The sequence below is a fragment of the Seriola lalandi genome, unplaced genomic scaffold (genome assembly GCF_002814215.2).
Source record: "Seriola lalandi dorsalis isolate HSWRI2012SDOR001 ecotype SW California unplaced genomic scaffold, Sedor1 jcf7180002054883, whole genome shotgun sequence".
Taxonomy (NCBI): Eukaryota; Metazoa; Chordata; class Actinopteri; order Carangiformes; family Carangidae; genus Seriola; species Seriola lalandi.
Window position 1 is genome coordinate 3909813 of NW_019525658.1, and position 72089 is coordinate 3981901.

Below are 72089 nucleotides of genomic sequence, written 5' to 3' on the forward strand. Positions count from 1 at the left end.
CTATGTATTTTCTGAAAAACAGATTTTTAAATTTTTTATTTCTTCTTACAATAACCACCAAGACAATTAAAAGAAATTAAATGATTCATTACAAATGACATTCTTGTTTGCGGATCACAAGTGAGCTTACTTGTAATTTTTGGTTAAAATATAAATCAAAAGTAATAGTTTACTTGGGTTGGCTAGATTGACTGGTTAATACAGATACTTGAATTGAATTCATATACTTCATTCATACTGAAATCATGTCTGTTATTGTTGTTTGTACTGTGCATCTTCTGCTAATTTTATTATTGCATTTATTGTATGTGAGTCACAGTGATGGGTTTTAACCAGCCCGTGAAGCCAAAGGCAAATTTCCACATTTGTGGACGATCAAGATTGTTACTATTTTTATCATCAATTTCATTGTTTGAGTTGAGTTAATTTCACTTCATCAGCCAAACCTCACACTCTCCTGTCGTATTTTCTCTTGGCTCAGCGTCATGTTACTTGAACAGAAAAACTAGAGCCTATGAAATGAGAATGAAAAGGCCTTTGTCTTTTACTGTTCACTTTATCAGCAACACAATTTCAACTTTTCTATCTGTACTCTAATAATCAATTTACATCCGTACAGACCGATAGGCCTCACATGTTTTTCACGTGTGAAAACATGAACAATCCTCGGTGCTGGCAGAGAGGTCTTGTTCGTTTTTTTTTTTTGCGACTTTCATGTAGTTGATCAAGTTTCAGCGCTCTTACACAACAAGTTGAGTGTTAGGACTTTGAACATGGTGGGACTGTCGTCGAGTGTGTGGCGAGAGTTTCCTGTAGTTTTTGCAGCATGTCCAGCACCGTCGGCTGCGGTCAGCCTTTATCAGCCAACATTCGACGTGGCAGTGAGCGAGACCTGCCTGACTCTACGGTCGAATAAATCTCTGATTTTACCTCATCTGTGAAGTTTCTCCTTCATTTTTGTCTCTACGTTTTTGTATTCTTTTATATATCCGTTTTTTTTTTTTTATTCCGAGCATGTTTAATCAGATTCACCGTGGCATGAAACCAGTTTGTTTTTGGGTTATGAATGGCCGGCACAGAATGTGTGACCGCTCCCTCTTTTTCTGTGCCAGTTCTTTGTGGTCAGTTTGCTGTAACACGGCTTTTATTGATCACGGAATTGTTTGACAGTGATGGAGGAGGCAAATTTACATATATTCCTATATCAAGAATAAAGTAGATGTATGGATTTCTGGATGCTTGTACTTGGATGTGTGTGGTTATTTTTCTTGTATCAAGTGTCTGTCTGTCGCCTATTCTGTCTGTCCATGTGTGAAGTACCATGTTAAGATTGTCTTGTACCATGCCTGTAAAAGTTCAATAAAAACTTAAGTTTCAAAAAGAATAGAGTAGATGTTGAACTACCACTGGGTAAATAAAAATGTTGACCGGCTAATGGATGCAGGTGAAAATTCAGGGGAGCGCAAAAGTCAGGCTTCATCCTCTGGGGACAATGAATGTCTCAATTTCATGGCGATATGTCATACAGTAGTGGAGGGCTGATTGACCATGTTGCTAATTCTTAGAGCACTGAACAGCCTGTACAGAGAATCATGTTTTTGACTATTGTGCCACAACCGCATTATTTTTATCTATCGTTGAGATTTAAATCAACTAATAGGATTATTTTGGCCAGAGGAGCAGCTCTGTTTATAGATGCATAGCTTCAATCTGCGCTGTATTACCCTCAATACCCAAATTCTTCAACCACTCATATTTCATCCCTGCCTCTCATCAGATGTGAAGGACTGAGAACATTCAGCCAGCACAGTAAATGTTTATCTGTTGCACAATTTGAAATACCACTGAGGATTAATTGCATTTTGTTGTTAAGACTTCTCACTGCCCCCTCACCCCCCCACCTCCTACTCATACCAACTCTGCAACCACTCGCACAAATTCTCACCCCTCTCAGAGAGAGCAAATTAAACTGATCAAAGCAAACCACAGTCTTTGTACAGATCTCCCTCCCGACACTGTTGTAATTATGAGCTTCATAAGAAACTTGATAGACAATCAGAATAAGTGACTCGCACAAACCAAGCTGTCTGGAAGACCGATCATGTTTATCCCTCAGAAACCGCGTGACATCACACAGTCCAAGATTGAATTGTCTTCTCCGTCCTCTGGCTTTCATTACCTCGTCCTGGAACAGCGAGTCTTCTGTGGGGAAATGGTACGTTCCATGTAATTTTCATGCAGTGGCTGCCAAACAATAAGGTGCTGGAAGAGCCTGTTGTAAGAGCTCACACAGGGGCTATTGTTATAAATGACCACGCTTCAAGAAGCCCCTCCATATCTTGTAATAATGTGCTTTTCATTCTTATTCATCAGTAATGTTAAGAGTTAACTCTGAGAAAATTTGTCCTCTATTGGATCTAATAAGCTGTAACTGGTGATTCAGAGGTGCAGCCATGTTTCCAATATATTTACTGCTGCAAGATGAAACCAAAGGTCATCAAATTTTATGTTGAATGTTAAAATAAAAATCAATGGTGCAGTACTAATGTCACCATGAGAAACATCGAGAACACATAGGAAAAATTATTACATTTGATTTTACTGAAAAGGGTTTAAAGTACAGTTTCTGATTTTTACTTACCTGCCATGTGATTGTATGTTGAGAGACTTAGTGGCTGCTGTGATCACTCTCGTTCATACTGGCAGTGAAAAATTCACACTCCATCACAATCAAAGTGTCAAACTGTAAATAGAAAGTACAATCAGTCTTTAAGAAAGAAACAACAGTATAAACAGGACAAGGATGATGAACAAGCAAAACAATGAAAGATAGAGAATAAATGATTTTTTTTACAGCCAACAAGTAGAATTAATTATTGTATTTTCAAAAATGTAATTATTTGTGCACTAAATCATTTTGTTTTTATGAGAAATTAAGGAGTGATTAAATTTCTTCTCCACAGTTTCATCAACATTAGAAAAGTGTGACACAAAAGCATCTGTGGGGTGTATGGTAGATAGGATTTTTAAATGTGTTTGTGGAAATACATTTTCTTCAGTGATGATGTTTTGTTTTTTTTGAATGGTTTAGCTTGCAGACATGCGAACTGACATCTGGAAGTGACAATCTGGTCACGCTAAATATATAAGTACTTTAAACATAATGGAAGAAAAACCTGATTGTTGCCGTCAGAAACTTCACTCGTCTCAACGATGTACAGAAACTTTAACGAGCTATGAAGACCTGACTAAAACAAACCATATCTGGAGCCGCATGTAGCCTGCTGCTCAAATGAACCAAATCATTGTGCACTAATGCAGTGGCTTTACAATCTGCCCTGAAAAAAAAAAAAAGTGTTTGTTGCATACATGACCACAAGCTTCAGGCTTGTAACGCTGCATGCAGTTTGGAAAAAAAACAGTTCCCATCAGCCACCTGGTCGCAGCTACGATGTGGCAGCTACAGAATTGTCACAAAAAATGGCAGGATGAATGAAATAAGTGATAAATTTGATCATTTGTAATGCGAAAACCTATAATTAAGTAATAATAAATAAAAAAAAAATACAATAAATTCAACTAATTTAAAAACAGCTACCCACTGTCACTGTGTCACTTGTTGACAAACCACTACAGATCGATGTAAGGTGGTGTTCAGTCTGAAGCAGCCCTGTGTTGACGGGTGTCAGTGTTCATTTTGGCAGCTGGTTCTGATTTCTGACAGTAACGTCGATGTTGCCTCCACATCCACGGCACTTGCAGTTACATCAGCTGACCTTTGACCTGACCTGACCCGAATGTGGGTGCCTGCATGTTTTTGTAGTTTGTCTCAGCTGTTTCACTGCTGCTCGTTGTCTCGTTCTCAGTAGAATTTGGATGAATTTAGTCCATAAATCTGTTTCTTCAAAGAGAAGGTAATGTCAGATAACATTGCTGAAAGATGATTTACATGAAGGAAGCGGTTTTACTGCTCAGGAGATAAAGTGTGAGCTCCCACAGAGGCGTGCAGGTTTGACTTTGCATTAAAACATGTCCATTTATCCGTCTTTCACATTATTGTTTAGTTTTTATTTGTCGGTGAAAAATGTAATACATAGTTCTCCTTTACTTTCTTTTTTGTTTTAGTGAAATTAACACTGTGGGGGAGGGGTGTTGCTTCAGGTATTGGAAAAACACAAAATACGATGCAGGATGTTCAGCTGGAGTAACAGGTCCATGATGTTGAAGGCTTATCTGATACCAAAACACTACACTGTCATTTACTCTTGAGACGGAGTCGTCACCAACAGTGACCTTTTAACCTGCGCTGCAATGATCGCCAGGTGAACAGCAGAAATACAGTGATCTACATTGTGTTAAGTTGTGGAGAAAATGTAACCACGTTCACCAGGTTTTTACAGGACGACCCAGGGAGATTTTGCTGGAGCCTCCTGCTTTGCATCTGTGTCACAGGTGCGCTTGCATGTTTTTTCACAGGGGCTACGGTTCATTTGAATGTTGCCTAAAACCAAAAAAAAAAAGAGGCTAGTTGAAGCTACTCACCTAGTGTAGACTACAAGGCTAGCAGGTGGGCTAAGAATCAAGTCACAATAGTGTGAATGCACCATAAGAGAAAAAATCCATAGCCCTTGATATGTGCAGGCATGCATCATTACGTGCAGCCAAAGTGTATATGAGGTTTCAGCAGTCCGAGTTTGCCAAATCAAGCTGGGGTTTTCCTCTTCGTGTTGCCATCCTTTTGCTACAGCTCAGCAAGGAAACACTGTCTAAGGAAACACAAAGAGGGACTTTCATACATGAAAGACTTTGTAAGTTTGGCAATGACCCACTTGATGTAGCTAACTCAGACATGCAGTTTTGCACGTAACAAGGACTATGGATGTTGCCCCTCATTTCTTAGTGTAGATGTAGACCAGGACGGGATCACTTCAGGGCCAGTATGGGCAGGAGGCATAATTACAGTAACTGTTAAAGTGAGAGTGCGGGTTATTTGATGTGGGGCTGTGTGAGGTAGTTATACATAGTCAGTGTATTACCTGCAGTAGATTCAGGTCGGCGCACTGCCAGTTTGGGAGAGAAGACACGAGTTCAAGTTCACCAGTTGAGAAAAGGTGGTTCTAAAGGAAAAGGCTGTTTGATGGCAAGATAAAGTGCTGAAAATATTCAAAATAAAGCGTCTACACTGATACTGTCTTTTTTCGGTTTGGCTGAAATACATTTTTGCATCTGGCCCCATCCTCAGCAGCTCATCACTCAGCAACCCTAAATCAAATAACCAGAACTATCACTGAGCGTCACGGGCAAGTCAGTGCTGATAGACTTGAAAAACGTATAGTTCTTTAGATCGCCTTTAAATTAAAACCAGAGACAAACAATGGGGGGAAAAAATGGTAAATGTCTTCAGTGTTTAGAATAACTGGAGGTTGAAGGTCAAGGTCAGCTGCTAAAGGGTGGCAGCTTGCAGTGTGAAGACCTTCACGCCTGCTGTCTCATACTTTCAAACACTGAACCTTTCAGCCGATTGGTCTTTGTTCACTGCTCTGAGACAACTTTCAAAATAAAACTCAATTATCATAAGTGTGAAAGTTCATTTCTGACCTGTCGTGACAAAATAATCCCAACTCCAGGTCCAGCGTCCTGGCTTTCAGTTACATCTTAGCTTTCAGCTGCTTCATTGTCAAGGAGACGGACCTCTATACTCTCTTAAGTCACATGATGACAACTGAACCAACTCCTCAACCTCCATGATAAATAGGAAAACTAGGAAAAAGCTAGTAAGTGCACCTTGAGTCTTCACATGACTGTGGTGAGTTATTCAGAGTGACTGGTGCGAGAGATTCTCTCCAGCTGATCAGAGCCAGAGTACAGAGAAGTAGGTCATGAGTCCAAGCCTCACACCACACTGTGACCGTGAGCCAAACATTATCCATCCTGTTATTTGAGGTTTCCGCAAAGCAGGCACTTTGCATTAATTTGTCATCTTAAATGCATTATGTAATAAAATTACTAATTCACGGATGTAAAACCCCTCTGAGAGTCTGGGCAGCTGTTGCTGTTTGGTTGCAGGTAAAGTTGCAGAGAAAGTTGAGCTGGGAGCAGTTAAAAAGCACCTCAGTGATCCACGAGAAGGAGAAAAGTCTCATTGATTAGTCAATGGTTATGGAAATGCCATGTACAATGACCCTGAGATCAGCCACCCTCCAGCCCCCAAACAAATCCATGGGGTCTGACTATGGGGAGCTAGATAGAAGGCAGGGTGCGCAGAGGAGGAGGAGGAGGAGGGGGGAGTTATATCCATGTGAAACCAGCCTAAACAAAGACTCCCTGTTTCTGGGGCCAGACAACCCCCACCTCTCTAAGCAAGATAAATAAATAAATACAAATGGAAAAAGAAACCATACACGCCCACTGAAAAGGCCTGTAAGAGAGTGACTGACAGACAATTGAAAAGACAAATTGTTACATTGTCTTTGGGTGGGGGTGGCCAAGGGGTTGATGCGCAAAGGTAATTACGATGAGACGTGAACCAGGGGGTCAGGGGTCGGAGTATGTGTCTGACCCCAAGTTTTAGGCCATCACTGGGGAAGAAAGAGGCTCTGAATTGGACCAATGTCTCTCTTACCCCTTTAGCTAACTCCTGCATTGGTCACCCGGTGACACAAAATGTCTTAGCTCTCTTTCGGAGGGTTTTCCTTTTCACTTTCAATACTCTTTCTTTCAGTACCCCTTCTGCAAAAAAAAAAAAAATACAAAAAAAAAATACAAAAACACCAGCTTTTCTCTGGCTGAGCTGAGAAACGCTGACGAGGCATTTGTCCTGCAGCTACTCACCCATGTTTGATTTAATTGCTTTTCCACCCCTCTGTGCCACGGCTCTCAGCAGCCCGGCTCTGACGGACAGTGCTGGAGGCCGGAGGGGAAGGTACTGTTATTTTGACAGTCAGGCGAGGAGACAAGGTTGACCTGACCCACGCTCACTTGGCTGGCTTTCCCATGGTGCTGAAGGCGCTGGGAACTGCATGGCTGGGAAAAGCTCCAGTTGTCCCCATGTTGCAGCCTCTGGTACTTAGATTTAAAGGGCCTCCTCTGGTTAAAGGGAAGCTAGAGTTGATCAAGAGTATGTCGATATTAAGCTGTCTATATTTGTGTCTTCTTGAGCCCTCTGTTTTCACTAAACCGACATTTTCTCTTAGGCTTTTTCAAACCTTAAAACAATGGTTGTTAGATCACGTGTTACGAAGTGCAAGACGTTATTGTACATCATTGTACACATGGAAATGACTATAAATAGTTGTCTAACAAATGAGCAAAGGGAACTAGAGCGGGAAATATAATCCCTGGCTCCTTTCTCACCTCTGCACAGCTGACACTCACGGTGTGAAATGTGTGTGAATGTCGGATTGTTCACTTCAGAAACTATCCAATGAGCTCTGCTGATGGAGTACAAAGGCGACTTAACCAGGTTGCGCCTCAGCCGCTCTTTCCCTGTGATGCAGTTTTGTTGTTGTCGCCAACTGAAAAAAAAAAGACAAAAAAGGGATTTAGCTGCTTTCTTATAATTTTCCTATTTTCCTTATTGTAACTTTAAATAAAACACTGACATATTATCACTTTATAATGTTTTTTTTATGGAAGACCAGGTAGCATTTCCTCACCTAACAATACTAGCGTGCAAACACAGAGCAACATTAGCATTCATGTCATGTTTCTGGTCATCTGTTGAACGTATGTGCAATAGTCTTCTTTCAGTTCTGATTTGGACTCTACTAATTCCTGAGCAAAATACACAGCTGCAAAACCCTCCAGTATGTTCACCAGCTGGTCTACCTGCCGGTTTGTTCTGGGCAGGTAAAGAGCTTTGATCACTGAAAACGGCTGAAACCGGCAGATGCAACGGTTGTGTGATAAGGGGTACTTTAGCATTGCTAACACACTACTGATGTTTGATTGATTGATCACTTAAACATGCTGCAAACAAACTTCCTAAGCATATTATTACCCCACAATGAGGCCACATACAGTCCAGTTCAAGTTTGTGTTGTATGCAATATTGATAAAACTGCAGGAGTTTAAGGGGAGGGGGGGGGTTTGAAGGAGTTATGAATTTGACACATTTCCAACAACAGTGTCATAAGGAGCGGAGGAGAGAATCTCCAGTTGTGGATGATGGTTGAACTCAGGGCAACATGCTTTCCTGATTAACTGCAGCGGGTTCCTGCTGAACCCACACTGGGGTCGGTTTGGGGGGTGAAAAAAAAAAAGGAAAACAACTGGAAGGATTCCCATTTGGTTGTTCTCAGACAAGAATGATGCATTTGGCCCGTATCACCTCAGCTATGGGCAACAGCTCATGATAAAATGCAGTTAAACCTGCTGGCACGCAGGAGCTTTCTCTGGACATGTTTAATGCCCACCGCTGTGGCTGTGCTTACCTCTGCTGAATCCTGCTTTCCAATGCTGCAACAACCGGACGGATCCTTTCGTTTGAATTTAATCTAATCTAATGTGTAACTGGTAATTGCAATTTGTGGCTTTACTGACATGTGATGGTTTTACATGAATCATCTGCTGCCAGCATGTGAGCTGGAGCACTAGTAGTAATGATGCAGGGCTTTTTTTTTTTGCATATGAAAAGCTATTGGCTATTCTCAGTGACCACAGTCAGGGCAGTTTCCATGTCTTCAGTGTGAGTGAGAAGAAGAAAAGGCCCCACACAGTCTCTGTTTGGGTAGGAAGCACAGCCCTAGTAGCTAGGGGTTTGTGTGTGTGTATAAGTGTGTGAGGGAGGAGGGGGGAGTGCAGCTGGCTTTGCCTACTGTCGTGCACTGCAGTTGCTGCGTTACCCTCAAGGTGAGGGACAGGACATAATCGATTGCATGAAAAATGGCTCTAAATTTGTTTTTCAGGAGGGTCGGGGGGGATGGGGGGGACATTTCGCTTGTGCTGTCACAAAGACTCATTAATTGTAATGTTTATGCATGTTAATGTTAGCCAGAGCACCCAGTGAGCCCTGCTTTATCTCAAATAGAAAGCATGCATCATGGGAGAGCCTGTAGGGCTGGTTAGTGTGGGTGTAAGGGAGAGCGGGGTGCCACAGAGCCCATCTCTGTGTCCACAGCACAGTGTGCCTGGTGCATTGTAGAGGTCATCGACTGCTTTCACTCAAGTGGTTCACCTACTTTGAGCGGGTGCTGCAAAGATGGAAAGTTGCTAAAAGGGCCCCGTAAAGCACCTCCAGACTGCTATTCATCTCAGCTGTAAATACTTTTCTTGAGTCACAATGTTTACACGTGAAGTCGAAGTGGAACAGAATAAAATGGAAAACAGGGTGTTAAAGCTTTATTTAACATGTGAAAATAAATAAACCCGCTCTAGCGGTCTAAACCATCTCTAGAAATCACGTCACGTCACAAGATTGAGCGACTGAAAGAACATTCTATCATTGCCAAGTAATAGGCTGTAATGGGGTTAATGCTGTGAACAGGGAGGCTGCCTAGTCACCAAACATTCCTTGAAACCCACTGCCCCCGCACTCCTGTGACTGGAGTTGAGAGGCCTGTGTTTGACAATGTATGTAACTTTCTGAAATCAGAAATATGACAAATTGGCTGGACTGGACTGCATTAGTGCGGCCAGCCCTGTAGCGATCGAGTGGAGTGATCATAGTTCCACCACTGGTCGGCAAAATGCCACACGACTGAGTCAAAGCGTCCCCATTGTCCGTTGCTCTTTCAAAATGAATCGGTTCAAACAGGTTCTATTTGGGGGCGTTAACATCCTGCAGTGTTGCCGACTTAGCACATTTGTCGCTAGATTAATTTTCATGTTTTTTGGACATTTCATATCATGATGGCAGTGGACTCATCAAAGTCATTCCTGTGATATAGGAACATGAGGAGTCATCAGATTATTGAAACCATTTTTATATTAAAGTGATTATGAACTAAAAAAATCCATTAACACGTAAAAATACACCCATTCCCTATGAAACTAACTCACAACTATAGAAATCTTATCACATAACACAACGTGTGTCTACAAGAACATTCCTTGATGACTAACAAATAACATTTAAATCCAGGAAGTGACTAACACAAACACAAACAGCCTTCGGAAATGCCTGGTCACACTAAAAAGTGGCATTTCTGTGTCCTGGGAAGAAAAAAAAAGGTGTTTCAGGAAATTTGGTGCGGTAGTGGTTACTTCCAAGAGTGCCTACTTTTGGTTTTGGCAAGATGCAATAGTGCGACAAAGCTACACTGACAGTTTCCTCCATCATAGACTCGGTTATGTCCTTTCCCTTACAGGTCAGTGCGATCAATACGATTTGCAACTATAACTGCACTAAAAACTGCACTAATGTACTTCTCCTCCACAAGCTTTTAAACGCTGGTATGACTTGGCCTTGAGAGCAGTAAACCAACGTTCTGCCCCAAGAACAACATTAGATGTTTCACTCTGTTGTCCAGTGCTGGTACAAAGAATCAGAGATCAGCCTGTTCGATAGGATAGACTGTCTGTGATGTAAAAAAGGTATCTGAAGTCACCGTGCCACATTTCAGGATACTGAAGATCAGTTTTTCCAATCAGTTTCTTCTTAATGCCATGTGGATCTACCAAAGTGTAAAAGTCGCCAAGTTCAGCTTCAAACTTTTGAATAGAAAATCCAGGCTGATTAGGACTCACACTGAGTGAGTGGAAGATAATTACCCAATCGTAAATTAATACCATGAATTATGATGATGAATGGAGCGTTGCTGGGGCTGAAATGGAGTCCATGTAATTATGCACAGATGGATGAATTTTAGCCACACTCCCCCTCTCTCCTAACCACACACACACATATAGTCACAGCACTTCCCTTACTGTGATGTCTCAGTTTTTGGTACTCAGTGTCTTTCAGGATGATTATTCATGATAGGTTTCTCATGGAATCTCTCGTGGCGGTTTTTGGCTGGTAAGTTGGAGAACACAGATGCAATCATGATGGAACCATTTCATTGATACATAACTGCTGTGGACATGGCAAGAATCTGAGGAGGAAAGCTGGCTCTCAACACGGATCTGCAATCTGAAGAGGGGGTGCACATATTTAAAGTGGGTTGGCCTGGATAAGCCATTCTTACACATCACACCACTATATAAAGTGGCTTCAGTAAGAACTCAGACCCCTTGACTTTTTGAGCACTTTATTGTGTTGCAAATTTATCGTAAATGGATAAAATTGTCTTTTGTTTTTTTTTTACCCTCCAGTCTAAATGTTTTTAGAACATTTTGCAATTTAAAAAAAAAAAAAAAAAAAAAAATCAAAACCAGATATTTCCACAGGGGATCTCAAGTACAATCACAGACTTGTCCCAAAGCTACTCCAGTGTTGTCTTGGCTGTACACTTTCACTGAAAGGTGAACTGTCGCCTCAGTCTCTGGTCATGTGGACTCTGGATCTGGTTTCTTCAAGGACCTTTCTGTATTTGGCTGCATTCATTCTTGCTTCAATTCAGACCAGTCTCCCTGTCCCTGCCACTGACAATCACCCACATAGATGCTGCCACCGCCATGCTTCACCGTAGGGATGATGGTATTAGCCTTGTGATGAGCAGTGTCTGGTGTTTGCCAGTTTTAGTGTTTGGGGGTTTTTGTCTCATCAGACCAGAGAATCGTTTCCCTCATGCACTCAGAGTCCTTTAAATACCCTTTGGCAAACTCCAAGCAGGCTGTCACATGCTTTTTACTCAAAGTGACTTCTGTCCAGTCACTCCATAAAGGCTTGTTTATGCAGGGAATGACCGTTGGGTTCTTGGTCACCAAGGCCCGGATGGCTAACTCTAAGAGGAGTCCTGTTGGTTCCAAACTTCTTCCATTTCACAATTCTTGAGGCCACTGTGCTCCTGGGAACACCCGAAGCTTTAGAAATGGTTTTAAACCTTTGCCCTGATCTACGGCTATCCACAAAAATTTATGGCGGTGGTCTACAGAGAGTTCCTCAGACTTCATGTTTTTTGTCACTGACCTGCAGTGTGAATTATGGGACCTCATATACACAGGTGTGTGCATTGCCACAGGTCGACTCCAGTCAGGTTTTTGACACACCTAGAGGATAATTAAAGCAAACGAGTTAAAGGATGCACCTGACCACCATTGTGGGCTCCACCGCAAAGGGTCTGAATACGTTTGTAAATGTGAGATTGAGATTTTTGACTTTTACTAAACTTCAATAATTTGCAAAATAATGTTTGCACTTTGTCAATATAATAAACACTGAGGGTAGATTCACAGGCAAAACTGGCAATTTTATCCATTTGCAATAAAATCTACAAAAAAATAAAGTGCCCAAGAAGTGAAGATGGTCTGAATACTTTCTGAAGCCTCTGTAAATGGTGAATGTCTGTGAGAGAAAGGCAGTTATGTGTTTGTCGAGCTGTATTTTTTCCTTCTTGACACATATCAGCCGTATGTGTGATAAGAGCTAGAGATGCAGCACATATATTATAACCCTGCAGCTCACTGTGGTTTCCTCTGCGCTTGATCAAGTCCATCCACCATGAATCAGGGGCGTTGCCACAAAAAAAAGTTCCTATTTTCCATTCCAAATTTGCAGTGGTTACTTGAACTATTTATGTGCAGACGGACTGAGTGAAAGTACATCCCAAATCAATTATAGGAGAGTTTTGTTGGTAACTCTTAACAAACAAAAACACATAAGTTTGGGATGCAGCTTCATGACTTATCGAAACCTTTAATGAGCTGTCTCAGAGTCTCGGAGTGCGACTCTTGACTCTCTGTGGGCCAGATAAGTGTTCGCTCTCCCCCCCTGCCGAGCGGTAATGCCGCCGCCCCGGCACGATGCATGAGTTATGTGAGAGGTATTTTGGCCTCCGTCTCTTAGCACACAGAAGCGTTATTAAGCTAAAGTAACTGCAGTGTCTTTTTTTCTTCTCACTTTCATTCTCCTCCATGTCTTTCTCCAAATGTCACAAATTGCCTGCATTAGTCACGGCGAGGGCAACGCATCCAGGCAAGTCATCACAGGCAGCCGTGCAGCGCGGCTCCTCGTCTCGCAAAAAACTCCCTCACAGAATACTGCTCATTTTTATTCTGCAGATCAAGACTGTACTTAAACACAAGGGGCTGTTGTGGTTTTGGCAGAACACCTTCTTCTGTAAAATAAACTGTTAACAGAGCAGCTACAGCCGAGCAAGTCTACTGGGGTGATCACTGCACCAACCTCTGATGTGTATTAACATGCAGCATAATATAATAGAGGGTTGACTTCACATGTATCGGTCTGCCTCAACCCCGAACATGCCTTTTCTCTGGTCTGCGTCAATCTCCCATTATAGGGTTAATTTAACTCTATTTGAAGAGGAATCTGTTTGATTCAACTCTCTGTCAACAAACAAGTTAACACCAGGAGAGTTAATAGGTTAAACCCAGCCCTCGCCTGGGGCCAAACTGCACTTAGATCAACCACAGACGGACACACTTCTCTTTAGATTTCTTTCGGTAAGTTAAAAAAAGTTACATTGTGATGCAGACACTCATCTTTACCTTGCTTAGTGTAATTTACACCGTTACTTTCTGTAGGCTATCTGGTTTTTATTTGCGAGCCTCGTGCTAAGCGCTTAATCAACAGCAATGTCATTTTCTGATTATATTGTCAAGAAAAGCGAAATATTTTGAACTCTAGATTATGTATTTTTACATCATGTATTCATACAACTATGTGTAAATGTTTCAGTGAGTTAGCCATAGACATAGCAGGGCTTTTATCTGTGTTAACTACAGTCAATAATTACCGTACCACTTACAACATCATCTACAATTCATATTATTACTGTTAATTATAGCTATAGGCTAAAAGGCAATGATCAGTTTTAAATGACTACTCCAACATTGCACTTCATGCCTGTGGGGTCCAGTAATTATCGGGTTGATACAGTATGACCCAACTATCAGTCACTAATATGGATCATGGTCCAAAAACACTATATTTCCCATAATGCAACCAATAGCATATTTTTATTAATGGCTCCATGCTAGGTGAAAGCTCATGTCAAACTCCACTACCTCAATTTGAAATGCAGGCTTTTTTTAGAAATAAATGTGTAGACTCCACACCCAAGTCCAGATAAGCCCCCCCCCCTCCCTGATGACATTATCAGGGTAATTTTTTCAGACTTGACACAGAAGACATTGTAGAACCGTTTTCAAAGGTTGTGTTGCACTCTGGATAAACATGTGGTCCGAAAGTCTGAGACCACTTTCGCTACAGCAAAAGTGGTCTCAGACTTTCAGGACCCCACAGTAAACTCTGGATGTCCTTCAGATAAAAGTGTCAGAGATCTGCTAAGTTTTAAAATCGCTGTAATCAACTTCTCCACTTCTTTGCACTTCACCATCTGGTGCTATTACTCATGAAAGCAAATCAAGACAACAACAAAAAAGCAAAACAGGCACGCATATCTAATTGGCTGTTGATGACCAGTGACCATATCTAGCCATGGCCAATACTTTCAGCCAAATATCTTGTTGACCACCCACACATCAGTTCCTTGGTCACTCTACTGTGTAGCAAAATACAAAAATGTGGACACTTCAGTCATGTAACGTATCTTTGTCGAGCCGTATGATGTTTATGAACTGAATATGCGTTAGAGACCTCTGTTTTATAAGTTCTCATTTTTTTTGTAGTTTCTTGAGACGTTTCAGGGTCCAGGGAGAAATCAAGTTCCACTGGAAACTGGACAATGGCAGTGCTTTATTGTCTCCTGGTAACTGTTAAATCCATGTTTAGATGCAGCAGGTCAGTAATCAGATCACCCAACTTATTTTTGGATCCACTGGCAACTCAACTGATTTCACACATGGCTCCAGGTATTGAGGAGTAATACTGCGAGTCTTTTGTGGCTGCACTTTGAGCTGAGTGAGGTCTGATAATTTGCCTTAAGTGATCTCGCTTGAGTCATCATTGGACTCTCACAGCTATGCGGATACAGAAAGTATCATTTAGTTAGACTTCAAGTTAAATTATTTTGAGGACATGTGAAACGTAACGACCTTTTCATTCCCCGCGGTCAGTGCTCTGCTCACCCTTCTGCTGCCACACTGCTCACCTGTTCTGCCACTGCTGCCGTTACTGTTGCTGTTCTTACGAAACATCAAAAGCCCCACCTCCACCCCAGCTTCCACTTGTGTGCTCCAAGTCTAATTTCCCCCATGGGGGAGTTATTATCATCACTCCCCACTCCGCTGCTGACCTTGACCTCGATGTATCCTCGTGGGGAGTGACACGTCAGAGCCCTGACTCCAAACATTCATTCTGTACATTCACGTTATAATCTGTTCCACGTGAGTTGGCTGAGTGAACACTGAGAGCTGCAGAAAGGTGAAAGTGACCCGGTTACTGTGCAACTAAACACATTCACTGAATGGCACCTACAAAAAAAAATTAAGGAGAGCTGAATCAGGTCAAAGGTCACATGACAGGAAGTCTTCACAATGAGTAGAGCTCTGAAAATGAGGTAAGTCACAAGTCAAAGTTAAGCAGATTGATGTAATGACACAACACCTAAAAGTGACATCTGACATGGGTTGTGTGAGGTACGTGTCTATAGTCAGTGTGTTACCTGCAGCAGATTCGGATCAGCACACTAACAGCTTAGAGAAGCAGCTGAGACCGAAGCTGAGTGATGTGCTGCTGTGGATGGGGCCATCCGTGAAAACCGGATTTAGCCACTTTAAAAAATGAAGAAAAAAGCTAATGCCTAATCAGTTTTTAGTGTTCGCTTTATTTTGAATATTTATCTTGCCACCAAACAGCCCTTTCCTTTGGAACTACATCATTTGAACCTTTGAAATACCGTGTTTTAACAGAACAATTAGCTCGTTATCTCTGGATATATGGCCTTTTTCAGCTTCCGTAGGAAAGGGCTGTTTGACAGCAAAATAAAGCGGTGAAAATATTCAAAATAAAGCGTAGACTTAAACTGATTTTTTTTCTGTGGGCATTTTTTAAACCGCAGCAGCACAAAATCACTCTGCTTCTGTGCCGGTGCTCCCAACTGCCTCTCCAAGCCGGCCCACGTTGAATAACCCAAACTATCACTTTAAATGCTACAAGCCACGCAGGAGCCAGTGTCTGCTCATGGAGAGTCAAGTCAACCACACACCCCTTCATCAGAAGTCACGTCTTGAGAGACGAGAGATTTAATGGAATCAATCAACACTTTGTCTCTAAGTAGACGCCACAAGAATAAAACCCAACTGAATAAAAAGCAGGGAGCTTTGTGAGCTGTGTGTAGCTCTCTGTCCTCTCCCGGTGTTACCTGACAGAAAGCAGGGGTGCTTGTTATTTCTATGTTTTAACATACAGTAGGTTATAATAGGAGCTTTTTCTCCCACAGCATCCTCTATGCACATACACCTCATCAGTCTACGGCCCACGCCGCGCTCTGGAGCAGATCCAGTGTTTAGCCAGCGCTTGCCGATGACAGATGCTTAATGACATACATGTTCATTCTGCCAGGGCCAAAATGTCCTTTCATGGCAATACATGCACATGTATGCAAGATTGTGACTTTAAACACTGGTGAATTTAGATGGATAGCCTGTCTTTGGGAAACTCCGTCCTCCCAGAGGCCCGAAAGTCCAAATATTTAGTCTCTCTATTGTTAGTCACACGCTGTTAAGGGACAAAGTTTGGAAAGTGAATGTGGTCGTGATAACAGTGACATCCACGGCTCCGTGGTCGTGTCTGCTCTTGTTTGCAGAAGATTTTTTTTTTTTTTTTTTTGCTCCTCAATTTCTCTGCTGTACACTCATATGGAAAGTAAATGCAAACGTCTCCACTCGCTGCATTTCTTTGTCTCACTGAGGTTTTGGCTTGTTGCTGTCCTGCTGGTGGTTTTTTGCAGGGCCTATCACTCCTGACAGGAGGCTACCTCATGCATTTGAGCAAAGCCAGGTCTAGTCTGAGGGAAAAAAAAAAAAACCCTCCTGTCTCCTGAATTTTAAGTTTGCTTTAGCAACCATCTGCACAAACTGTTGTTGGATGCCATCAGCCCATAAAGCAGTCTGTAGCATCGCCACAAACACAGCCTCCCTTATTAAACCATCACCGTTAATTTGAAATGTTAACAGAAGTGTTTTGTGTAAAGTACTTTGGAGAATCACTTGGTCTTCTTTTCAACACATATCACCAGTCTGGCATGCAGATTGCTGTGTAGAGGGCTGAGTTGATTCATAATTGACCTGATGAGATATTTAAGGTTGTATTGTTTTTTCACCTTTCACATCACCCTGATTCTGACTTGATTATAGCTCCAAAATGATTTACAGCTTTTTTTTGACACTTTTATTTTTCATTTCATCTTTTGCATTCAGCAAAATTACGGTCAGATTTTTATTATGGTGCCATCTGTCACCATCCATCCATACTGCATAATGCATTTAACATTCTGCATGCTGTTGGAGAATGTTTTCTCCTGGCTTCGGTTCAAGAAGTGAGAGAAGAAGAAAACGTGGAGGTGAGCAGTGTCCTCTGCGGAGGAGGCAGCTGTAAAATGCATTGATTTGATAAAGATTAACAAAGCTATTACTCTGAAAGGTCTGTGTTTGCTGTGTCCACACTTAAAATCAAATTAAGTGCTTTGTTTTTTTTTTCTCTTGCTCTGCAAGAACTGTTAACAACACAATGGAATGCAAATTGTTCTACATATAAATAGAGGGATTTCACACCTTCAGTCTTATCAGGGAACGAGGCAAAGCTGGGAGGAGATGGACACTTGCAGCTCAGCAAATTGACTTTGGCCTATAGTTTGTAATTAGGTTGGATAAAGAAGCACTTCCACAGTGTTTGCATGTGCAGAAAACACAAACCGAGCTGCAGTAGATCACCAGCCCCCCGTATGATAAGATAATATACCCAAGAACTCCTCTCGAGGCGGCTGTTTACTGTCGGATATGACTCGGCTCAGCACTTCAGAGCTGAACAAACAAAAGTCTCCACATTCTCTGGCAGGGATTGTGGTAGTTAATTTAATATTAGTGAAAATACGATTTCCTCATTTTGCGTAGGAGGCTCCTCGAGGACTCATTGTGTTCCCTGTGACACATTTCTGGAGCCACTGGAATGAAAGTAAACCCTGCACCCAGTGCGTGAGTCTCATGTATTGACATTGTTTGAGCCACAGAGCTCAGCATCAGATTTTCCATAAAATAAATATCATGTCATCATTCAGAAACCAAAGAGGGTAGTGCTGCAGAGCTTCCTGTTGTTCTGGAGGAATTAACAGATTTTTTTCCCCCCTGTCCCAACAAAACTGTTAGCCATAATAGACTCATCTCCACGCTCTGTTTGTGCAGCCGAACCAATATGTGAACAAAAGTTTGATTCATGTATTTGTCTATATTGATGCCAATTTACATTTTATTGAAACTAAATAATGTGAATGATCAAAACTCACCAGTTTGGTCTGCGGCAGTCTAGACAGATCTAAGAAAGGGATTTAAATCATTCTCAGGTGGAGAAGTTTATTTTTTTCATCCAGATGTTTGGGAATCTCTTCTTTGAGGTTTCTGGAAATAGCTTCATAACAGCTGGAGCCTAACTTTTGTTAAACAACCCTCTGGGTTTTTAAACCATTGGTATTTATTTTTAAGAGAAATGTGTGTTTATTCTGTGACTCCACTGTTATAGTAATAGAGAAGATAATACATCAGAGTCACAGACTTAGGCTGTTCTCCTTGTAGGGATATTTCTAGTAAATATGAATGAAATTAGGATTTCCTCACATTACAGGGGCAACCTCATCATCCTCATGAGACACAAGTTGTTCTACAGAGCTGGAATGAAAGCAAGCTCCGGAAATTCTACATAATATATATAGTAATAAACTTTACACTCTTATTCTGCACAACTAACAAACTCACATATTAACCGGAATCCCGGGTTTATATGAACGTGTCTCTATTGAGTATTTTGTTTAGTCAAAAGAAGTACATGCAGGGGAGTATAGGCAGGAGTAGGGAGGCTCCCGGAGAGTTTTTACACACTGGGTAATTAAGCGCTTTGACTGACAGCAGAGTGCCAAAAGGCTCAGGCGCACTCCGATTGGCCGGAGCGCACTTTACAACCTCTTGGTTTCCAGGCTGCGCACAGGCAGAGCGCTGTACCTCCCCGAACTCTCGCAGGAGACAGACGCACCAGAGGAGCGCGGCGGGGCTGCAGCCAGAAGAGAGAGCCTGTGGACTTTACCCAAAACCAGAAACTCGGCACGTTTTACGCACGTCGATCAGCAGAGCGCAGCTTTGTTTTGTGTTTTTCTGCATTTGTTTCTTCTTGTTGTGAATTTCTTCATGAAGTGAGTCTCTTGGTTCGCCCGTTTAACCCGCACTCAGTTGCATTCGCGTCGCTGTTGCAAAGAGAAATCATGAGGTCCACTTCTGAGTCTTTCTGGAGGATGATCCGGCTCACGGTGACATTGGCGCTCGTGTCAGCGTGCGGAGCGTCAGAGTACGAGTACCTGAGCTGGAAGTCGGACGCGTACAACGGCGGGCGCAGCTACGGCAAGCCCCCGCAGTGCGTGGACATCCCGGACGACCTGCGGCTCTGTCACAACGTGGGCTACACCCAGATGCTGCTGCCCAACCTGCTGGAGCACGAGACCATGGCCGAGGCGAAGCAGCAGGCCAGCAGCTGGGTGCCCCTGGTGCACAAGAACTGCCACCCGGGCACGCAGGTTCTCCTCTGCTCGCTCTTTGCGCCCGTGTGTCTGGAGCGGCCCATCTACCCGTGCCGCTGGCTGTGCGAGGCCGTGCGGGACGGCTGCACCCCCATCATGGAGGCGTTCGGGTTCCCCTGGCCGGAGATGCTCACCTGTGACAAGTTTCCCCAGGACGACGTGTGCATCGCCATGACGCAGCCAAATGCGACCGAGGCCACCAAACCGACAGGTAAATCACAGCACTTTACAGCTCACAGTCTCACTCTATGAATCACTGCGTTTTTCAACATGTGTTTCCCAAGACGAGTCCACTGAGTCTGGAGCTGTTTCAACATTCTTTCAGCTCAGCTCTGTGTGGGGTGCGCAACAAAAAACCACGGTGTTTTTGGTGGTCAGTGCCTCAGGGACATCTGTGGGTTTGTGTCTTTCTCAACAACAACTTGATGGTGGTGGATGGAGGGAAGATCCTCTCTGAGGAAGTCCTCCGAGGGTAAACGACGCATTCTGTCTTTTAACTTGGAGGATCTGCCCTCTCTGGTTAGAAAAACCTGCTTTCCTGTTAGGCAGGCATGTTTATCATTTTCATTACTGACTAATCTGCTGACTATCTCATCGTACTTTCCACCAACTGATTTAATCCTTTGGTCTATAAAATAGCCTACCAGGAAACAATGAAAAGTCCCCAATAAGTTCCCAGGGCACGAGGCCATAACCTGAATTTTCTGAAACAGACCTAAGCTACTTGACAAAAGTTAACTTTCTATTTATTTACATTCTTCTTACTTTGTTTAGTTAAATGTTCAGTTCTATTTTCTGTTAATTTGATTGTGCAACATGTTGGCTAAATGCTGTTTCAAAGCTTTCCAAATTCTGCCAGAAATTAAACATGGCCTAGAAGTAATCCAATTTAATTTTTTGTCTGAAAATAACCCCTGCTATAAAAAGTCTAACTTTAATTTTGGAACATAAACTGTGTCCAGTTTGCTAAACTGCTATGATTCACAGAAAAATACACAGGACACGGCCTCAGTGTTGTCAGTGGTTGCTTCAGCTCAGCCAGACCCCATGGTGACATCTTCACATGTCTGGTTTTGTCCAAAACTTAAAAAAAAAAAACAATTGATTATGATATAAATCAGATAAAAGCAGTAAACCACCACATTTTAGAAGCTGGAAACAGCTCATATTTGGATTTTTTTTCTTTTCTAAACGACTCATGGGATTAATTGGTCAACAGAATCGCTGGCGATTAATTTTTTTTGTCATTTAGCCAACATGCAGAAAGTCAGGATTTCTTAATATAACAAACAATAAACTCTAAACATTCAGAAGAAGCTACCTGAGCGAGAAACAGCCTCCACTTTTGCCACTGTGTAAAAGTCGACACCGGTGCAGTTAAATGGGCTTGAGAATGTTATTTCAGGGGGGAAGGTGTGTTTGCAGATGCAAATCCCAACACAAACAAACCAAATACAACCTTTTGGGGAGAAAATCAGCCGTGAAAAAGCTGGATTTGATCCCATTTTAACAAAGTCACCTCCCCTCACGCTCCTCAGTCTCATGCGGTTACATTTTCTCTTAGACCTGCTGAATAAACCTTGGCTTTAATGTGGATGTGGAAGTTGCTCGCTATTGACTTGCAGTGATGTTGTAATATTGAAAAAGCTGTAACAGATGGTAGTCATTTATTTCAAGGTGTTTGTTGAAGCTGGAGGACAATGCTGGGAGGAAGTCCAGCAGTGAGAAGTGAATACATGCATCTATTAATTCCCATTTTCTGCCCAACCATCACCAACACAAGCATTCAGACTGATGAAAGACGGGGAGATGAAGACGTGATTTGAAAAAACACACTGTCCAAATAATGTGAATTAAAGCACACTCTGTAGGTGAGCGAGGGCGCCGCTTATCGTCTATCACTGCAGATTCCCCAAACCTGCCGGGAATGTGTGTGGGTTGGTGTGGAGCAGACTCAGACACCTCATGCAGCATCAGTGGAGTGAAGTGGGGGAAGATGTTGTAACATAGTCCAGAGAAGTTGTGTTCCAGCGCTAACCTGATGAGCCAAGCTGACAAATACCAGAGAAACCCTGAAAAATGCACAAAAACAACAAGTCTGGGGAAGATAAAGCTCGGCCTGATTCAGAATAGTTTTGGTGTGAGCGCTCGATCGCTGTGCTCGTGTCCCTGCCGGCTGCTTAGGTGAGGTGTACGCCAGGGGAGGGGGAGAAAGTACAACCACCTCATTCACTTTGACCATAAAACAGAGGGGATTTTCCATCATCACATCATCAACTTACTTCTATTTCATTCTTAAGCTGTAAATACACCACTGCAAGACATTTTCATGTTGGCTGTAAATGGAAGGGACTGTGGATCTTCCAGCAATTACACAGTGCTCACTGTATCTGTAGAGGGGACGTATACCATGTGTGTGTGTGTGTGTGTGTGTGTGTAGAGTAGGGGGGTGGGTGTTACTGACTGACATGGTGGTATGGACGGAGGCCCATTTTTGTGAAAAAGAGCTCCCTTCTCAGGGGTAAGGGGACCACACAGAGCTGCACGCTCCCCAGACATCACCTGTTATCATTTCTTGTCAGCACTGGTGATAAATAAAGCCGGCGTTCTCCCGCAGGACAGAGTCAGGCCTGTTGGAGCCGGACCACTCAAGACCGTTACAGAATTTTCTTTTCTGCCATGAGAGTCCTCCTTCGAGGTGCTAATATCTGATCTTAAGGTTGACAAAGACGAACAAAAGAGGCCTATAATCTTCTGAGCCACTCTCCTTAATTATCATTAATAGAGGTCAGCTAACACTGCTGAATGCAGGCTGGTGATAATTGATTTAAAGGAGGAACCATAGGCTCAAATAGGAAAAGGGGACTCCATGACTCTGTAAACAGTGTCTGTTTTCACAAGCTCTTTACACCTGGGTGTTACTTTCACAAGCTTTCGTTAAACACATGTAATGGACAACTGGCGATGGAGAGAAAACTATTTGTTTTCCCCCCCTTTTTTCTTCCCCCCCCCTCTGCTCCATCGATCCGGGTCCACGCTGCGACATTGAAATGCAGCCGGGTTTGAGTTAAATGCTGCAGGACGCCGCCATCGCATTGCGGGTCCAAGTTTGTTTGGAAAGTAAGCTCAGCTGTTTTGCATGAAGCGATCATTTGCGGTATTAGAAAGAATTGAAAAAATGTGTTGGTGAAATATTCGCAGATATGCCTGTAGACTGAATTACTTCTTGGCAGCAACATATTCTGGTTCTTTGTCTTCAGCCGGGTTTTTGTCTTCGAGCTGGATATTATTACCTTTTTTTTGGAATGTCAGAGCATTCCTTTAAGCCTGGATTGAATATCATTACCATTTATTCCATCCACATTTCTAATACTTTTTTTTTTTTTTTTTTTTTTGCATGTATACATTGCTGCTGAGTATTATGGAAAGATCCATTTTGTAAAATGTCTAAATGTAAGAAAGCGAGGACCAGTGTTTACTGCAGCTCTTAGCCTGAGCCGGCTATAAAAGCTGAAGACATTCCTCGCTGAGGTCAGGTCACCAGACACTAGAATAGGATCTCTGCATGTGAGGTTCAGTGTGTGCAGAGATTTGCAGAATAAATCATTTCAAATGGGAATCTAAGAGCAGGGACGTGACATTTTTTTTTTTTTTTTTTAAAGATTTTAGTTTAACTCTTCTTCAAATGAGAAATGACTGTTTTATTTCCCCCTTGATTTTTTTCTTTTTTTGACTGCATCCCAAATGTGAATAAATCCAATGTAAAACTATATCAATGATTTATTGCAGCTTGTATTTTTGCTTCTTTTCCACTGATTTCCAAACCATGTCCCTTCTTCTTCTTCTTCTTCTTCTTTTTTCCACAGGTTACTCTCCCATCTGCCCTCCATGTGACAATGAAATGAAAACAGACGCCATGCTGGAGCACATGTGTGCCAGCGAGTTTGGTAAGTGTCCTCCAAACACCCACTGCGCCAACACACACACACACACACACACACACACACACACACACACACACACACACACACACACACACATTCAACATACAAAACACAGCCCACTCTGATGAGCCTTGACATGCATCACAGCTCTGCACAAAATCAGAGGAGCAGCATAAGATTGCATCAACCGTATCTGCCATCTTCAAGCTTTAAAACAGCCCATGAATTCTTAACAAAGTATGTAAAGCATGTAAAGTATGTAGAAGTGCACCCCTGTATCTGGACATGCTTGTCCGTGTTTGGCCATTTTTCAGTGCTGAAATCAATGATGCAGTTTTTTTTTAATGTAAAAAGTTTCATGTGAGGTTTTATCTGTGAGGCCTGTCTGGTCTGGTGAAGGATGATGTTCTGTGACTAATGAATTGGGGTCATTAAAAGTCTTTATGTGGCAGATCCTTGCTGTAAAGTAAAGTGGGATGTTTGTTCTGCTGTCTGGGTGGACTGTTGTTACAGAAAACCTTCTGCACATGGGGGAACATCCACATTAAACCTCTTCCCTAAACAAAGCAGTTAATGACAAACCGTGTGTTTGTTTTCCTTCTAAATCACACACCTCAAACATCTTTCTGAGGGAATAATATAGATATGAAAACCCTTTTGCTTTAGTTGACCCTTACCCCGAATGACGCACTCACATGAAAATAAGGAAATGAGAAAAGCTTATTTTGCTAAAAATTTGTCGCCCTAATGTCTTTCCTTCCTTATTTTATTCACAGTGTGTTTTACCTCTGCACATATGAATACAAGACATTCAAATCAGATCTGCTCAACTTCAAAAGTCACAGCGTATAAACACAGCAGGCCTTCATATAACCCACTGCAAACACTGTTCCCCTAAGCTAGGCTACTGTTGTTGTCCGCGCTAACGCAGGTCGGGGAAAACTAGCGATCCGTGCTAAATCAAGCGTTTTGAATTCAAATTCTTACATGGAAAAATCGGAGAAAGTGGGAATATTTGGCCATTTCCCCTTTTGTAAGAAAGAGACAACGCGAGCTACAGCCGGCTTCACACATTAATTTCATTAGAGCCTCTTCATTCCAACTAGACTGTTAACCAGACGGAAAACAACATGAAGCCAGGGTGGAACGAACATCTTTGGCTGATGGCGGCGCTTGATTTAGTTGTAGAAGTTTGGGAATTTGTGTGAGAAAAGAAAAAAAAAAAAGGATCAATTAAAAACACGAACATCAACTAAATTGCAACTATGACGACTTCCAGGAATAATATGTGCATGATGCACACAAGATGCAAGACGTGAGGCTTTTATGTTTTTATTCGCTGGCTGCACCAAGAAAGTCGCGGCAGCCTGAATTCCAGGTGCCACGCCGAGCAAATATAGACTGGATGCACATTGGAAACAGACTTTGTTCCAGTTCTCAGGAAAAAAAAAAAAGTTTAAAGTTACATTTGTTTAACGAATTGCCTTGTTGTTTATGCTGCGGTGATGGGACTCGCTTTTTTTCAGGCTGCGTCCTGGTTTGCCAAGAGGAGAGTGGCACATTATTGGCTTGTTTCATCTCAGATGAAGACAGATGTTGTTTTCCTTGCTTGTCATAAGTCTCCCGACCAGCTGACATGTGAGGATACACAGACAGATTTAGTATCAAGCTGAGGATGAGACACTGTGCTGCTTATGTTGCAGGTTTGAGCCCACAAGGGGAGCGACCTCCTCTGGAATGCAACAAGCGTCGCTGTGATTTCAGTCTGAGTTGATTGCGGCGGGCAAACAACTAATGCCTGACAGCCTGACAAGAGATAGCATCACTGGTTGTTTCACCAGCTCGGCTAAAGATTTGTTTGTTGCTTTTTCCAGCTGATGGAATTCAGTTTTTCGGTCTGAGGAGAATAGTGCATCTATAAATATATCTTAACGGCAGCTGAAGACAAACACGTTAATTTCTTGTCTTAAAGAAGATGAAAACATGTAGATGGAAAAATCCCCAGCTTTAATCACGATGTGTTTTATCCCACCAACGAAAGATAAGGCCATCATCCTGATTGCATTCTGCTAGTTATGACTTGACTGTAAGTGGACAGCGAAGGTACGTAGCAGCATGTTTTAGGAGCCTGTGTTTAAAATCTAAATAGCAGACAAGCCCGTCTGTTTTGTTTGGAGAGGACCTCACAAAATAGATATGATAGATAGAGTCCCCTGCTCTTCTCTTTGGAGCACGGAGATGGAAAACCACAAAGACGCTTGAGGAATGAATCAGTGACTTGCACCGAAGTCTTTATTAATCTGTGCGGACCAATCATGTGTAAAATATCCCCCTCCCTGGCAGTGAATTAGCATTTTTGTCCTCTGAAAACCACACTTACGGGAAGTTGTGAAAGGTCTGTTCTCAGTTAAGGTAGAAATTAAGTGTGTTTTTTGGTAATAATAGTGTTTCGATCATTTGATTACCATCAATTGCACAAGCGCGTTTGCCTTTTCCACGTGGTTTGATCCTGATAAAAGCAGAGAGCGCCGCAGCACGGCAGCTTTTGACTTGAGGTGGCTGGATGTGAGGTTTCTCTGGCAGAGGAGGAGGAGGAGATTCTTGCAAATTAGATGTGTGTTTTCAAGCTAATTTATCAGTAACAGGTTGTTTTAGTTCACCGAGTGAGGACTGCTGCTTCCTGATTTCTCTGAAATCCTGATCATTCTCCTTCTGACACACACACACACACAAGTGCGCACACACACACACACACACCCCCACACACACACACACACACACACACACACACACACACACACACATCCTATTTGCGGCACTCAGCTGGTAACAGATTTACAGCTCATCCCACTCAACACTTTGTTCCCACCACAATTTATCTCTGTGCTTAAGGTTTTACGGTACCTCATTGTCCCAAAAAAACTGCAGCACCCCTCAATTAAATCTCCTCTCTGCCTCGGTCAGCTCACTTTGTTGTCGGTGCCAAATGACTCCCTCCCCTTTGCTGATGCAGTAAACAACAGGGCAAGCCTTGCGCTGGGAGAACTGATCACTGCAGCTTATCGGATCAGCTGCGTTTCCATTATTGTAAAACGAAGTGCGGTGCACACCCTTCTGCTGGGTTTATGACACCCTGGGGAGCTGGAAGAGGCACAGGAACTCAGGTCAGGTGTCAGGGATCAGAACAGAGAGAAGAATCTGGAGCAGAATAACTGAGATTGCTGAAAGAAGAATGTCACGCAGGCTATATTAACTTTACACAAATACCTCAATCTAGTTTTCATTATTCTATAATCGTCTACTTGCGTCTACAAAATAAGAGCCTAAAATAAAATGATGTTATTCTCAGTTTTTTGTTGAATTTTATGATTCCAGTTACATTGTAATGAAACAATTAGTCTGGCCCAAAGCAACAGTGTCTGTTGTGTAAATATAATGCACGAAAATTCATTGCATTACAGTGGTTTCCTTCCCTGTTTGTAACTCTTTAAATCAAACCAACATCTACTTGTGAAGCCTAATCACCACTTCAATCAAACAGGGAAATTCTAGTAATTAAGCTAAACTAGAGAAAATGCAAAGATAAACCTTGTCAATTTTTGTTTAGCAGAAAAAATGTTAGTTTTTTTGTGCCCCACAGGTTTATCCCCCAGGTTTCATTCAGTGAAGTAAAATAAGCTAAAACACTGTATATGACAATGTACAGCATTAAACATATACATACATATGTAAGTAGAGAACTATTATTAGCTAAATGTACCTACAGTATCAACAGCTAAGGTACTCATTATGCAGAATGGCCCTTTACAGAATGGTATATACATGCAAACAGTATTTTAATGTTGGTAGTTGATCTTTTAACGAGGTGATAACAAGCAAGAACGGCAGAGGAACTGAAAAACTTTTTTCGAACTTTTCTCTAATTTCTGGTCAAATTCTGAACACGGTTCTCTCCTCAGGCCCGTACAACTACTTCATATGAAAGAATCTGAGACGGAAAAATCACTTTTTTTGGTTGAATTCCTCAAAACTCGTGACCACAACAAGGCCAAAGCCTACTGTACGATGGAGGGTCACAAGTACACACTAGTAGCTGATGTTGTCATTTCGAAAGGTTCACGAGCCAAAAAGGTTGGGAAGCATTGGTCTAATCTTATTAGTGGATCATGTGTTTTACATGTAGAATCAAGCCTTGTTAAGTATTAGCAGTCAGATAAATATGGCGAAGTACAACAGGAATATTAGAAAGAAGGAAATACTCAAGTGCCTGAAAGCTCTACTTAAGTGCAGCACTTGGCTACTTGTGTACATATGATTTTTCATTATAGATGATCTTGGGGAGCAGTGAACTAATTAAAGTAGTAGTATCACTACATTTTATAGTAACTTGTTGGTAGTGTAATGCATAGTTATTCCAGTGGTTAAATGACTTTTTTTTTGTTTTCATTTTTATTTTACCATTACTTCTCCACTGTAATTGAAGCCCCTTTGACCAGCCCCCGACCACTGTGAAGACATGGGTGGGCATTGCTCAGTGGTCACACAACAAAAACATTGTGAAGGATAAACATCCTGAATCCGAATTTGTTTTTTTGCTATTTTATGAAATTATTTTTATTAACGTCCTTAAAGTGATTCCAGCTGTATTATCCAGCTCCAGCGTCAATGTGAGTTTTTTGGCTGGTTCAGTCCGATCTCTTCTCGAGTCTCTGAGCACGGTAGCTTTGTTCTGGCGACGGCGGTGCAGAAACAGAGCTTTACAGCCCACGTTTACAATCACATGTATTCAAGTCTCGTTCGAGAGTGTAGCGGCACCAGTGAAGACCACCTACTGGATAGATTTTCGTGCTGTTGTTTAAACACCTCACTGCTCTGATGCACATTATGTGTGGATATTTTTGAAATCTTACAGGTAGAAGGGGGAAACACGAACGGGGACAGTTTCACCAGCCATGAGCAAAAAAGAAAAAAAAAAAACATTGTCATCACTGACACACACAGTTTAATTATTTGATGTTAACTTTGTACGGTGTGATGTTGCTGAGGAGATTAAAGCCTCAAAAAACACGAGGTGCAAAGAAAGTTCATAGCGTCAAAGGATTAACGAGGATGGAGGAATTATCAAGATGAAGTCCTTTCAGGGGTGGGCCAGGCCTTCTCTTTTATGACTCACTAATTATGAATGCTGCCCATTTTGATTTCACTGAACACTAAGCCTCCTCATGGAGACCATTTGAGAGACTAGAGACAGAGGATAAAACTCTTAATCCCTACCATGTGCACCCTTAATACTGGGAAAAACAGGGCGGCTCTTTTTTAACACTTTAATTAGCAATGGGAGATGCGAGCGCAAAGGAAGAGATGAAACGTTTGGAAGTTTCTTAAAGTGCCAATTCAGGTTTTTATGTCAAGCACAATTGAGAAAAGTGAGTCAAGAGGGATTTGGTGTCTGAAACTGTGGAGAAAATTAGACAGAAGTTGTAGTTTTATCAGTCCAGATCTTTGCTGGAGTGTGAAAATGATTCATGCTCAATCAGGCTGTTCTCTGCACCGTAGGTCACAAGACTGCGTCTCCGACATGACTCGGTGATTTATCCCGACACCAGCTATGTCAATTAGATTGGACATGGCATGGTGCGCTTTTTTTTTTTCTTGTGCTCCCGTGTCACAAGGTCGTCCGTGCCGCACACACATCACTATATGTCAGTGGAAAACGAGAGGACGTAATGCGTGGAGGCATATGGAGATTTGGACCACCAAAGTCTGACTCGTGCTCCACTTCAGAAGGGGAACTGGCGGAAACAGAGTGATTAGAAGGTTAAATAGAGTTTAGTGAAAGATCAGGAGTATTATGGTCAATCTGAAAAACAGATTGGGGGGGGGGGTAAAAGCCAAGAAAGAAGGTGCACATATGCAGTGTTACATAGCGCTAATTACAATTTATCTTTCTCAGTCAGATCCAATGTTTTTTTCTGTGTTCGGGGAAGGCTGAGAATTTGAGTGGCTTTTGTTTGGTCTTTGATGCCACACATGGCTCTTGGATTTAGTATCAGACAATCTCTGAAACAGATATTGCCTTATATAAGATGTTGGCCTGAACCCCATTATTACTAGGTTTCTGCTGCATGAACAGGATTTGCAACAACTGGCCGCATATTAAAACATTTCAAATCATGAATTTTCAATTAAGTCTCCACACAAAACCATAAACAGATTGTAGGGTATTATTTTAAAATCATAGTGATATAACAAGAGAACATTAATCCACAACAGCTGTAGTGTAGAGCTAGATAAACTGTCCGGGTCGATATATTGGTTGATAATAGTTGATTGCTATTGTACATGTCGGCCTGTAAGTTTCAAGAAACTGCAGTATCTTATTCAGTCGGTAAAATACAGCATCTGTTGATCTATAGTGTTATGATTGTAAAGTGGTAGATTTCAACTTCTTCTTTAGTTACATCTGATCATGTACTCAGGAGACTTTCATTTGTATAAGGTGTACATAGGCCCTTCATTTACCTATAGGATCTGTGTTAAGCTGCCACTAAAATAAACCTGTCTGTTAAATATGTTTTTTTAATTTCCTACATTTTGAAGTATAAAGGCCATATGATAAAAAAAACAACAACTTAATATTAAAATTTAAAAGTGGGAGATATGCTGTATGCTGTGTACTGTCAGATGATATTAATGTGTCTACTGTCCCATTTATACTGTGGTAATCATCCCTGTAATATCACTGCTTTATAATAATATTGGATTTCTTTATGATATTGGCATAAATGTGGAGAAATACACAGATTTCTCCAAGATCAGACGTTCTTTATGGTTGTTTTATGGTTACTTTATGCAGCAACAATTTCCCAAAAGCTTTGGGGAAATTAATTATATGATAATTATTCCCAATCTTTGAGGCTGATGCTGATAATATTTGGGATTAAAAAAAGTTGAATCATGTTAATTTTTCTTTACCATAAATGCATAATATAAACTAATAATCTTGATACTGATCCCTTAGATTATTATTTTTTTTAAATTGCCGGACATTCACACTGGAAACATGAACCTGTCAGTGCTCTTTAAATGACCTGAAACCTACATTGAAAAGGTTGGTCTTGCTATGGATGATGTAATTCAGCCTAATATGATAACAAAGAGAAAGAAGTGTGATACTTTCATCCATATGTTTCCCCCTCAGTGCTTTACAGAATCACATTGGTGTACTTTCTCCTCCTTGAAGAGAGAGAGGCCACTCCTTACCATGTTTTATTTTGGTAGCAGGGAGGGTGACACCTTTAATTCTAGAGGCAACACTGTACTTAGCCCAAACATTTTGTACAAGAAGTCACCTTTAACCGTGGTGTGTTTTTTCTCCTTTTGTCCACTTGCAGCTTTCAAGGCCAAGATCAAGGAGGTGAAGCGGGAAAACATGGACCGCAAGGTGATCCTGCAGAAGAGGAAGAAGATGCTGAAAGCGGGGAGCCTGAAGAAGAAGGACTTGAAGAAGCTGGTGTTGTACTTGAAGAACGGCGCGGATTGCCCCTGCCAGCAGCTGGACAACCTGGGAAACCAGTATCTAATCATGGGCCGCAAGGTGGATAAGCAGTACCTCCTCACGGGCATCCACAAGTGGGACAAGTCCAGTAAAGAGTTCAAAAAGGCCATCAAGAAACTCAAGACCTACAAATGTCCCGCCTTCGAGAACGTCTTCAAATAATATGACCCTGCCTCCATCCTTGGTCGCATCTCATCCTACATATGAACTTGCATTAAGCATTAAAATCCCAAACTTTGCTTTCTATTGTCCTGTTTATATATCTATATATCTTTGTATATTTACAGATATACTTCAAAATGTCCATTATCAAGTTTTAGTCAAATGTGGTGAGTGATGACACCACAGATAATTAAAGGGTTGGGTTTCCTTCTTTTTCTTCTGCTTAAGAAAAGGACATTGTAGTAACAGCCCTTCCTCACTGAAATCATTTCCACTATATGTATGTAGATAATTTCTTACACTCTTTCATCCTGCAGCTCAGTGGATTTCGCTGAACCGAATAGTTGGACATTTTTGGAAATACACTTATTTGCTTTCTTGCCGAGAGTTAGATGAGAAAACTGATCCCACCCTCATGTCTGTACAGTAAATATTAAGCTAGTGCCAGCAGATGGTTAGCCTGCATTAGCCTAAAGACTGGGAGCAGGGGGAAAAGGCTAGCATGAAAACACAAATTGTTGTTTTTACATTTTGTTTTTTGTACATATTAAATGAATAAAATATAACTTGGTATTTAGTGAGATTTAGATGTGCTGGGAGACTGATTTTTTTTTTTGGGACAGAGCCAGGCTAGCTGTTCCTTCCAGTTTTCAGTCTTGCTAATGTAGGCTAACCATCTGCTGGTACTAGCTTCAAATTTAGCATAGAGGAATGAGAGTCTTTGCAGGAAAAATGTCCAGTTATTCCTTTAAATCTGTCTAATTTTGATCATATAATAAATCATAAAATAACTGATTAGTCTACAGATTTGGCAGTTGCAGTTATTTTGAGCTTTAAAAGCCGCAATGTACAGAGCAGCTCCAGATAGGGTTCCTGTTGAGTAACTTATTGACAGAGATATGAGAGAGTGCTGCCATTAGCTGATTGTTTTGTCAAACTAGAGACTGCACTACCTTCAATTTTGATGATTTCCTTTGCTTCATTTCTTCATTGTTAAATTTTTTTTTTGTGACTTGAAAAAAATCTTAAGAGAATCATAACCACCGATCTGCATCACGAGATTATGTGTAGACTTGTGTGGCAGATACCACTTTGCTGTTTCTCTGCATCCAGTCTAACTGCAGTAATCAGTATTCATCAGTAAATGGAAAACGCCTTGTAGTCATACGTGTTTAAACGTGCAAAAGTTATCAAAGTGCAAATATTGCCAACTCTGTGTTCTGGTTTGTTTTGCTGGTCCGTTTTAGCACTATTTTGTTGCAGATTTGAATGTGGTGCATTTCTGCCTATTACATGTACATACAAATTTTACATAAATATGGAAAAACTGTGTCTATTATATTATTTCATTTTCTTTGATGAATTTTCATAGACGTGGCAATGTTAGCCACGTCTATGGTCGTTCCATCCCAATGAAATAGTTTGACAGGATGAGCACAGATTTTAAGCATCTAAACCAGTTCATCAAGATTTTTTTTTATTGTGACTGTCTATGAGAAAACCTCTCACCCATCAGTTTATCATCGTTCCAGAAACGAGACTGCAATGACTATTGTAGCAACGGTCTCTTAGTTTAAATATATGGACAGATCATAACTGCAAATTTAGTGATCTTTGTGTCACTATACATTACATCACGTTGCACATCTGAATGGGACAAAACGTTGTGCAAAATGGCAGATAACCACAGAGCCGCCATGTAAATACAATCTGAATGAGTTTTAAAGTGAATGACTGTGCCGCCTTTGTGTTTAATTAATGTTATGGGTACGAGTTGGGTCGTGGTTATTAATTGGTCACCTCCAGTAACAAGCTTGTGTGGGTGGGTGTTGGCTTGCAAATTTGGACCTGTGCAGCACTTTGATTTAGAGCTCTTAGATGGTGGGTGTAGCCTATTTGGTGATCCCATGACTTTTCATGTTACTTAAGTTGAATCTAAATGATTTAACTTCTCTCATGACACTTCAGCTCCACAGTCTATCGCATATTAATGAGATTATAAGAACCTTGAAAATAATAATAGCTAATGATACGTTACAGTCTGTTAAGTTTGGGTGACTTCATTTTTTAGCATTTTAATCTTATATATGTAAATAATTACATTATGATGTTACAGATATACAAATTAGTGCATAATCTAGTGTCAAACAGCTGCTTAGCTCTTTTAGACAGCTGGCATCACTGCTAAGCAATGCTAAACAAAGATGGTGAAGATGTTTGCATGAGTTTCTTATGCTATTTTAATTATGAACAGCAGCATGCAATGTACATAGAATCCAAAACACAGACAACGGAAAGGACTCAACATACCTGCCAACATCAGCTGGTTAACCTGTGGCCCTGTTCAAACCTGGCTATAACATGCGTCGCAGGTCCGATCACAAGTGGAAAGTTGTAGCGCAAAGTGTCCTGAGCCACATTGAAGGACCGTCTACTCAGCTGACATCCTGTGCCACAGTGTAATGTGTCCCACCACAGTTTCATAATGGACTGAAAATATTTCTTCATTGTAGAGCTATGCAAAGTACATTGATTCGCTCAGCCCCTCCCTGCTCTGATTTAGTCTTTGCAAACAGAAATGATGTACAGTGGGGTCCAAAAGTCTGATACCACTTTCCCATTCAGGAATATGTGTTTATTTTCATAAAGAGCAGGAAAGTGATCAGATCACGAAGAAGCATGTAATGCCAGGTCTGAACAGGGTCTGTGAACATTAGCTACAAAGCAACACAAACAGGCAACAAAGCAAGGTTCAGCCTTGCACAGCTGCTAGCAAAAGGCTTGACTACCAATCGGGCAATGCCTCAATGCTCCAGAACTTTTGGTTGTGCGGAAATTACATGCAGTAATTTGATTAATTACAGATTTGTTAGCCGATACACACCACTAGGACAGTGAAAACTGACATGGCAAGGGCCCTGAGGTAGCCTCAGCAGTTTCACTCACAATGTCCTATGGAGGAGATTATTACAAACTAATTGATATATTTATCTTGGCGCCATCTTAATACATTGTAGAATGCCTTTATATCACATCTAATCACAATATCAATCATATCAATTAAGTGAAATGCGTAGGACATATCACTCAGGCTTGAATGAATAGCCTGAATCGAAAGGTACTAATTGCATTGCATTAAGGTAAATTAAGCTTTGAAATGATCTGCACAGAATTTATTGTTTATTTTATGTGTGCATAAAAGCTATTAACTACAATATTTAGTTACTTTTAAACATTTGGCATCTTAAAACTGCCTTGCCAAGAACCATGCAACGTTTTATCTTTCTCTTCAGCATCATTGATGTCGTTTCACTTGATGTGCAAGGCACTTAAAACAAAGTGGAGCATGAACTGCCCAATCAGCCATCTACTGCTTTGACATTCATGTCAAACAGAGAGCACTTTTTCCCTCACTGTGCCAAACTAACATCTTCATGCTTTTTGAAAAGATAAAGCATCACGCTGCCAGATCTCCACACCGAAGAATCTCTCACGCACGCATGTTTTCATTTCCCGCCATCTGTCTGATGATGCTAAATTCTTGTCTGGGTGTCTTCTGATTCAGGTTCATTGTGGTTTCACAGGCTGTTGGTGTCTCGGTATGTAGTGTGCAAATGCTAATCCTGAGATATACATCATTAACAGCTCATGCTGATAATGAACTCTAATGCTTTCTTAACCAAAGGGCAGCGCTGCCTAATCAACTGTCAAATTTAACAGATTTGTTTTCAAAAAGTCTGTGCTGATGGATTTGCTTCCTTGCTGAACAGGCATGAACCCTCCCATATTGTTCCATTTGATTCATGAACAATAACATGCAAATGTGCACAGAATCCGAAGCACTGACAGAGGCGGCGGCCTTGTTAGCCAACTTGTATTTTCCCTGCACAAGAAACATAGATCTGAGAAACTTGATGAATAATGTTTTAATGTAAATATGTCTATGAGCTGAAATCCATCATGTCACTACAACATGTGTAAACAACAAAACATGAAACCATTCTGTCAATAAAAAGGCTTGTTAAAAACCAGGAAGTATCAAACAGACCAACGTCTTGCCCATCTGGTTTCAGTAATGGCTTTGGTATTGGAAAATATATCTCAGATGTGGACTTTGCTTTCTAATCATTACTTCAGCTGCCTTCAAAAGAGCCCCAGAAAACCTGGGGCCAAGATCCAGCTTTGTCCTATTAAGAGATGATCTGCAAAAAACATCCTGTTGGATTCGTCGTCTCGCTGAAAACCTCAAATTGACAGAGCTGATGAAGTACTATTTTGATTGGTTCCACGTCAGAGGCTAGGAAAGTATTCAATTATCCCTCCAACATTAATGCCACACACTTGATTTCAGTCTGTGCAAGATGCTACTATTTTGACAATTGCAGGTTTAACTGGATAGAGAGTTCTTAGATATATATGCATCAGAAATTGCCAAACCTGCTAAAAGTGCTTTTGTTTTCCCAAAAATTTTAATCGTACACATCCTTTTGTGCATATTGTCTGGTTAACAAGTTAATGATATAGTGTCAGAAATATAGCTACTGAAATTTAGTGATCTATGCAAAATGATGTGCTTTATACAGAACTTTAATTCAGATGACAGATCCTATGTTCAGGGGTAAAACCTACAACAATAAAACATTAACCAACACAACAATAGCTTTATACAGTCACCATGCATTTAGATCAGTATGTCTCTGTTACAATCTCAATTCAAGCTGGCATTGTATACATCATAAAGACAGCATTCGTTGTTGAGTTTTTGCACCATTATAAATCATTTTAGTGTCTTTTACCTCACTGTTTTGGTTTTACAGCTCGCAACTTTACTTTTGATTCACTCTCACTGCTCACATCAGCATCATTTCCAGTGGAAACTTAACCAGCACAGCACACAGACTACCTACCTAGATAGCAACATGTTGGAGAACATAAAGGAGCATTTAGTGCCTAAAGAGCGAGATATTTTTCTCTCATCAGGGTGGAAACCAAAACAGAGCAAAAAGGAGATTTATAATGTTGCTTTTTTGTAAGGCATGTCAATAAACCACTGCTTGCTTACCTATATGAAATTTATAGGGTTTAACATATATTGCATTTAAAGTTTGTTGTGCTGCCCCCAAATGACCTAAGGAAATCATGCAGGTTTAAGTCATTACATCAAACTTACATTTTTGACACTATGTATGGCTGGTATTGTATTAGCGCAAATAATGTAATACAAAAGATAGTATTGAATAAGTTTGGTGTTGCTGTCTTCGACAAACCTACTCACTGTCTTCTTTAGTCTGCTTTATTCAAATAAATGTGACATGATTTGCTCGGCTGTGCTGTAGACAAACTTCACTTCTTCTGTCACATTTCTGACAGAGTAGCAGCTCAAGGCGTGTCTGCTGCCCCAAGTAGTGAATGCATGTTATTTCAAATTGAATCCTTGGCCCTGTAGAAGCAAAATGAACCATTACCACCAGCAGCCACGTGTTTTAAGTTACTCCGCAAATACTACAGCCTGATGTATCTCATTCCTCTGTGCTATCAAAGCTCCATTGCTGTCCAAAAACAATTAAAAATAAATTAGTAACACACCTTACACCTTTACACTGGGTAACATACAGTATCCCACCATTACCATGAACACACACACTGTAGTTTATTTTAACTCAATACCACCCACTCAATTCCATCTTCCTGCTGCTGGTTCTTATCTTGCTGGACCACATCCTGCTGTTTTTACTCTCCAACATGGGCATCTTAGGCAATCCTGTCTCACTGGACGCTTCTTTAATGTATCTTGGCAAGGACAAACATTCTTATCCCATACCCTCACCACAGAGGTTCCCCAAAGATCAATGATGGGACACCTTCGCTTTGCAATATACATCACCTTCTTGGGTTCAGTTATCCAGTTGCACTTCTCATATCACTGCTATGCAAATGACACCCAACTATACCTGTAGTTCCAGACCTTGGCTTGTTTCTCTGACATATCCACATGGATGAAGGAATGCCACCTTTAACTAAACGTCTCTAAGACTGAACTCATCATCTCTGCCAATCATTCTCTCCATCATGATACCACTGCAGTGCTACTGCACTATTCAACATAAGAAAAATCAGGTCTTACCTGACTCAGTATGGCACCCAGCTCCTGGTACAGGCCATGGTTATCTCTCGCTTCGACTACTGCAATGTTCATCTGGCAGTCCTCCCTTCACGCACAGTGAAAGCCTTACAGCGTGTTTGGTCTTTAAACAGCCTAAAAGGGCACATGTCACTCGCCTTCCCAAATCAAATTCAAATCACTACTGCTTGCCTTCAGAGTAACTTCTGGGTTTGCATTCAGCATCTACTTGAGCTCAGTCATACTGGCTTATACCAGGAACACACTGCCTGTGTTGCATGTGCGTGGCAGTTGTGCATCTGCAGCTGAAAATAAAAAATTTGAAACCTGTTTTAATGATGTTTGTTAAAAAACTGCAGTGCTCAGCTGTGTGGGAAATTACTGAGCCCCTTTTTAAAAATAGAGCTATATTTGTGAATTGTGACTGAGTGAATTTGAAGAGGCCACAGGCAAAACACGTTTGTTTGCTCTCAATAAAATAGTTTGCTCTCAATAAAATAGTGACTCAATAAAAGTCACAGTGAAGTCATCTCAGTGTTCAGTGGTTTGATTTTCACCATATTTGTGACCCTTTTAAAAAACATTACATTTTGAGTGGAACCCAGTGGGCTTTAGTCTGAGAGACACAGACTGGGGTTGGGAAATCAACACACTGTGTATTTACTATTTTCAAAATATTTTCTTTTTAGTTTCTGTACAAATGCTTCCCATTAAAACTTTATTACACTAACATTTCAGAAAACTGCTTGGCAACAACTTTTCCTAACATCTGAGATGATAGTGAATGATGTGTACCTTATCTCTTTCTCTCCTCTGTGTTTCACAGACACATCTGGGGAACTTTTCGACACCACCGTCTATTTAAGATGCAACTCCACATCCTCACGTTAACAGGAGGAAACGATAAAGTGTTATTAAGACTTATAGCACAAATATTTGGCAGCAAATAAGCCATCGTCACATGACTTTCCTTTTTCTTTTTTTTTTTCTTCATCAGTTCCAAATTTTTTGTTTTATGGATCTCTGAACCATGGCTGAGCCTTGAGGTTTTAAAAAGTGAGGTACCTCTCTGTTCTTAATCCACGTATGTGCCTTCAAAGCTGCTGCTGTTTCCCCCAACTACAATAAAACCATCCTTTGTATTTAATGGTATAGCTGTGTTCTCTGTTTTATGGTGCACCATCAGTAGCCAGGAACTTAAAAGGGTCATTTTGGAGGACTTTGTGTGGGCGGCTCAGTCAACCATAATACACTCCGTCATAAAGTAGGAAGATGTATACAAATCACATTGAGAATATATCATTGAAATGATTTCCTGTAGTTAAACATGAAATAATATGTCCTCTTTAACACAGTTTGGACTGGAGATTGAAATTTTAAAATACAACACTGGCATGACTAGAGCTTCTCCAGAGTGTGTGACCGCATACATTTACAAGTCATTTAAATACAGAAGCGTTTTTGGCTCTTTTAACTGACCCTGAGCTACAGAGCAAACCGTTAATGTCTCCGGCTCTGCAGGAATCTGAAAGAGGGATGAGTCGGCACACTGCCTTAGACACCAGGTTCCTCTGGAATTCACAGATTGTACGCAAATTGGCGGATTAGTCATCACTCTTCTGGCTGTTAAACCGCCCAGAACCTCAGGCTGTTTGCATCTTTCTAGTGGGACTCGCTGTGTACGATTATGACTCTAACAGCCATTGAAATCCAGGGGGAGAAGATGATAACCTGAAAGGAAAATAAAACAGAGAAACAATTGTTTTCTTTTTCACACAAGTCCACAAGGGAGTAGGAGGGTGGAGGTGGGGGGTGGACTACACATGTGGCCAGCAGCCATATGTTTTTGAATAATAGCCATTAGTTTTAAGAGGATGATGTCATTGTAGGTTTGCTGTTCCAGTAACTATATTCCTCCAGTCCTGGATCAGATCCCTGAAATGACTCCTGCAATGCATGATTTTCTATTCAGCACTGAGGACAGTGAGGAAATATTTGCAGTAAACATGGATTGATCGGTGAGTGTGTTCCTTCAGCCTGATCACATAAAGGTATAATTAGATCAGGCTTTTGTTGCTTTAGAAATAAGCTGTCAGGGGGAGAAAAAGAAAACGTCTTTCCACAGCAGAGGTATATTTTTGATTCACTTGGATTTTAATTCATAGCTTTCAGCAAGCAGTTAAATCTCTTCCTCTTAAGAAACCTCTCACTGAGGCTTATCCTCTCTGCCTGTGGACCTGGGCGAAGATGTGAGCAAGCATGAGTCTCAGGATAAAGGTTGTATGGTGCCAGTGTCAACATGGCCATGCTGTTTTGGAAGCACTTCACTGACGATCAATCACCAGTGACCAGCCACAAGTTGTAAAAACATTTGGTGAAAAAAAAAAAAAGAGGATTTATGATTGGTCATTAAAAACCATGAAGACCTGTCAGAAACAACCACAGAGAGTAATTCAAAGTTGTGCTACAATGGAAGCAGCTGGGTCAACTTTGGGGACCTGATGTTAAAATGTTTGGGATGATTGATTCCTGGGGAGAATTAACTATTGGTAGATGCTTTTAACAGCAGTCAGATGTTGAAATTTAGAAAAAGTTATATTTAATAAGTTATTCACTGGTTTCCACTTCATTATAAGTTGGTTTAGGAGTTCATGAAAAACAAAAGAAATCCATTCTACATTCCCACAAAGCCTTTGTTTATGTAATCTTTCCTTTCAAGACCATAAATCCACATAATGTCAATCAGTTTGCTACTTCATAAAAATTTAAAACATAGAAAACTATTCTGCAAATAAAACTGCGGGCACACTGACTTGGGCGGGTTTCCTTGTTTGCAACACACACAAGGCACATTTACAACAAATTCTTCAGCTGCATCAGGCATACAGCTCTTTAGCTGATGCATGAGGAGCAAGCTTCATGGCTCCGAATCAGCCAAATCCATCATGACAGCCCGTTAAAAGTTCAGTTGTTGCTCAATGCTGCCTCTCCTGCTTCCAAAGCCAACAATTTTAAGTGAATTTCATAAATTGTTCCCCCAATAAACCACAAGCAGCTGTTACTTAGCAAAGTTATGACCAGGATGTAGAGGGAGAGCAAACCCACTTAAACTCACTTTCACCAGGATTTAATTGCACTCTGGAGTTTACTCATTCCTCTGACACGCAGCTTCATTACCGAAGCATTGTTTACAGTAATGTGTACTGAGATCATTTTTTTTAAACTGTCAAACATCTCACATCAAAACTAACAGTTTTCTCCTAAATCCACTCAATATGGGCCTCCTACAGATTATACACCGTGTACTAATGTTGGTAATGCACTGCCGTTGCAGTGAACTCATACCAAGGGTCTGTTAAGAAATAATTTGGTAGTGGGGGGAGAAAAGAGGGATAGTCATATATTTTTTATTTTTGCTAAAGAAGACATCCTCCAAATTAAATAACAGCAGAATGACATCATATATCTGTGCCTTTCAATACAATTACAAATTACAGTCAGAAAAGTAAATAAAAAAGTAAATGGTTAAAGATTAAGGAAAGATTTAGATTAAAATGAGTCCTGTGTGCGGGTTGGGGGTACGTTTGTTGTCTTTTAAGGTTAGGGGAAAATTGTGGTTGTGGTTAGAAAAACAATGCTGGTTGTTAATGTAAACAGGAAACAAACAGCTGTCTCCTGTATTAAGCCTCAGGCTACGTCCACATTACCATGTTTACGTTTTAAAACAACATTTTAAAACAACTTTTTAAAATGAAGACGATCTCCGTTTTTGTATTACCATTCAGGTGCACTTAGCATGCGTAAACCGCTGTAAACAGGAACCAGATTGTCGACTCTGCAGTTGATTAGTTGCACAAAATACTACGAACAAGGGACAGTAAAGGCAGCTTTAGCATTAAAATGTAGAAGTTAACTTAATAACAGCTGCTAGCAAAGACAACAAGGTCATTAATGCTTATAATTCCTTATTCATGTTGTGTTCACCACTGGTAGTCGAGGCTGATAAGACCCAATCAGAGAGCCACGGTGGGTGCCTACAGTTTCCAAAGGTTTCCGTTTGCACGTTCTGTTGTCCCATTCATCCATCCTGACCTCCTCCCTGTGCAACCTTTGTGCTTCTATAAGACGTCCGCTGGCTGAGCTGGCTGACTTCCTCTTGGCTACCAACAAACATAAATGGAAATGTTATTGTACTGAATGGATTAAATTTGAGAAAGAAAGAGTCATTTATTGTGGTTTGTGATGCTAGGAAAAACTCTTTTTCCAATGATTGTGTCTGGGCCAATGTCAATTACACCACACAGAATGACTACTATGCCACACAGAATCCTCGCCCCCTAGAACATTAGTCCATTCACCTATAAGATCAAACTGCTGACAAGAAGTGCAATGAAAAAAATTGGATCACAAACCAAACGTTAGAAATGTAAACAAAAAGAGAGACAATGCAAGATTTTGGATGCTAATCACATGTCTATGCATTTCTGATTATAGCTCTGTCATGTTTTACAATGATAATATTTCTTGGTTGCAGTTCATGTTAGATGGTTTGACATCCCACGTACCGCCCCTAGCAAATAATTAAGTTATGAGACATATGTCCGTCAAAGTGCAACTTCACAACACCAACTGCCAATGTGACATCTTGTCACAAAGTTGTTTATTTTTAGACAGTTTTCTTTCCTTTATTTTCAACTTTGTGAGCTGTTGGAATCATCATCTACATTTCTGTTCCTTCCACCTGAATGACCCCTCCAATCAACTGAGAATTTTTTATGTCCATTTAAACCTGCTTCATTTATACAGTAAGTGTACCCTATGCACGATTAGCTGCTAACAGTCAGATAGGGCTTATTGATTGGCAACGTCCTATGCTGCAAGAGAAGTGGTATTTTTTAAAACCTCTTAAAACCTCACCTGCCGCTGAATAGGTCAGATTACAAACCATGCGGCTGCTGTGGCTGAGGAAGTAGAGCGTGTCGTCCACTAATCAGTAGGTCAGTTTACAATAATGTTACACAAACAGAAAAAAGTAGATGAGGGTCTGCTAGGGTCTGCTAGGGTCTGCGTGATGTACATTTTGTCATTGGAGGGTGTATGCGAGACTCCTGTGCAGATGTCTGTGTACCCATCCAATTAACAAGGGTGCCAACTAAGCATGAACTGGAAAACAAACATAGACGCTGAGTTCAAATAGAGGCTGTGTGAGGAGGTCTGCCGCTGCCCTCACCCCTACAATTCAGCTTAAAAAGAATTTAGTGCAGCAGGCAGAGCAACTCTTCTTCTTGCCTGGATGTTGCCATTTTGCATGGATGTCACATGTATGGAACGCATCCTCCAAGTTGAGTATAAAAGAGCAGTTGTCCGTGTATGCATCTGCAAGAAAGTATAACTGAGGCCTTACATGCAGTTGTACAGTTGTCGAATGAAAGTTGTTTTCACTAAAACTACAAATGCTAGCATCATGTTGGTGAGTAAAAGTCAGAGCCAGGGTGATTAGGATTAATCCTGTGGGGACCATGAATGTCTTTCCATCCTTCTGGCATGACTAAAAAAAAAGATCATCAAGATAGAAAAATAGAAAAAAACATTTGACAGTGTTGATTTACAAGTGCCTCCTGAATGAGCAGTTCAGAAACTGCAACACAGCAGTTATTGAAGGCTAGTTAGTCACTTATAATAGCAGCTTTCACTGACTCCTTTCTCCCAGGTTAGTTCCATCACACCCTTTGTAACTGCAGCACATCAGTGATTATTCTCGGAGTTGCCTCTCTACCTCCCTCCAGAGACTGGCTTTGAACCTCGGCCGCCTACTTATTATGTGATCATGATATATTAATGCTAAAAAGACAGCTTTATGGGGGTTTTCCACCAGAATTGAACATTGCAAATTTAGTTTTCCTGGCACCCTTCCCTTTGGAAAATGTTGAGGACACAGGTGGTCTTTGAAAAGACTGCACATATTTGGGTGCTGTAATTATGATTTTCTCAGGTAACGTGAAACTATTCACACAAGAGTCGCTCAGAAAAGGTGCGATAACCCCATATGGAAATGTAATATATGACATACAGTATATGCCCCTACAACAAGAGTGATATTGTCATTTATGTTGCCTATAAAGGGATGTATTATTATCACATATATACATCCTCTGAATATATGAAGATATTTAATAACATATATGAAATAGCCATCGTAAAATTTGTATGTACATGTAAATTTCTATGATTAATTTTTATATGGTATAACATGTTGCGACCGTATATTAATGATAATGATATATGTGAGTAATGATTAATGATATATATTTGATGTATATATTCACATAACAACATACATATAAAAGGTCTATATGCTATATATGTTTTTCTTATTCAATTTAAATAAAAATGTCTCTCTTCCCATTCTGGGAAAGTGACTTGGACCCCACTAATGGGCTTTGGGATGTATTTATATATATATATATATATATGTCTACAATAGTACAGAACATACATTAAAATACATGAGCTAGAGATACATGTCAATAAATGGAATTGTTCCAATTTGTAATAGGTTTCATATATAATTCCTACATATATATTTAATATATGGAAATCCAATATATTACACTTGTCTATTGGACTAAATGCACAGTTTTAACAACTTTGTGCATCATTTGAAATAGCATATCTAAACCGTAGCATTCAGATATTGTATGTTTGCATGTAACAATAAGCGAGGATCAACAACCAAAAGTTTCATTAGAGTCACTGTAAAAGCCTCAGTTATTGAGTGGATTCTTGGACTTCTCCAAGACACTAGACATTAAAGCGTAAAGTGGCTGTTAGGTTATAGACGCTCAGATAATTTTGTAAATTATGGTTGATAAGGGCTGCAGGTGATGGAGAAAGACAGTCTAGTGTTTGTTTGCTTAATGACCTACAATTTAGATGTTTGAGGTCTATCTATAAAATTAGATTATTGAGGCTTATTTGAACTTGAATACTCTGTATGTGGGTTGGATCAGTCATGTGAGTCATGAGGCGGATTGTAATACTAAACAGGAGCTCTAAAAGTAAATCTCCCAAAGCTCATTTCCACCAGGGAAAGGAAAAAAGTGTTGCCTACAGCAATGTTAGGTGTTACAGATAAGGAAATACACATGGTTAATCAAAATTAGGACCTTGTTTAGTTATAGTATGTCCTAAAAAACTGAGACGCTCAATCTGTATGAGTGAATGATTCAAAGTTGACTTCTTGAAGTTAAATAATGAGTCATATTTTTACTAATGTGATTTTTGACTTTAAATGTCAAATATTTGCTTTAGTTTTTAAAACTTTTGACATAAGTAAAAATCCTTCCTTGATCTCATGATTTTTATTTGGTAATTCAAGATTTTGACTTAGTGTCTATGTTTGCGTTAGAAAGCAAAAATTTGATTTAACCATCATTTATAGTTCCTAAGTTTTTTATTTCCTAGAGGAAATGGCTTTCATACAAACCTGCTTCAAAGGCATAATGGGACTCTCCCCTTACCCAAAAACTAACTTCATCCCACAACACCAGCTGGAATGAGGAGGGAAAAGTTTACAGCCATAAATATAACATAGCCTAGTGGAGTGTTTACTGTGTGTAACAGGAAATGAAAATGGTGGCTTAACAGACATGATGTAATTGGTTGTTTTAGCTGACTTGTAACAGAAGTTCAACCCCCAAAATCACTGCACACATTCTTTAGAATAAGGAAGAAAAAAATCCCAGTCATTATTTGAATTCTGGTAGCTGCCACGCTAGCTGTTGTCCAATTAATAATATTATTTGTTGCCACACCAAAGAGATCTAATTTTACTAGCATTGTAGCGCCTGCATGGTATTGCTACTTCTTTAGCCTTATTCATCAGCATTCTCTTCTACTGCATCTTTCTAGCTGTATCTCTGCTGTTAACCAGCTGACAAATAGAAGCTAAAAGCTAGCTAACCAGTTTTACAAATAAAATAAACTGCGCTTCTAGAAATTTGAGTTACTACAAATGTCAGTGTGATTTTGTTTGAGGTTTTCTTACCCCAGGAACACAACCTGGATTTCTATAAGGGAGCCAGCCCAGAATGCATCCCATAACCAATGTTTGAACAATTATGAACCAATTGTTTCTGCATTGTTCTTGTAAAAACACATAGGTTTACATAGGTTAGCTGTCATCTTTTCAAGTTTCCCTACACAAAATCATGTATTCTTTAATTTTGTCAGTGTTTGTTCACCGCCACACTTAACACTGCGGGCTGCTGCCAACTCAAAGCTCATGAAAAAGAACCCAAGGCTGGTTGGCACCCTGTGATGAGCCTATCAAGTCTGGGCATGGCTTTTGACTGTGGTTTATTCACAACATGTCTGATGATTTGGGCCTTTGTTTTTGCTCTGATTAAATAAACTTGAAATCACAACCTGCTAAGATAACACTCATAAATTTTATGTCAGAATGATATTCCACTGGGAGGATTTTTCCAGCTCTATCTGTTTATATAGAGCATTTAAGGGAAAATGTGTGTGGGTGCTCAAACACAGACACACACACACACACTTACTCACACACTCAAGTGGGAGCCATGGCTCATCAATGTCTTTTTCTACACTTAACTTGCAGTGTAGACTGTGGTCTAACAGCCACAGTATAGTCCAGGGTATGTCAACTTTTCTGACCCAATTTTAAACCCACACATTCCCATCATACCAGTTGTTCCACGAGTATAGATGTAGCTCCAGTTGACAACATATCAATGTTAGAACCAAGCAAATTCACATAAGGTCTTGATCCAAAACTTGAGAAAATCTAGAGTCCCATATCAGAACTTCTGGGGTTTGAGCCAGTCATATTCTGTCAACAAGCCTTTTCAACTACAAAAGGCCAACCTGGAAGTTTCCATATTTAAGCCTTCTGAAAGTGGTTCTTGTTTCCATTTCAGTTGCACTGTACTTTAAAAAAAGTATGAAGGTCAGGAAATGCGTCATAAGCTTGATATGACAATTATACTTTCACTCTTACTGAATATTCTCCTTAACTCTAGATTCAGACTGTCATCTCTTCATTTGTCCAATATGCTGATTCCATCACTTTCCTGACGCAGTTTTTAAAAGCAGTGGTTGTTGCCTGATGATGGGAGTAGGTCCTATCAAACATGTGAGGTCACATTTTCTTGAAGTTATATCAAAGCTAGGTTCCTGGAACTCAGTATTAGTATCAGTTCTTGGGCCAAAAGTAAGTTTTGGTATGTTCAAGTTGGGTCGTGTTTACTGTGTTCTCGAGAGGAGTCCATTTGAATGGCCCACTGAGCTACCTGCTTAATTATCCGTTTGTCATGATGGATTTCTGTACAACAGAGTGATGACAGGTTGTGAATGTGCCATAGATCCACAAAATGCATGAAGAATCCAGACTGTAGTCCATGCCTTAAAAAACGCATTTTCCTACCACCAAAGGCCCAAATGAAAGAATTGTTGAGAAAGAAGTTTGGCATTGAAATGAAAGCAAAGTTGAGGAGGTTAGATGGATAGATGCATTTACACTAAACTCTGATGATCTGCTTTTAATTCTAACCTCATGTTAAGACATTTTCTTCTGTGAGTGAAGTTTACAATTTGGTGGATTTTTCTTATCTAACCATAACCAGAAGTTTATACAGCTTTAACTTTAAATAAATTGATGCTGTCAAAACATCAACCACAATCCAAAACCTAATCCTGATGCTATTTTCAACTAAAGTTGTTCCAATCAAGAAAGTTTTTAGTCAGTTTTTATCCATGCTAGAAAATGTGTCTCGACTCAGTCCACCACATATGTCCACAGTGAAATCTCATGAGCTGTTGGATTTGACTGACTTTTCCTCTGGCGCCATCATCAGGTAAATATTTGATGTTGCCCAACACGTTTGTTTATGACAAAATACCTGCAAAACTAATGACATTTCCAATATATACTTACTTTGTGGTTGGTGCAAATGTTTATCTAGCAAATGTTAGCATGCTAACACTTAATCGCAAAGCTGTAACTGGTGTCTCGCACGACAGCATATGTTATATGATGATGCAGCCAATAATTCCTTCATATAATTCCTCCAATACGTAACACAGGAACAGTATTCATACACAAGGTGGCAGTGTGTATGAACCTGCTTAGACTTTAACTCACTGCAGTGCACCACTACAGCAACAGTGCTGTTGGATGGGTAGATAAATAGCTGGCTGGTGTAGGATAATTTTGGGTGACTAAATGAATATTACATATGTTCAGTACACCGCAGTATAATCAAAAAGCCATTTCATGTATTGCTACTGAAATAAAGGGTTGCAAACTGCCACCAATCTGGCAACACTGCTCACTTGTGCAGTAGTGTTAGTTTGGCTATTGCAGCATCTCATGCTAGCTAACATGTCGCGCACAAACAATAAAGAGCATGTAGTAGGGGAGACAGGGCGGTTGCAACAAGAGACGGTTGCAACAAGTCCTATTCTTCCAATCAGAAACTTGCTAGAGTGATTACACTCATACTGCACGTGTTCAGTTACACCCTTCCCCCACCAGGAAGACACCTTCAACATCTGCTGCTGCATTTATTGAATAAAAAACCTGATTAGGAAGTATGAAAGCAATTTTTTTTCCTGAACTTTTGTATTAATTAAGCAAAACTTACTTAGTTTGAATCATTGTTTTTTTGACTTCTAAGTGACATATTTAGCATGTGTTAACGTCAGTGTGTCAAGTTAGGATGTTGACAGAAAGGGAAGAGCAGGCAGACTGCTGGTTGTCAAAGAGGTTATGAGCCTTATACGATGAGTATGATAAATTTCAAGGAAAAAAAAAATAGAGACTCTTTGTGTTTAACATGGAAACCCCCTCTGGTTTCCATTGAAGCAACTTGGATTGCATTTCCAAATCATGTACCAAAAATCGCATAGTTTTTGGTGTTTCACTGTAAAGGTATCATGCCATTGTGCTACTCTTAGAAAAAAATAGTGAAGACCACTGCCCTATATAAAGAGGGTAAACATGGTAATGGTAGGTCCTAAACATCAGCGTGATAATGTTATCATTCTGTGCATGTTAGCATGCTGGCATTAGCAGTGAAGTACATCCTCATAGAACTGCTTGCATGGCTATCGACTCTTATCCTTGTTGCATGCAACACAAAACGGTGTGTGCTGAGCTACTGACCTATTTCCTGACAGTCATAGCAGGAAAAACAGGTTTAATTGTAATTGATAACATTAAAAATACCTCCATTCCATTTAGGTTAACTTATTCCAGGGTCTTGGTACTGTGCATGCAGCCTCACTGGTATGGCTTAACAGGACACTGGATAGGACTGAGCCATCACCTCATGGAAAATGACATTTTTTTTATCTTAAAAGTGAACACGTCATTTGTGTGAAAGGCACATTTCTGAGTTCATTATCCGATCCTGCAGGTTTTAAGGCTTCACTGGATTTCAGCAACGTAATGATGAGAAACTCTACAGATAATAATAAATGAATGAATGAATGAATGAATGACGTGCATCTGAGCTAAATATACAACACAGAAAGCTTTTCAGCCTTCAATATCCCATCCGCTTCTTGAAAAATGATTGAATGAAATGAAAACAAAACTGGAGCTTACTCCATGCCTTATAATGCATACCTTGTGCTGCGATGGCCATTATTAGCTTGATTAAAGTAGAGATAGAGGAATGCCTGTGCACACCGTGGACAGCAGGATAATCCGAAGAGTGAGTCTTGAGAAAAAGGCCGGCTCGTATTTCACCGGCCCTGAATGGGAGATTGAACTTGAATGAATGACATGGTGTTTCTGTTAGGGCACCAGTATCAGGTCATAGATCAGCAGTGTCAGCAGAAACATTACCAACTGGGCTTTACTGGGCGTTTTTTATACTGAAGCTGCCGATTGTAAATGTTAACATGTGAAAAACCTCTGAAACTGCTTTTTTTTAAAAAGCGCTAAAAAAACATCAATCAAATCAATGGTTGATGGCACTAACTGACTGATGTCTGGCATTTACTAAAAAGGTCAGTATCGACACGCTGATATCAGGTTGAATCCAGAGAGAGAAAAAATAGCAGGAGGTAGATCTGGACCCAACTGCTGTGATACAGATGTATTCCCAGATCGATTTTGTGCCAACAGCAGCTGGTGCCAGCGCTAAGCAGATTAGGGGAGATGAATATAACGTGGTTGAATAATCATTTTGGAGTTTGGATATCCCTGCAGACACACAGGCACTACATCTCTCTGTCATTCAGATGTTTTTCTTTCTTTTACTCTTTTCTTTTCAAAGGTCATATCACCAAACATTTTCCACCGTTCTCTGATGTAGACTGATGTAGGAGAGGGAAACCCCGCATTAAATCTCTTTCCAACCTTAAGGGCTGACGTTAATCTTAATTGTGGGAAGGCATAACGCACATCACAGTGAGTGGAGTCAAAGAGATGTAGGCTATGTAAGGACAGGGGGCTTTTATGTGGAAAAAAACATAAATCGTGTTTTCCTTAGAAGACAACAGGTTTTTACCTTGTGATGATTTTCATTATCTCATGTATCATTTATTATACCACTGTGAGTACATATGATTAATGTACATTCCTAGTAAGTGTATGGACTTCTGTAAGATTTATTATATAAGCCTGTTATGAACATGAAACACTTGCACTTTACTTAACATTCAGATTTTATGCTTCCCTATGCATCTACTTTGTGGTCGCCATCTTTATATTCCAATATATGTATTTGACAGCTGTAGTTACTAGATATTGGGTAGATTTGGATTTTAATCCAAAACAGTGTGATGTATTGATGTAGATTAAACTGGCTGATTTTACTGTGATCAAACAGTATACAGAGTTCTAAATATATAAGTTATATCTTGTTTAATCAATACAAAACCAAAATATAATATTTGAAAGAAAGAAAGAAAGAAAGAAAGAAAAAAAGAAAGAAAGAAAAAAGAAAGAAGTTGGAAGAGACCAGAGTGGTAAGTGAATATTGGACTTTTGTCTGGTGCGTACAAACACGACCTCACATACATCTCACGGTGCGCTGTCCGCTGACTGCATAGGTAACTATTTGCTAACACATTAGCCGTAACGACTTCATAAGGTGATAATGTTTCAGTGTTGTGTTTACAGCTTTATTATGCTGCTGCCAAGTCTCCAAAAAGCATCTATTAACGCAGGATTAACTACAATTAATTCACAATTTTTCTGTTGTTTCATGTCAGTAAAATGTTGAACACATGTGAAATACTTTTTATCTATTATTTTATACTTTATATTTAGGGTCTATATACTGGCTCACAACAATCTCCTAACATTCACAAATTATGCAATTATCTATCTGTAATGTTTTTGTCTTAATGTTCACCAGGCTGTTTGTGTTCAGAGTAGTTATTATGACTGTGTCTTATTCCATGTGAGCCACATTATAACAGCACTATCTTTGTCCTGGAGTCGCTCCTAGAAATGTCATCCGCTGGTAACTTAGTGTTTCATTGCATCCAGCAGTGACTACTCTGGTGGGATTTCATTCAAGGAGGCCTGTACAGTCTGGTGCGAGCGGCTGGTGTGGGGCTCCCTCTAGTGCCACATGAGAGCCTCTGTCACAGAAACACAGCATGGATCCATGGATCATGCAGGTTAATGCTCTGGTCGGGAATATCCACACAGTCACATTAACGGTGTATACTGATTGTTTTTGTCTTGAGTTGACCTCTCCTTATTATTATCTTTCCCATTGATAATATAAACAATTACATAGTTCTTTCTCAGTTGTAATGGAGAACACTGACCCATAGTTACGTTTTGTTGCTAGGCGACATCTAGTGGTCGTAGTAATTATAACAGTAGCAAAGGGGAAAGTGCGGTGACGTTGTATAAAGAGAGACAAAGTCCATGTCAGGAGGAGGTTGTGGTGGATGGATAGGTCAACAAAACACAAGAATATGACAGAAGAGCGGTGTTTGATTCCCATGTGAAAACAGCAGTTTATGTTGTAACCATGACAACAAAGACCGTATAATGTTGAGGAAGTACAAATTTTAGCCCACATCATGATCTTTTCTTAAACCTAACCAAGCTATGACCATTTGTATAGTAACCATGTTGTCGGTACAGTCCCACTAGAAGTCGCCGAGCAACAAGATGTAACTATAGGTTATAATAAACTGCTTGTAGAGACGACGACTTACCTTTATTTTTTATTTTTTTGCAGGACAGTCAGTAAAAATGGCTTAAAATGGACATGAAGAGAAGATTTGGTTTTGAAGTATATATTTGCACATACTGTATTTAAATGCTGTTGTTATGTCAGTCAGTGCTTTTTTATGAAAATGAGAGATAATTTCCTTAAATTATGTGTACTTATTAGATTAAGAGTTTTGCTAGAGCAGTACAGGAGTGTTAGAAAGCCGTTACTATTTGAGTTTCCGGCCAACAACTTATCCACACTGTGGTAAGTCTCAGCAAACAGGGCTTCCAAGTAGTTTAAACCAAATCATAAAATGATTCTCACATACGGCCTGACCTCAGGTCTGGTCTCTGGATACTGGCCTCTCCTCCACTCTGGCCAGGAGAGGATGAAGTGAGATGCTGTTGGACATTTACACTGATATTCAATCCTCCGCTTGGCAGCACAGGAGGCTCCTTATTCTCCATTCGCTCCTCGCCGAGATGCCAAGGCAAACTTGCAGCTGCATGGCAGCCCTCCATCTCTAGTGTACAACTGGCAACCCCCAACCAACTTTCCCAGCCTTCCCTCAGAGGTGACAGCCATGTGTGTTCACAGTGTGCTTCATTTTCTTTCCCTACTAAGGTTAGACTTTTTCTCCTTCTTCTTCTTCCTTTTCCCTCCTGGAATCTTGCTCTTAAACGGAAACAGTCCTGATTGCCTGCATATGGTTGTTGGAAATGGATGGTGGTGGTGGTGGTGGTGGTTTGGGTTGAAATGCTATCAAATGGGGTGTAGGGGTGAGCACTGATATACTCTATTTACCCTCCTTCACTCTTTTCTTCCCCTTCTTGTTTCATTCATCTGAGGATAAAAGAAATACAATAAATTTAAATAAATTAAACGCATTTTAGATAACAAAGAAATAAAAGTATAAATAATTAGTACTGTAAATTCTGTAAAATGTCTGTATTCCCAGGTACAAACACATCACTTCAGGGTGTGATCTGTCATCCAAGTGTAAATTGAATTTATACTTTCTAAGTTATTCACGTCTTTGAACGTTTATTTCCATCAGTGTGGCTTAACCCCTATTTCCTGTTTGGTGTCCTGTAAACTTGGCCCTCTTTAACAGCTCAAAAAACACACTTAACATTGTTGATATTGCATCACTTACTTACTTACATAACTCCGCTCACATTACTTCTGTTTGCACTCTAGAGAGCTCATCTGTAAAACCTTGTTTCTTCTGCTCAACAACTGGGACTGCCGTTAAAAATATGTTACAATACATATACAATTAAATTTTGTACATGCTCAAGTCCAAATATGTAAATGCATAGGTTGATCAGAGGACGTGAGATGTGTTTGAAAATATTTAAAGAAACAAAATTGAGAAATTGTTTGCTTTTGCAGTTATTATAATTATTTTTTTACAAGGTTGAGGTGAAAATAAAGCCACCGTCAACAAAACAAGGATTAAATACAGCTGTTTTTTTGTTTTTTATTAAATTCTTAAAGGATGCTTATTTACTAAGTATAATTTACCTTTTTTATTGAAATGTGTATGGCTGTGTTTTAGTCAGTGAAAGGGGCACTTCCGTCTTAAAAAGAAGAATAAATCATGATGCACAGCAGGAGCAGTGTATATACATATATATATATACACTGCTCCTGCTGTGCATCATGATTTATTGATCATCCTAACATTTCGGTCTCTCAGGGGTCTGAAGAACCTGTGGACACTTTTCAATGCGCCTGCATCTAAGATGTTTGCATGTGCAAATATCCTCAAAATCTTCGAAATGAAAGAAAGTAAAAGGGGGAAATCTGTAAAAAGAAAAAAAAAAAGAACCTATAGACAATGAAATAATGCATAAATTTATTTCACCGTGATAAAAGATGTAAATGACCCATGAGCTGCATCACCCGCATGTCTTGTCACCAGAATGCCTGTAGATGGTGCTGTTCACCAACATTACTGAAGGCACTATCAGATCTTTATCAATCACCACAGTACAGACTATATACAGTAGTCTCCTCATACCCCTTACTGCATATCAATAGTACAAAAACTACAAAAGAAAGAAAAGAAGAGGCACAGGGCGCCACCAATAAAAAAAGGGTCCTTTGAGGTTTGGATGGATCGTCCCAGGAGTCATTGTTAATTCATCATGGATTAGGGTGGGTGGAGGCACTAGGCCAGGGGTCCCATGTGTCCGAGTGATTGATGGCATGTTTAACTGTGGACTATTGATCTGTTGCTACACATAGATGTGGTGGTTTCCCCTCCTCCGTCGACTGCATCCTCCCCAGAGGGCCACTGATCCTCTAACAAGCCTTTCTGCTGGTTGAACTGTTAATCAGTCCGTGCACACCACAAGTGGAGGATGTAAGATGGTGGTTTGAGTCGATGATAGTAAAGTCAGAGACATAAAAGAAGATGATTGAGGGGACCGCTTTTTTGGTTCAGTGAGTCCTAGAGAATCGTTGTTGTTGGTTTGTCAGTGATAATTACACAACAATAGAGATAAGAGATCTACACTGTTTCACAGATGACCAGCCTTGTTCATATCTTCTTTAAAGCAACAACAATTCATATGTTAATATTATAAAAGGATCACGTGGCTACATGTAATGTGAAAGGGATTGCAGGGATGATAGACTGAGAAAAGTATCATCACTCGACCCTGCGGAGTTCTTTAGTATCTTACAGCTCGTTGTTTGGTTCAGTCTCACGCTGTCAGTAGCTAGGTTGTAGAAATGAGCTGAAACAGCTAAAGAAAGAAAGAAAGAAAGAAAGAAAGAAAGAAAGGAAAAGACGTACTACACATCACCTGCGCAGACTTATAAAGTTAGCAACCGTGTAATGAGCCTGATCAGCTAAAGAGCCACGTAGACTCAACAAAGATCAAAACAGAGTTAAAAGGAGAGGGAATGTTGAATTTGACAACATGTTGGTCATATCTTTATTAGGTTATGTGTCGATGTTGTGTTTACAGCTTGTTGTGCTGCCCCCAAGTGGCCAAAAAAAAGGAACATACCAATGATCATGAAAGTTTGTTTTTGACCCTGGACAAGGACTTTTGAAAAAATAAAAAAAACTAAACAACCTCTGATGAAGAACATGACATGATGCTGAAAACCCTGGAAAAAGCAAATAGGAAACCTTGAGTTGTTGAGTTTTTTGTTGTGTGTGAAAAAGCATATTTAGTGTTTCCACCTCCTCTTTCTACTTCTGTTCTACCACCACTAATAACACAAATACTTAAGGCACATCACACTTGAGGTCGTAATGTTGTACTGATGGCAGTGATTGTCTTCGCTAATCGGCCTGCGGCCTCGTACCTATGACCGAATCACAGCCGCGCTAATATTCAGTACGACATCACTCCCTCGTGTGATATTGCTTTTATACAACAATTCTACGAGCGCCATATTAGTTAAATAAGCAACAACAGATTATGATTTGTTTTTTTATTTCATCATTAATTTGAAAATGCCATCACAAATAGTTCCACAACTGGACTGGTACTGGACTGTTGCTAAGCAACACATAAACATTTTCCTGACCTGCACAGTGCACACTAGCTTGCTACTTCGTCTACACGTTACCTCAGTTGTTCGCTGAAGTGTCCAAGCTTCATTCTTTCATCCTCTCCTGACGACCAGAAATCGTTTAATTCAAATGTTATTTCTGGAAATATCTGACTGAATATGACTCTCCTCCAGTCGAATTACTTGGTCGGAACTAACTGTTGTATAATAAAGCTTATTACATGGGTGGAATCATCATCGACTGAATGTTGTACTAGATTTAATTCATAGTGACAGTTTTCCCATGGAGAACCAATGAACTACTGATCAATTCTGTGATCAATATATAACCCGCTGCATCATACTAATCATATCAGAGTCGGACAGCAGTGACAGGCCAATATCTGATCATTATAAAAATGCCAATAGCAGCCTGACCTGTGGGTGTCTAACCTTTGTAATGAACCCAGGTGTTTCATTTAAGATGGACTGGAAGCAGTGAAAAGCTGCTCTCTGTTTTGGCTCATGGCAGCTCGTCCTCTGCTAAAACCTTAATCAAGAGAATTGAAGGGCCATGTTACCGATAAGGAATGATCAGCCCTCTGTCATGACTGAGAGCTGGGGGATTTTCCCTTTCTGCTTCAGTTATCTCCCTTTGAGGTTATAATGAGGTTAGCGAAGGATTTGCTGAGTGGTTTTCGCCTGGCATTGTTTTCTTCCCTCTCCTGTCACCGTTGCACCTCTAATCCTCTTCTCGTTTTGACTGTCTGGCAAGGTGAGGATAAGTGCAAGGTAAAAGCTCAGGGATGATTTCAGGCATACGTGATGCACTATCTCCTCAAACAGCAACAGCAATGCCACTAATGTAAAAGCCAGCAACAAGGTGTAGGTGAACATTGTTGCTTCCTAAACATGACGTTGCCAGACAGAAATAGGTCCACTTGTTTGACCTGCCTCTGTTTGGAACAGTTCTGAAAATGTGATGAAATAAGTTTCATCAAAATCGGCTTGGAAATGTCTCATATTCATCTTGTGATAGACATCAGGAAAACTCAACAAATGAACAGACAACTGGAGACCAATCTTTACAATAAATCAGACAACACCACAGCCGTCACCATCAGTACCACCGAGTGTGTGATTATTTGTCTCTTACATAATTCTACTGAGACCTACTTCTGTGTCCTTGCCAAAAAGGATTTAGCACAAATTGTTACAATAAATAAAATAAAATACAAAAAACAAAACAAAAAAAAACCACACACGATTGATTGTTGATGTGGCCTGTGGGAAACCTTTCTGTACAAAACAAAAAACAAAAATAAAATTTGACCAAAGACCATGGAAGGAACTTCAGTCAGGCCCGTGGCTATCTGGCAGCTAGCACAAGCTACCTCCGGCTAAACTGCAGCTGAACTCATCTGAACCCAACTGAAGAGCTTCTATACTCTCATGGCTTTTACACAGGAAACTCCACTTTCATACACAAGACAAACCATAACTGGAGTTAATCAATTAAGCGATGCAACATTCCTCTAATTATACCAACATAGAGACACTGATAATGCCAGCTGTTTAGAGGAGACTGTCGTCTTTTGGTTGCCGTAATGCTGAATATACATTCAGTTCATATGATGCATAATGACCACAGTATTACTTTATTCATTTTTAACATTTGATAGTTATGGTGAGTGATAAATGGGCCATCTCCACATCTCTGACCCTCTGCTGCAGTCCGGCTCCCCTGCTCCTCTCTGCTGCTGCTACAGTTCTACTACTTCTGCTACTACTGCTACTGCTACTAATACTAATACTACTGCTACTACTGCTACTGCTACTACTACTGCTACTACTACTGCTACTGCTACTACTACTACTAATACTACTACTACTACTGCTTCTACTACTACTGTTAATACTACTGCTACTATTACTACTGCTACTAATACTAATACTACTGCTACTTCTACTACTGCCACTATTGCTACTGCTACTAATACAAAACTATAATACAATAATAATCACTAAAATGAAACGTCATAATTAAGACTCTATTTTCTACAGAATATGCATTATAATATGACTCTATGTTGCACATGTTTGCTCCTGTGGAAAACAGGTTCAATAACATTTAATTATACAAAAGAATGTAGAAAATGCAACTGCAGGCAGTGAAAGATGAGAGGGTGCTGATTGTTGACAACCTCACTGGCATTATGGAATCATGGTCATTTGGAAACATGTCAGCATGAAATAAAAACAGACTTTCAAAAATGGGCATTTTGAAATAAAAATGTTTTAACTGTAAAAAAACAAAACATGATATCCAATTAAATTTCTAATAATACAATTTTTATGAAAATGAATAAAAAATACATTGGGGTTTAATAATTTCTCTAGTTATTTCACAGATTGTAAGTTCCTGTAGCCTATATGTTTTACATATGTTTTTTCTAAAATGAAAGATTAAATTCAGTCCCCCTCCCTTGCGTAATAATTTCCGTACAGTCCCTCACCCAGGATGCAACTAAAAACAGTGGGTCATTTACAGATTTGACCCATGACTGGCCAGCCCTATTAGTGATGTACCAGTGCAAGTGCATGCTATAACCTGGCAGGTTCCACACTATATCCTCCCATAGCCGACTGATCAGCACTTGATTCCCTGCTCCCAATTTCACAGGGGCTTGACCACTTTCCACTAGCATAGACAATCCCTGAAAAATAGCACTCAACCAGGTTTACATTGATCACAGCATTTCTGCAGATGAAAAAATCATGGTCTGTAACTCCTCAAAGAGCTACACCGAGCCGAGCGCTCGCACTGCGATCGTTTCAGGACTTTAGAGCCGTTTGAATCAAGAAGAAATGAACTGAAAAGCGCAGCTCCGTCAAAAGGCTATAAATCAGTGCAGTGGACGGAGGTGACCTGTACAGTGTGCAGCCTTTGCCTGATAAGGCATGACAGAGCCATTAACAACCAATAGGAATCAACTCAACATTGGCTTTTCACACATTGCATGTTTCCAATAATGGGGCTGGCATGAAACATGTCTGTGAATGCCTAACCTAAGCTCTGTAGCGTAAGGCACAAAGCTGTGTCTCCTCTGCACTAAATAACTAGCATGCAATGTGTGTGTTTGCAGCCAAGCACACATATTGTACATCTGAGCATCTGTGCATGCGTGCTTCAGTCAAATCTTCAGACATTTGGTGTATGTTCCAGAGCAGCGTGAGATGACTGTGTGGATATAACTCTAATGTCTTTATTAACATGCCTTTCACAAGACTCTTGATTGCTATTGGCTGTCGATAAGGATTGAATTTGTGAAGCTGCCATCAGGCAAATGCTTCCACAGGATGAGTGTCAGAAGTTTGATTGGATTTTCACTGTTAGCTCATAATTGCTGGCCAATGTTAATTTCCCTCTCTCAGAGGAGGGTGGTATGATGAATGAGATTTGCTCACAGAGCCCACAGCTAGCTGTACAGGTCCATGTAGTTCTGCTGGCAGCCGATCTAGCATGGATTTCCTAATAAATCACCCTGCTGGACCGACCAACTGTGGCAGAGGCTGCGCATACTCACATACATACTGTACAGATGCCAACAACACAAGACAGACACGATGCAGGAAATTGATACAGGAAGCCATCATTTGATTCTGAAATCAATCCATATCAATGATTCATCCATCTAGCAAAAATAAAGGACAAATGTAATTCAAAATTCAAGTTAATCTAAGATGTGCGTGGGCATTGCTATGTTTGAGAAATGAGTATTTTAAGAATGAACTATTGTTTTCTAACTCTTGTTTTCGACAGCTGGCTACACACTGTATGTTCTACTTATAGTGTACTCTGGTGAGAAGTTGCCTTTGTGCTCTAACTAATATTTTAATATGAATAAATGACTATGTGTGATGCGAATGGTCTGTGTTTCCATTGAGTTCTGTTATGCGAATAAAGGATCATTGAAAATGAGGGTAACCCTTCAATAAATAAAAAAAAAACAAAAAACATAAAGGTGGATGATGATGATGACGATGATGATGATGATAAAGCTGGTTAATAGAAAAGCACCTACATTTATGAACTCAGTTTCTTGAAGCAGGCAGATATTTTTCAAATAAATCCACTCTGCACTACCTGCTTAGCACCAACCTGCAGACAAGGTTGGTGACATGTTAGCATGTGAATGCAGGCAAGAATCCATCAGCTGAAGCGTTTCTCTCTCAGGCATTGGTAGAGAGCAAAATAGAGCAAAAGGACAGTAAATGTTGGACTTATGTCCATCAGGTGGCAGAGCCATGACTCCATTAATGCTAAGTATGTTGGATGTGTGAATAAGCAACTGTTTGCTAACACGTTTGCCATAACAACTTAAGCCATAACATGTCACAAAGCCTGTGCGTTAGTGTTGAGTTTGATGTCAAACTCTGCCCGCTAATCACCAAAAACAACCTGGTTAGTGCTGTAATATGAAAAAAGCCACTATGGCTGGTGGGACGTAGTAAGAGTCATATTAATAGTTTAAATTGAAGTGCATAAAACATAGTGATGGTGGCAGGAGCATCAGTAATAGCAGTACCAGTAATATAGTAGTGGGGTACAGTAATGCTATCCACATTGAGTAGTAAATGGTAAATGTACTGCACTTATATAGCACTTTTCTATTCATATCAACCAAAGTGCTTTACACTACAAGCGACATTCACCCATTCACTCACACATTCATACAGCGCACAGGGGCAATTTGGGGTTCAGAATGTGGTTCAGAACAGAGCTCGGATACAGTTCTGTTTAGTCTCTTGCCCAAGGACGCTTCAACACGTGGACTGGAGGAGCTTGGAATCAAACCACCGACTTTACGATTAATGGAGGAGCCGCCTCCAGTAGCAGCTGTAGAAAACTGTACATCAATAACATTCACATTAGTAGTAGGAGTAGCACAAGAACAAGTAACACAAAAAACAGCTGCAGCACTGGTGGTTTAAGTGGAGGTAGTAATTGTGGTGGAAGTAGTGGAGACTGCAGTATCAGTAGCACCAGTAGGTGTTGTAGTGGTAGCGGTGCTCTGAATAATGTTCTCCGTAACAGATTCCAAGATTGAAGCACTGAAAATCTTTTTTGCACTTCACAGAATTTAATTCCGAGATGTTCCAGGTAGAGATGACTTAGACGTTCTGCCAGACACATTCATCACAGCAGCAGAAAATGTCTGTACTATTGATTTATGTAGCAAAATTAAAAGCAAGCAATCTTGTTTTCACTGTCTGCCTTGGTATTAAGTGTAAGTCAGAGTGCGCTTGTGCCTGTCAGCATATGTGTGTCTGTTCTTTTTATGGGTGCACCTAAGTGGAATGTGTTTGCATGCGTGTGTTGTCATGCAAACAGCTGCACCATGTTAAGCATACGAAAGCTGTGTAATGACTGGAAACAAGCCAGGTATGTTTGTGCACATGTTCACCAGCCTGTGAACTTGTATGCAAATACTGTTTCTAGACTTGCACATAAGGTTCTGAGGTAAAGGTTTCATATGAGTAGAGAAACAGAATTCTGCCACAAAATTCCTTTAATGAAGATAAATTCACATTAGGTAAAAACGTTTACAAACTCAATTACCTATAATGCCATTAAAGTCTGGGGATGATAAATCTCTCTATGCAGCTCAGAAACTCTTTTGTCTTGAACGTCCCTTAAAAGCAAACTGTGAATAAGAGGGAGAAATGAAAGGGGACATGAGGTTACATTCATCTTGAAGGTCAAGTCTGTACACTGTGATACACCCTCACAGCCGGATGGAGTCATAGCTCCCTCAGTAGTGGCCGCCAGCTTCATATACTGTAGCTCATAGAGCGATGCCTGTGATGACCCGCAGACTCTCACCCTTGAGGGGGTAAAGATGGGAAAACAGTGCGCTGCCAAGGGATCCTTGACTCAGAGCTGCGTGTTTGGGCTGGCAGTCTTATTTTGGTCTCAGCAGTGCATGTCTGCCAGATAGCAAAGAGCTTGACGCAGACTGTGGAGTCTGTGTAGCAGCACAAGGATTACCAGTTCCATCCTCAGCCTTGCTACATCCTGCTCTGTGGTTGTTAAAGATGTCTTCAAATTCTGAGGCACACACAGCACAGATTACAGAATTAGTGAAATATTAAAAAAAAACAGTGCTAAAAAGACAGAAATAACTAATTAACACTTTTGTAAAGTGGTGTTAATTAATGTGAACAGTTATCTAAGATAGAATTCCTAACACAAGGGGCTGAAAGTTCTTGAACTCCAGAAGAGTTGCAACTTAAAGCTGCACTAATCAATAGTTTTATATTAACAATATAATAGTAACAAATCCAGTGAATATTATCACCCATCTTTGTAGTTCTCTGTGGAGAGTTTTAGCATCTTTCAGCTCATTGTTTTGGTTTTATGCAAGCAACAACATCCGGGGACAAAAAATGAAGCTCAAAACTGTAGTTCCTCAAATGACCACCACACTGAGTCTGGCTCCAAAACCAAGTCAATCCCCATAGACTCCCATGTTAAAGTGCCAAAAATGGTTTTGGTCTTTATAGCTAATTAGCCCCTTTGTGGCAAATGTATAGGGGTTGAATTTTTAGTTAAATCACTTTTTTACATTTTATTCAGGCTTAAATTTATGATAATTGAGGATTCGCTGCTTTCAGTGACAGCTGGGTGAGCGTATGCTTGCCACAAACCGGCATTCACCAAAGTTTCAGCTCCACACACGCCCCACCTCTTTGCCCATTTTCGGATTAGCCCAGAGTTCGGCAGAGTCATGCACTGCCAAGATGGCAACGGTAGAGTAGCTCACTCTGAGCTTCGAAACTGCTTTTCAGAAACGTATGGGTGACATCACGGAGGTTATGTACATCTTTAGTTACAGTTTATGGTTTTATGGCCAGCAACATTACAGTTCTTGTTCAGCAGGCAGATGCTTTCACCAAAAAAGTTGTGATAAATCTACTGTGTGCTACATGGGCAGCAGCAGACTACAGACAAGGTTAGCAACTTGCTGGTGAATGTATAGCACTCAGCAGCTGAAGGGACAAATATTTGAGGTGGTGGAGATTGAAAATGAGCTCACAGGTTTGACAGACACAGCTGCAACTGATAATGTTACTGCGATATAGCCTTAGAGTCAGCTGAGGCTGCAGCCACAATAATATGTTTTAGTTCTAAAAATGCATCTGTTTTGCTACGGTTACCCCTGACCTCTGCACTACTCTGGAGTTTTTGGGCGCCTAAAACTGAGACTTTTGTTACCATTAGCCAGCATTAGCCACTGTAAGCTGTTGGTCATATCAGACCCATGGCTGTAGCAGCAAAAGTCCAACGCATATTAAAATGAACAAGGTGTGTTTTATTGCTTATAAGCTCACAGCTGTTTTCACCCACATTGACAGAAAAATTAGTGAGTGGTTAACCGTCAGTCACAAAGACCACGATACTGTCAAAGGCTGCAGGTCTCCACTGTGGTCGCCTGAAAGCTCTTCATTCATCCGCGAGCATGTAGCTGTCAGCAAAGTCTGTTTTCTGCTTGTTTCCTACCCAACTCCACACACTAGTCTCATAATTGCAATGTGTGTGTGTGTGTGTAATTGCCTGGTGTGCTCCTGTGATGCACCAAACTATTTCAATCAAGCACTCAACAATGGAGCGCTAGAGTGTGTCCAGCCATCTATGTCCACTTACCATATCTGCCCATTTACCACCAGGGCCTGTGCAGAATATAAATCAAAAGGCCTGCATTATTTAGAGAGTGAGAGACCGACAAGAGGAGAGACACAGAGAGAGAGAGAGAGAGAGAGAGAGAGAGAGAAAGAAATAGGTTACAATCAAACTCACCAGTCAACAGTGACCCATGTGTGATCAGCCAGGCCAACCCTGTCCTCTAGAAATTACGTTTCTTTACAACTGCAAATACATTTTGTAGAAAAACGTGCTCCGTGGCTGGATCATGTTCAAAGGTAATGCATTTTCAGAATGAATGAAGCAGCAGCAGCAGAGCAAGCAGGAGGTGGTCAGAGGAGCGGATAGGTGTTAAAAGCACAGGACTTGTCACACCAGAGACCCAGGTCATCTACAGTCTGTGGTTAGGTTTCGCAAACAAAAGCACTTTGGTTAGGGTGAGGGAAAAATGGTGAGCGTGAACTATTGATCTGTATTAAACCAGGCCACAGTCTTTCCCCTACCGTAACCGAGTGCTGTGAGAGTCTAAACTTAAACCATAAATAATGCTGCTGTCATTACAAATGGATATTGTACTGCAAGATCAGATAGTCTGGAAGAAAACAAACATGGTGTTTGTGAACATTTCACTGATTCATAAAGTCCTGATTCATTCCAGTGTTCAGTATCAAGATTTGCCAGATATGTAAATTAACAACATACCCTCATTATGTTAATGAAAAAACATAATCTGGTCGCTATTATGTTTCCTTCAAAATGTATTTGCTGTTGTAGTTTAGTTGTATAGAAATGTAATTTCTATGAGACAACAGGTTTGTATGTGTTATATTCAGGCAAATGATATGTATATATAGACAACATATATAGACAACAGAAAATACATGTAAATTTGTCCAAATCATGTTTTTTTCTTTCACGTTTTTTTGATGAAAACATCTGCAAAGTCACAAAACGCTTACTGGTAAAACTTTGAAATACAGCCTGAAATTTACAGTGCAGTTTTATTGTATGAATCATGTACAAATGTACACATGACACAGTGGAAGAAAACATGACCACGGGGAACAGGGGAGTAACAACTGGGCATTTAGAAGAAAGAAATACATTTTACTCTTTTATTTATACTATACTTTTTTGTAAATACTGAGACTCTGCAGATACAGTACTGGGTAACAAACTGAAGTTCAGGGAAAATGGTGTTAACATCCTTGTTCTTATTGTGTAAGAGGAAAAGGGTCCTGCTGGTGAATTCAAGCACCCGTAGTAGGCCTAGCATTTTGTTTTCCGATCATTTCATCCTTCAGAGTAATGATTAACTAAAGCTGTCAAATAAATGTAGTGTTGTAAAAAGTATAGTGTTGGCACTGAGAATAATACAAGCAGCAATCATGTTTCCTTTCCTTCTGTAGAGATAATATAATATAATATAATATAATATAATATAATATAATATAATATAATATAATATATAATATCTCTAAAAACTTACAAACCTGGCAGAAAACATTTGCTAGTAACTAAACCCAGAGATTCTATAAGGTCTTATATTTACACCTATCACTGACTATGTGAGGCTACATGCACTACTAGCTTGGAGAAATCAGTATGTACTGTATGTTCTCATCACTTAGGAAGTTGTTTTTCCAGAACATGATGTGCTCAACTCCTACAGGTATCACTCCTCTTGAAATGATTAACATTACAGGGGGAGGTGGGGAATGGAACTCACTATTCAGGATGGCATTTTAGCCATTAGGGAATTATGGTATATGGTCTGTAATAGATGTGGATGTTCCACATGTCAAACCCAAAAAAGCAAACCAAGAGCTTCCCTAAGAGGGAGTTGAAGAGGAGGAAGAGACAAGAGGCAAAATGATACTCCTATGAGTAGGCTCAAAGTAGGGTACAGATATATAAGTACAATAATTACATAAATCCACTCAGAAATCATAGAAGGGTTAGGATGGGATTTAAATCACAGGAGGACCAGAGAGTTTGCTGAGGAACAGTAGGCTGTGATTATGTGGTGGGGGTGAAAAAGTGTTCACAAATCACTAACCAGCTCAGGTAATGTTAAAATCTGTCACCTCCACCTCTGCCCAGCTTGCAGTCTGAGTGGAGACAGGTGCTGGAGTCAGAGCAGAGCCCCACCTGTTTGTTATCAAGACTTCTACAAACACCCAGCTCTGCCACGTCCACCCTGCCTGACTGCGGTCTGTCCTAACTACCTGTTGTTGTTTGCTTGTTGCCTGTTATCAGTGCCTAACCTGTTTTCCTCTTCCTGCAGTCCTGACTGCTCTGCTCTGGCCCTTGACTCCCGTCCTGCCAGCCCTGGTCCTCTCCCCTGGGCCCCCTTTGGCTCAGCCTACCCCTCCCTGGAAACTCCCGGCCATCCCCCCTGCCCTGCTCGACCCTGGCTCAAATTCTATCCCTCTAACCAGCAATAAATATTTTTTAATACCTCCCTGTGTTTTGCACTTGGCTCCACAGACCTATAGCTGGAACAAAAATCGCCCCACCTCCATCATAAATCCAGTACCAGTGGGGCTTAAGATAAATACAGCCAATGAATCAACCTGCTTTAAAACTGGTGATGCTAAAAGGTGAAAGATGATTATTGCCACTACATTTTTTTTTCCCTCCCTGTGAATTTAGTCGGGTGTTTGGAGGAAGAATGACTTTACATCTCTTCTCTGTGCACATCAGAGGCCTCACCTGTATACGTGAGTCTGTGCAGTGATGCATGAGAGCTTTGAGTGAAAGAAGCGGAAGAATTTGCAGGAAAAAGGTACGATGAGCTATAAGTGTGTGTGCGTGCGTGTGTGTATGTGTGTGTGTGAGAGAGAGAGAGAGAGAGAGAGCCCCGCTGGCTGATCCCCCTGCTCCCTGCATCAGTGAAACTCTTATTTCACCTGTCATTTCCATCGCTGTCATGTCTGTCTCCAGGGCCCATTGTCTCATCTGTCTGCCTCTACCCTCTGTGCTTTTTGCCAGGTGTGTGTGTGTGTGTGTGTGTGTGTGTGTGTGTGTGTGTGTGTGTGTGTGTGTGTGCTCTAGTTTGTGTGTGTACGAATGTACCTGGCTGATTTTGACTTTTTATTACAAACTCAATATCACCCAGTCAAACTCAGCTTAGATATGGCGGGGTTATCTCTGGGATCTCGTCACTGTATTAATATTATTATTATTAGTGTATATTAGATATTCCAGTGATGTGTATAATTCTTATGCAATATACCTCATAGCGATCTGTATGTAATATATCATAGGGACTTCAACAACCTGTGCGAGACAGGGGTCACTGCTGTGTGATCGGGCCCTTTACATCAGGTGTCACTGTGCAGGTAAAGCAGTGTCTTTACACGTTAACCTGCTCTGCTCCCACACTGGCAGTATATATAAAAGTGCAGAGTATAAAAGTATGGAGATGTTTAACTGAGAGCAGATAGCTTGGGGCTGTTGATGCTGCTGGGGATTTTGGCCACAGTATCTGCAGTCAGAATGTGATGTAACACAGGGCTACATGAAGCAGGCTGAGTCCAGCAGGAGCAACAGGGGCTCCTCCTGAGTCACGTCACGGCCCCTGCCTCCTCTCACACACACACTATTGCAGCACATGAAGGGGTACACACGCACACACACACACACACACACACACACACACACACACACACACGGACACACGGACACACACGCAGCAGTTTTAGCACTGATGAAGGTTGTGACTTGAAGATGTTTTGCATACTTGGTTATTAGCGTCTCAGAGGAGTTTGTTGGTAGGTGTTCGTTGGTCATTTTCCAAGTCTGAGTCAAACATAAACTCTCTCTGAGTCTAAGTTTATGTAGGTGGGGCTTCTTTCCTCTTTTTCGAGACGTTAGCTGTCACATTTTTCAGTTCTTCTGCCAGAAAGAACGGAAAGGTTAAACATGTCTTTGGCGAGTGTTGCTCCGGAGGTAGAGGGAGTTGTCCATCAGAAGGTCAGTGGCTCGTTCGTCGGCTCTTCCAGCGCAATGTCCTTGGGCAAGATAGTGAACCCCATATTGTTCCCTGAGGGTCTGTGTGATAGAGATGCGGTGCTTGTAAAGAAGTGTTGTGTGAATGGGAGAATGTAACTTGTATTGTAAAGCACTTTGAGTCATCTTTACCATTTACTTTCTATGCAGCAGAGGATCCTCTGAGACTGTCCTCACCAGGAATAATGACATACAGTATGTTTTGTGTTTCCCTGAAAAGAAACGTGTTGTGGTCATGAATATAATTAGCCTTCCATCCTTTCATGCTACTGCTGCCTTTGCTACTCATTGTCCTGAGAGCTCAACGCACTGCAGCTACAGAAAACACATGCAAATAGATAAATCACAAGAAACAACCAAATACACATTCACTAACATAGGTGCAGCAAGATGTGAATGATTATCTCCATTATTTCACAAAGCCTTTAATAATAATATATATTATCTTTATTTATTTAGCACTTTTCAAAACAGCAGTCACAAAATGCTCCACATAAAAAAAGCATAAAACTCAACAATAAAAACAATATAGTAAACCACACAAAACCACAAGACAGATAAAACCAACAGGAATAAACAGAAATCTTATAAAAACGTCAGCCTATGAAAATGAAAGTGGCCATTCCACAAAGTTGGAGCTAAAACGGCAAAAGCACGACCCCCTTTTTGTTTTGAGGGTGGACTGTGGGACATTTCAGAGCAGGTGGTCAGATGATCTGAGTGATCTTGGTGGAGACGACAGTGTTTTAAGTTCAGAAATATAAGGGTGTGCCATGCCATGTGTTGTGTTTAAGAAGACATCATGGGAATTCCTCCTGTTGACGTTTTGGAGACGGTAAAAAAAACCAGTAAATTTTAACTCGCAGTGCAAATTTATGCCATCCCATCAGAAATAGATCACACGTACAGTAGGCCACAGCAGAGATGACGAAGCCCCCGCATTGTTATTGTGGTTGATAAGACTGTTGAATGTGTGAAGCTCCTCATGCTCAGGGCTATTCATCTCACTTCATTCGAATACAGTAAGAACAGTAGCAGCCATTTTCACCTGACACTCACACTGTAAGTCCATTAAAACAGTTGTTTTAAAGATAAATTATACGTCTGGCTTTTGCTGCTGCGTTCAGGCTCGCAGTCAGTTTGATGCCTGTGTTGTTTGCTAGAGGCTACGAGGCAGAGATTGACTGATGGTGGCATCCGCTCTCTTTGTGTGGCAGCTCAAACTGACAAAAAAAAAAAAGAGGTGAGGAATGACAGAAGCCAAAACAGTATGCCAGCCACAGACAGGCGTGTGTGCTGCAGGCTGACACAGAGGCTCCCCTCAACAAACTGGGCCAGGTTTGAAAAGCTTAATTGCAGCTGCCTTGCTGAGTTTAGTCTAATACATTCTCATTCAGACACACTTGTTTGAACTTTTGGTGAGAATGCACTGTCTATGGAGAAACGATTCCTGCCTCTTTCTTCAGGGAGCCTGGTGAAATTGCATTCTATTACCAGAGGCAGGGATTTCACCCATAAATCCACAACCTTTAGGAATGGCCTATATTTTGCTGCTCATGCTTCATGAGATATCTGGGAGTTAGTGCTTCTTGTGCTGTTATTTAAACGGGACTCTTTGCTTTTATGTCCCTTGTTTGCTTACTGCAGCAGTCGACCATGTGCATGTGCTGTAAATACATTTGCTTTGATGCAAATATGCAGCTGACATGCTAAGCCTATAAAAGAGGTGGGAATCCGATTTTGGAAACGATGTAAAAAAAAGGGAAGAATTAATATTCAGCACTCAGCTACAACCACTCCTCCATAATGCATATCATGAATATATCCCACCACTAACTACTGAGTAATGAGATGCAAAGAAATCTACAAATGAGCAAAAATAGATCATCTGGCCCTGACACATTTTCTCTTCTAACAGCTCCATTCAGTGGCCAACATGCAGCTGTGATCAAAGAGCACTACTCCAGAGGGAGCAGGGTGTCCTGGTGGTGGTGGGGCAGACTCTGTCCCCGACTGGAAGGTCACGAGTTTGAGTCCTACAGCAGCCGGCGTGTCAATTATCGGTCGGGTACCCCGCCGAACACCTACCTGCTCGCTAACTGCAAAGCACCCTGGATGAATGCCGAAAATGTAAATGTGACGCACGGAAGCCCCCGAGGATGTGACACGTTTCCTGTTGCAAACATAGCTTGTCGTGGCAGTTCAACCATCTGGACCGTGGGCACTGTGCTCAAGGGCAGATGAAAGACATTTGCCCACTCTAGCTTTTTTCTCTCTCTCTCTCTCTCTCTCCCTCCATCAAATGCAATTCTGAACTGACCTAATATTCTGACCTAGTTGAAATAATCAGCAGTGGAGATATTTTGCAAATTGCATCGCCGACCCTATTTGCACATAAATGTTGCCCTATAGCTATGCACCGCCTTCAAACCTCAACCCACATTCTGAAGCAGACCTGGAGGGAGGAGGTGCGGGGGCCATCTCTAGGAGCTTATCTTATCAGTATCTATTTCATACTCTTGACTTATTCTGTTTATGTAGCATGGTAGCTACGGCGCTACCTGCACACCACAAACAGTCAACAGTCTAATACGGTCCTGTGAGGAACATGAAGCCTTAGGGCTCCATAATTAGTGGGTAATTCCCACCATACACTGCTGAATTACTATCCCACTGATGAGGACTGTAGCAGCAGTAAACTCACATTCACACAAATAAAGACCTTGTTACTATGATCATCCCTCCATCTAAACATCAGCCTGAATTTGAACTCACACTTGTCACCAACAACCCACTAAACCCTCTTTCCTTTGCCATGATGCTTCTGATCCGACGCCCCGGTAACAGGACAACATCTTTTTATGCTTCTATGCTAAGTTACAATACACATTACATTACTACTTACTACACTGAATCATCTTTCAGTGCCTTCCAAAACCATTACAAATGACATTTTTCTGAACAGGAAAAGCTTCTAACTTGACCTTGAGTTGAGTGTTTTGTAAAATTACTATTTCAAAGATCAAGAATGAACTTTGATGCTTGAGCTGTTTTGTGGTGCGGGTTGGAGGACTTGTTGAAACCCTGAGCTGAGGCAAGGGTCTGTCATTTGCCAACATAATTTTCAAACCACTTTTGTTACATCATAACTGATGAAGAAAATTGATGCATTATCAGTAGACTTGTAACCACCAAATGATCAACTGAGAGAGAAAGAGTGAGCTGACCCTGAATGCTTCCTGGTGTCGGTTTATTTTGTTAGGTCTGCCTTCCAGATAGTGATTTATTTTAGTGGAAATAAGTACAACAGGGAATGTGGGTTATAGGTAAGGTGTGGTCAGTGACCCCACTGTAGCTGGTGGGTTTTATTTTCTCTTAGAGCATAAATATCTGTTAAATATCAACAGAATACAAAATGATGCAGTGCAAGCAACTTGAAATATAATCTGTGAACTGAAATAAATATTAAACACGTCTACTGTGTAATAAATTTAATAGGCTAATACTGAGACATTTATGTAATTTTCTCTGACAAATACAATAACACAATATAACCTTAAATAGAATAAAAATGTTATAAATATAATAGGATTACAATATTATATTATATTATTAATAAAATTGTTATTAGTAGGCTACTACTGCTCAACAACAACAATAATAATAATAATAATAATAATAATAATAATAATAATAATGGTAATAATAGACCTAGGCCTATAATGGTGCTAATAATAAAAGCCACAACTTTAGTGCAAAACAAATCTTTCCTCACAGCCTCTGAATGGTTTTAGTACAGACCAGATGATATTTGCTGATGTGAGCTGCCACTTCCCAGCCTGCCTCCAGTGAATTGACGCGGCTGCCGAGCGCCGCGCGGCCAATAGGAGCACAGCGGGGCGGAGAGCAGCGGCAGATTGTACTACAGTGTAGTACTGCTGCCAACAGTAGACGCGTCTCCCGCTCAGTCTGTCGCTATTCAGCATCTTCTGGTTAATGGATTATACAGTTTCCCTCCAAGTGCAACATCAGCTGGCCGTGTTCCCGACACACTTCTATCAGGGCTACAGTGTGGAGTTACAGGTACATTCATTTTGCATTCCACTTGCCAGTCCAGTCTTCTTCTTGTTTTTTCCTCTCTTCTTCTGTGCTGTCCATGATGAGAGGCGTGCATGCTTGCAGAGGAGTGAGTGTGACTTTATGGAGATGCTTAGCTGCAGGGGGAAGGCATGGTTGTCGTGCTGCATGCTGATTTTTTTTTTTTTTCCTCCTCACCGAGATTCTTGTTGCGTGCCGCCGCTGGGAGTCGGAGCGGTGGCAGCCCGCGCGCTGCGGTGCACGTGTGGCTTCAAAAGTAAGCGGAGCAGCCTGGTGGAGGTCTGACTTACGGCTCATAAACAGGTCCTGCATGTTGGGGGGAGACGGGGGTGGGGTCCGGGGACACCGCAAGGGGGTCCTTACAGGGGGTCCCCTCAGTGTATATGAGGCATGGACTGTCAACCAGAAATGATCTCAAAGTCTGACTGTTGCAATCAGACGTTCAACTTTCAGTAATACATAATAAAAGTCCTGCAGCGAGAGTTTCAAAATAAGGTTAACCTGCAGTCTGCGGCTTTTTTAAAATTTTTTATCTCAACTGAGAAGCAACTGTAATGAATATTAAGCAAAGTAACAATGTCAGCATCAGCAACCCCCCCAACATAACCTACCATCCATCCCAGGTTGCTCTGCATGCAGGAGAACGGCTTGTCGATTCTCTCAAGGTGACATTTAAGGTGGATTAGAAGCAGAGATGTAGCCGCGCGCACCTTCCTCACCTCTGTGGAGGAGTTTAGTGCTTGGTCAGAGCTGATATGAATTCTCATCAGATCAACTCACAGCGGGTCATATGTCAAACTGAGCAGGACGGAAAATTTTAAAAATAACTTTCCTCCGCTGATTTTTTTTTTTTTCTTTATCAGTGGTCGGGGGCAGCAGATTGGAGGTCACAGTTTATCAGCTGTTTGTGTATCAATACATCACTGTGTGGAGTTATTTGTCTGTATGTGCTGCACCAGAGAGGAAAAGAATCGTGATAGCGAAGGAGTTATGCTTTGGGAATAAATATTTAT

The 72089-nt window shown here is 40.7% G+C and overlaps 2 protein-coding genes across 2 annotated transcripts in view; both read left to right on the forward strand.

Annotated features, from left to right (window-relative positions):
* The first annotated feature begins 19126 nt into the window (after positions 1–19126).
* sfrp1a (secreted frizzled-related protein 1a) lies at positions 19127–32745 on the forward strand. The gene is made up of 3 exons (XM_023397780.2): positions 19127–19953; positions 23609–23689; positions 31081–32745. Exons 1-3 carry the CDS (start codon positions 19431–19433, stop codon positions 31404–31406), a joined length of 930 nt encoding a protein of 309 aa, XP_023253548.1. The 5' UTR covers positions 19127–19430; the 3' UTR covers positions 31407–32745.
* Positions 32746–70898: 38153 nt separating this feature from the next.
* The window catches only part of zmat4a (zinc finger, matrin-type 4a), a 139747-nt gene continuing 138556 nt past the window's right edge, over positions 70899–72089 (forward strand). Inside the window, exon 1 of the mRNA XM_023397798.2 lies at positions 70899–71061. Coding sequence (XP_023253566.1) covers positions 70975–71061 — 87 coding nt within the window. The 5' untranslated portion in view covers positions 70899–70974. The remainder of the gene's footprint in view (positions 71062–72089) is intronic.

Bases quoted from the DNA above. Each gene is read 5' to 3' on its own strand.
- sfrp1a (XM_023397780.2), top strand. From the start codon at position 19,431: ATGAGGTCCACTTCTGAGTCTTTCTGGAGGATGATCCGGCTCACGGTG. The intron at 19,954-23,608 runs GTAAATCACAGC...TTTTTTCCACAG, and splicing joins CGAGGCCACCAAACCGACAG to GTTACTCTCCCATCTGCCCT. The intron at 23,690-31,080 runs GTAAGTGTCCTC...GTCCACTTGCAG, and splicing joins CATGTGTGCCAGCGAGTTTG to CTTTCAAGGCCAAGATCAAG.